Source organism: Taudactylus pleione, unplaced genomic scaffold (genome assembly GCF_031769625.1).
Source record: "Taudactylus pleione unplaced genomic scaffold, aTauple2 ptg000007l, whole genome shotgun sequence".
In the NCBI taxonomy this organism is placed as follows: Eukaryota; Metazoa; Chordata; class Amphibia; order Anura; family Myobatrachidae; genus Taudactylus; species Taudactylus pleione.
In genome coordinates, this window is record NW_028284410.1 from 14,910,508 (window position 1) to 14,968,652 (window position 58,145).

Consider the following 58,145-nt stretch of genomic DNA (forward strand, 5'->3'; position numbering starts at 1 on the left):
TCTCTTACCGATCTCTGTCTCTGAGCCCCGTCCAGTCTCTGACCTTTCCAGCTGTTCAGGTCCCGTCCTCCCCTGACAGCTCCGACTGTAGCTGCCTGTCACTCCCCCCAGCTCCGCCTCAGTCACGCCTCCTTTCTCTCTGCACAGCTCAGTCTCCTCCTTGCCGAGCTCTCACTGTTCCCTGCTGACCGGAAGCTGTCTGCAGTGCTTCCGATACACACCCTGTGCAGTCAGCTGAGCTGCCGGATACTTCTGTTTCTCAGCTCCGGTGAGTCCAGCGGGATGCACACCCGCTTCAGTCCCCTACTCTACTCAACTGCGCAATCAGCGCGAGTCCCCTCTGCCGTTAACCAGCTCCCTGCAGGCTCGTGCAAGGCTCTCCTCTGGGGGTCATGAGATGCTGTGCAGCTGGCGCGTGTATTACCAGAACTTTCCACCCTCTTACAGCCACTGCCTCAGTGTCCACTGCCAATAAAGCTGTTTTATATATATATATATATATATATATATATATATATATATATATATATATATATATATATATACTGGGGACAATTAAACTTCATAGTGTCCAGGGTTGAACTTTGTGCACTTACTTCATGTTAACCATAATGAATAAAGCACATTTTAATAGCATTTACTGTGTAAATTATTATTATTTTTTTAAACAGGATCACTTAAACAATTAATATGTACAACTTAAGGAGACATGCTATTTCTGGGGTATCACATAAAGAGATTTAATTTTAACTATCAGCGCTCTCTTTATATTATATTTATAATACAACGGAGTCAGCACCTGTCAATCCAACTGGGTCTCTCCCTCAGTGGGCTGATTTTTTTCCTCAATAGGCATTATTCGTCACTTGCATCACCTAATGCCGGGACTTCTCACACTGTTACTCGGGTGATGTCCAGGGGGAGTCTGCTTTCTGCTAAGCCCACACTGGCATAACTATCCCCATCTCTTCACCACTGCTAATCTCCTCTGTAGCCTGCCAACCGACCAGCAGCCGAGTGACCTCGTCAGTTAGCTCACAAGGGAGTTCAGGAGACTGACTGTCACTGCGACTCCAGGGATATTTATACCCTCACTACAGGTCCATGCAGCTACCTTCCTTCTTGCGAGAGCCTCCTTCTCTCTTGCCCCATGTTCCCTTTCTAGAACCATATGTGTACATAAATACTTTAAATAGGCTACAATCCTGTCTTATAATAATTAAAAATGTTACATATATTATAAGGGCACAGTTGTGCCCTTATATTAAGGCTGAATCGAAAAAAACAGAAATCTCCATAGAGAATTCCAAAGGTGTGGCATGGTGTTTAAGGGGTTACACCTCAAAAGCTATTGGTAGCACCTAGCTGAAATTTGGCATGGATGGGTAAAACTGTCGCTCGTTGCTGCTTGCTAAATTTCTGCAGTTCCACAGCAAAAGACAATATTTAACTTCTATTTTTTACACCACAATACACTATCAACCCAGCACCTAAGCCAACCAGAATAAGCCTGGGGTGCCCTGGAGAGGGGGACCCCTTTATTGGGGGGTCCCCAGCTCCCCTGGGATCCCTGGAGTGGGCTGACTAGAGGTCAGGGTTAATGCTTCAGCTAAGGGGCCCGGTTAAAGGGCTTCCCTGGCTGTGGTATTATCCCCCCAGTAGAAAAAGTTTGGTGCTGGTTCTGCAAGATACAGGGGAACCCTACTCATTTTTTCCCCTGTATTTTGAGAACCAGGACCGGCTCAGGGCCTATTGCTGGTTGCCAAAAATACGGGGGACCCCTACGTCGTTTGTTTCCCGTATTTTGGCAACCAGGACTGGTTCTTAAAAGCCTGCTTCTGGTTGTGCTTAATACAGGGGACCCCTATGTTGTTTGTCTTCCGTATTTTCACAACCAGGAGCGGCTGTAAAAAGCCCAGGGTTGGTTGTGTTTGGGGGGATGTCCATTTTTTTTTATTTTAATTTTACACAAATTAAAATTTTAACACAAATGCATAGAGGAGACCTCACTGATTCATCCATGCATCTGTGTCTTATTTTCTCAGTGCATCTCTGTTGCCCGCTGATGCCCCTGTGCACTGCTGCCACTGGTCCGCATGCCACTGCCCTACATTCCTTCAGCCTGCTACCACAGCCATCTCTCCCTGTGCATCCCCAAAATACCTCCTGTGTGCCGGCCTTCCTCCACCAGTGCTAATGTACCATTTTGTTGTCCTTCTCCCCTGCAGGTGGCCCGGTTTGCTCCTCCAAACCCTGATAGTTAGTACATTTTAAGAAAGCAATGAAATTCCATAGACAAAAAACCTTATGGTTTCACATGTCCCATTAAGGCTTCTTAGACATGGTCTGAAATTTCACAAAACCTATTGAATTTCTGTCACTCAAACTTCAAAATGCAATGAAATTACGGTCATTAAGGCTGATGCATTAATGGGCGTGTTTCTTGCTTAATACAGATATGGTATGCCTTAACACCATGTGGTTAATTGAAGATTCAGCACTCTCGCAGAATGAGATTGCTGTCACTCACAAAATGGTGGCGCTGCTAATTCACAGAATTGTGTGCTCATTGGAATACACACATGCAGTCTATGCAACTGAGGTCTGAGCAGTTTACATCTCATTCAGTGCCCACGATTTCCCATTCAGTCACCACAATAATCCCACTGGGTTCCAACATCCTTCTCACTCAATACATCCATCTAATTCATTATACCGTAAACATTCAGCTCCCTAATTGCTAAAACTATCATACTCTGTCTATACATGTACACTATCTTTGCCTCCATGCTGCTATAACTTCCCCAATCCCTACACCTGTGTGTTCTCTCAACTATGCTAGTCTGCATGCCCTCATCCATACCAATATGTCTTTCCCCATGTGCACCGCCCTTCCGACCCTCCAGATACGACAATCTGAGAATCACCGCCTGTTACTTTTACAGGTTACTTCAGCACGTGTGGTTAAATTAACCTGGTAACTGCCACCAGCAGAAGGAAACTGTAATGCTAAAGCATAAGGTGAGCTTCTGCTCTCACCTGCATACACAATTGTCAATACTTAGAAAACAGGTAACATGAGCAATATGAGGCCTTGAATCATAAAAACACAGATCCAGAACTAGAATTAATGTTTAATTCAAGAATATCTCCAAAGCTTATTTACAAAATTTTACAAAGAATATAATAATGTTAAAAGGAATCACACAGTTTACTTACAATTTCCAAACTAAAATAAAGTAATAAATTGGATAAACAAACCAATCAGTTGGATTGAATGGTTTTGAATAAGGCCATCCCAATGACGAATTCTGGAACATCTGTATCGTTCGATAGCCTCACGCATAATGAACAATGTTTCCTATCAAACACACATTTTTATTCCCTTTCACAGTCTGCCCTGGATCACTCCCCCCCTTGGGATAGTTTAACCCTTTCATTGTTTAGGTGACTGTAACACAGGGTCTCCTGGTCGCCTGAACAGAGGTTAGGTAACTGCTCACTCCCTCCTGTTTGAAGCTCAGAGATTAGGCGAAGGAATATATACCTCTGCAGACAAAATGTCTCTCGGTATAAACAACCATCTTTGACCTCTGACCCTACACAGAACACAGGGTTCTTAATAACAGTTTACCAAGGGCCTGGCCAGATGTCCTGTAATTTCCACTAATATTTTTCTGATATGCCATATACAATTGGACATATTTTAGGCTGATGCAGGAAAACAGAACTTCCTATAATCTCTCTTGCTCATCTTCAAAAGGGAATTAGTCCAGAGGAGTTTTGTCACCTATCCACATACAAAGGATGCTACACACCAATTTACAAGGGAAAGTTACATGTTTCTATTAACACAATATCATGTGCAGTTATGCCCATGCTGATGCGAAATCAGCTTTTCCACTACACTGTGTGTTCTCCCAACTGTGCTAGTCCTGCTTGCCCTCATCAACACCAATATGTCTTTCCCCATGTTCACTGCCCTGTCTTAGTACATCCGAGACACTATGTTTCCTTCCATTTGCACCACTGCCTTGCCCCCAGCCATGTCACTCTGTCTTCCCCTCATCTCTGCCACTCTTTCTTCCTCCATCTGCACCACTCTGTCCCCCCAACCGTGCCACTCTGTCTTTCCCCTCCCACCCACACACTCTGGCTTCCCACCCATCCACACCAATCTGTCTTCCCCAATCCCTACTGTTGTGTGTTCCCCCATTGTGCTAGTCTGTATTCCTCATCCACACCAATCTGGCTTTACCCATCTGCGCTGCTCTGTTTTCCCACATCCATGTCACTCTGTACCCCCATTCATGTTTCTCTGTTCCCCCAAACTGTGACACTCTGTCTCCCCCCCCATGTGCACTACTGTTTTCCACCCTTCTGCATCACTTTGGCTCACCTCAATCTGTACTGCTTAATCTTCCCCTCTTCATGCCTTTCTGTCTGCCCCATCCACACCGCTCTGTCTTCTCCCCCCATCCACCATACTCTTATCCTATCTGTGCAGCTCTATGTTCTGCTCAGATCTCAAATGCATAGACTGCATGTGTGTTTTCCAATTCCAATGGCGTGCTACAGGCTGCTCACTGGTACCACATGACAATGCTGCTCTAATACTAGAGTGATGCATTGCCATGCGTTCCTTAAATTTGCATTGGGTCTTCCCGATATAAGCTAAACCACACGGGCATACAATGTGATAAACAACGTATATGCTATTGCACATAAGATGATGCAGAATTTTAAATTTCTTCCCAGTATGAGGATGGTTAAAGGTATTCCCAGATATTAAATAACTGCAGGAGATAAGAAATTAAATTTTTCGGCCACTTTACCCCGATTGGTAATATCTGATTTTACAAGTATATCCCAAGTTTCTCCCTCTAGAGTAGCAGGGCATAAAATCAGTGTCAGATAAAGACAAAGAGTCGTCAGATTTTATGATCGACCAGAGGGCCTGATTCAGACCTGCTTGCAAGTGCTTGAGTGCTTGCGAGCGGGTTGATGGTGTGATCTGCACAACAGCAGCGGCCACACTGCGCGTGCGCAAGCCCCGGAGCGCGAGAGAAATTTTCTCTCTCCGTGGCTCACTACAAAAGGGGCGGCTGTCGATGTTGATCGACAGTTCGCCCCGTTTTGTAGGTGTGGCGGGGGGTGGCTTCACAAATGGAAGCGTTCCCATGCGAATGCCTGCCATTTGTGGGCGGACCCACTTACATCACCAGTGATGTCAGTGGGAGAGCTTCCGGCTCTATTAGAGCCAGAAGCTCTCTGGGGCTTGCGGCCACGAGACCCTACCACAAGGGTCTCATCACAAGCCCGATGGTCACGATGGTCTTGACCATCACGACCATCATCCTGGCCGCTCGCAATAGCTATGGGTGGTCACCCACAGCTATGCGAGCGGCCAGGAGGCAGCACTAAAAAAAAAAAAATGCCCTGATTCAGAGTGAACGCTCTTTCAGAGCGTCCAGCTCTGAATCAAGCCCAGAGTTTCTTAGCTACTATATTAATAGCTAGTGATAAAACATTAAACTTGTTGACCCATGGGACTATTTTCCTCTTAGTAAACTCTGTTCTTTTCTTAAGCAAATCCCGTCTATCTAATGCCATGACTTTATTCTTAGTTTCAAGCAAGCGGTTAAAATAATAGCCATGTTGAACAAATCTCTCAATTAGATGATCAATTTGTACACTTGCATGACAACTATTCATATGTAGCATGGTGTTCCGATCTGAAGGTTTGAGGTACTGATCTTTTTTTAGTGATTAAAACATAAAGAAAGTCAATGCATTCTTGGTGCATTCTGAGAGTAAATTTTACTGAACAAGCCATTTCATTGTGACTATTAATAATGTTCATAAATGAACAATCACTATCCAACCAAATCATAAATACGTCATCTATAAATCTGGTACAAAAAAGGATTTTAGACGAGATAGATGAATCAGCAAAGAAAATTTCATATTCAATGTCGAACATATAATTATTAGCATAGGCAAAGGCCACTGCACATTGCACAGTCCATAAGCTGCAAATAATAAGCCCCAACAAACATAAAATAATTCTTTGAAAGAACAAAATCCAATAATTGTACACAAAAATCAATAAATTCTTCATCATATAGACCAGAACGGGTTAGCGAATTCTTGAAGGCTCTCAGGCCCTCAGCATGTGGGATCGCTGTATAGAGACTTGTGACATCCGCACAGATCATCGAAGCCTCCAAAGGGATAACCCCCAAATCACTTATTTTATTGAGAAACAGGGTGGTGTCTAAGAGAAAATTCGGATGGTTCTGGATTTGTGGCTGTAGCAAAAAAGCAGATTTTGCATCCGCATGGGCATAACTGCACATGATAGCGCCAGCAAACCCGTAACTGACCTTTGTAAATGTACATGTAATGTTATTTGTGTATAGGAAATAACAAGCCTTTGAAGATGACCAGCAAAGGTTTAATGAAAGGTAATAGGAAATTCTGTTTCCCTGCTAGCCATACATGTCCAAATGGTATATGGCACATAAGAAAGATGTCCCTGGAAATTACAAGACATCTGACCAGGCACTGGTACTGCTCATGAACAGAGATCAAAGTAGGATTGCTATACAAGAGACACTCAGTCTCTAGAGGTGTGGATTCCCACACCTAATCCGTGTGTATGTTTATTGACATAAGCCTAGGTGCCCAAGCTTCACAAGCGAACTGAAGGTATCATAAAATAACCCCTACCCAAATGTCTGAGAGACCCTGGGGCTCCAGCTAGAGGGACAATACACTCTAAGCTGACAAGGGTTAAAATCACCCCAGGGAGGGGGGTGCGGGGGATACTGGAGGAGCAGGCATAAAATGTAACACACTAGTAATTCAGTGTTCATTCTGAGAAGGGCTATTGTAAGGTACAGATGATCCAAAGTTCTCATCCTTGGACCACTTAAGTCAACGGTGTGGTTCGTTTCTCCAAATTTGTTATTTTCTTTTATTTCTTGGAACTTGCAAGTAACTGTGTGAGCCCTTTTATTTTAATATTATTATAAACTTGTAAGTTTTTGTAACTAAGCTTTGAAGATATCCTTTAATTAAAACATTCATTTTAGTTCTGGAACTGTGTTTTTATGACCCAAAGCCTCATATGGCTCATGTTACCTATTTTTACTAAATGTGCATAATTGTATAGCAGGTAAGAGCAAAGGCTTACCCTGTATTTAATACTAAAGTTCCCCTTTGCTGGTGGCAGTTACTAGGTTTAATTAACCACACAGGCTGAAGTAACCTGGAAAAGTCACAGGCGTTGATTCTCAGATTGGCATATCTGGAGGATTGGCCGGCAGGTCCGTGACAGTGGCTATAGAATAGAATCAAAAAATATTGAGCAGGGTTCAGATAAAGAACCTCTGGCACTAATTATGGGATGACCAGGTGGAGGGACAATGACCTTATGTCCAGTTTACTGTCAGAATGCACCAAGAATGCATCGACTTTCTTTATGTTATAATCACTAAAAAAGATCAAGTATTGAGCACTTCAGTGTACCTCAAACCTTCAGATCGGAGCACCTTGCTACATATGAATAGTTGTGATGTGAGGAACCTGAAAATGGGTCTACCTTATTCTCAAATGATGAGAATAATGAGGATTAATAGTGATGAACATAATGCAAGTGTACAATTTGATCATTTAATTGAGAGATTTGTTCAACATGGCTATTATCGTAACCGCTTGCTTGAAACTAAGAATAAAGTCATGGCATTAGATAGACGGGATTTGCTTAAGAAAAGAACAGAGTTTACCAAGAGGAAAATAGTCCCATGGGTCAACCAGTTTAAATGTTTTATCACCAGCTATTAATAAAGTAGCTAAGAAACACTGGTTGATCATAAAATCTGACGACTCTTTGGCTTTATCTTACACTGATATTATTCCCTGCTACTCTTGAGGGAGAAACTTACGGGATATACTTGTAAAATCAGATATTACCAAGCGGGGCATAGTGCCCTAAAAATGTCATTTCTTATCTCATAGAAAAATGGGATGCTTCAGATGCTCCTATGTTACCTGCAGGTATTTAATATCTGGGAATACCTTTAACCATCCTCATACTGGGAAGAAATTTAAAATTCTGCATCATCTTATGTGCAATAGCATATACTTTGTTTATCAGACTGTGTGCCCATGTTGGTTATCTTATACTGGGAAGACCCAATGCAAATTTAAGGAATGCATGGCAATGCATCGCTCTAGTATTAGAGCAGCATTGTCGAGTGGTACCAGTGAGCAGCGTGTAGCACGACATTTTGCAGAATTCAATCACAGTTTGGTGATGATTGATCACATCCCCCAGCCGGTCAGAGGTGGCGATAGAAATCACCTGCTAATGCAATGTGAGGCCAGGTGGCCATAGTTTAAATGAATCTATTTCTCTATCCTGTTTTTGAATTGTGTATATTAATTCCTCTATTAACATTTTTTAGATAATAAGTGCCTATTTCAACTTGGATCTTTAATATGTTTAGCCCTGTCTACCATAGTACTTGCATTGATATTTGACCATATATATTTGTATATTTGTCCCTAGCGCCCTCTGGTGTTTGTTTTATTGGTAACCATGGTGATGGGTACAAAGTTTTGATGATCACTCTAGGCGCGATGACGTCATCAATCACTGCCGGCGCCCGTGTGAACGGTCCTGTTGTCAGCTCGGTTTTCACATAGGGTGCAGCATGTATTTAAGGTAAGATGTTTTCAATAAATTTGCAATCCTGAAGATGGTATATAAAATACTGAAACGTTGATTAGTACTGTCGCGGACCTCTGGCCGATCTCTCCAGATACGCCAATCTGAGAATCACCACCTGTGACTTTTACAAGTTAACTCAGCACGCATGGTTAAATAAACCTGATAGCTGCCACCAGCAAAAGGAACTTTAATGCTTCAGCATAAGGTGAGCTTTTGCTCTCACCTGCATACACACTTATCAACACTTAGAAAAATAGGTAACACGGGCCAAGTTAGGCTTTGGGTCATAAAAACACAGTTCCAGAACTAGACTTAATGTTTTAATTCAAGAATACCTTCAAAGCTTAGTTACAAAAATAATATTTAATAAAAGGTTGAACACAAATTACTCACAATTTCAGAAAAAAAATAAAAGGGAAGACACAAACCACACCGTTGTCTTAAGTGATTTGGGGGATGAGGCAGTCCCTAATGACAAGCTCCAATTCAATCTGTACCTCACGATAGTCCCTCAGAAATGAACGCTGACCCAGAAGTCAGTTATAGTTTTATGCCTGTTTCTCCAGGCACCCCCCTCATCCCCCCCCCTCCCGGGCTGATTTTAACCCTTGTCAACTCAGAGGGCATTGTCCCTCTAACTAGAGTTCCAGACATTTGAGCAGGGGTTATTTCATTTAATTAATCATTGCCCACTCCATTCTGTTTCTAGATCAGAGATTAGGCCAGTGTCCACAGACCTGGACACTTCTTACAGCTGGCTAGGGGAAAGATTTGACACCTTGCTTGTCGCTTGTCGGTCTGTCTCTCCTTGGCCTATAAGCCTGACCCCCTGTGGAGTTATAACCAGACTCTGCTCTTTGATCCCTGCTTCAAGTGAGGAAACCACAGACATTAACAACTTGTACCCTGAGCCTAGGGCAATAAGTAAACCCTAGCCAGTCCATTACCTCTCAGCTATACAATTTGAAAAACATTTCTCCTACAGAAAATAGATAGATTTCACATACAATGTAAATAGTACCATTGGACATTTATGGCTGGGCAGGAACACAGAACTTCCTTAACCTCTCTTTCGACCTATGTTAAAAGGGCTTGTCATTTTCTACACACAGATAACATTTCATACCAAATTAAAGAGAAAAAAAAAGAAACAACAAGTTACATGTTTATACCATTTGCATTCGGCGCAGTTATGCTCATGCGGACAAAAATCTGTCTTTTCGTGACAAGTACACATTGGTGTTGCTTGAATTTATTATTGAGAATGCCGCACCTCTGGATGTCTATATTTTTTCTGTGAGGGCACATCTGCCAGTTAAAATTTGTTGTTGGGAGTGCCGGACCTCCTGTATATATATATATATATATATATATATATATATATATATATATACTCACAAGTGGTTCCATATAAGTGGCCATGAAAAGTCTTGTTTATAAATGCATGTAGCATTAGGGATAATTGTGCCTTATAACCAATGCAGGGAAATACTGTATGTAGCAGATACATAATGGGAGTAAGGTACATTCAGGGAGATCGCTAGATTCTTCAGGTAGTCTGGGAGATTGTTACTACTTCAGGGAGTCTGAAAATATGGGAGTTGGCAAGTATGCTTCACACCTACCTCTTATGTAAAAACAACAACAATACAGGGATGTGCTATTGCAGTGAGAAGTTATAATGTTCACTGACAGTATTCTCGATTATTAGCTCTTCATTATTAAGGGGGAAATATTGTATATAACATTTTACTTTTATTTTTTAGTAACTTCCATGTGGTATTAAAATGCCCAAACAGGTAACTTGCTGTCGCCTAAAGATCACTAGGTGGTAGGTATATGTTCCTTGTTACATTTATTCCAAGCTGTGCATCTTTTTCCTGGCACCGAACTGCCTACATCTGACAAACCTCTGTGCATAAAAATGAATGTACACTTCATTTGCCCTCAGGCATGAAGAACAAGGAACAGACTCATTTTACACCATTCTGTGCTGCCATCAGTCCTTTTAAAAATGGCTGCGAGCTCCCAGCTGGAATAGATGAAAATGAATAGTCTAACAAAATGCTGTCACCCTAGGCTTCTCCAAACTCTCACTGCTTTAATCTAAACATGGTACAAAACACCAGCTCAACACGTGCTTTACAAGCTGCCTACAGCCCCGAGAAATTACTTGCTAATGATTACTTGAAGTAGAAGACAAGCTCTGTTTGGATTCAGTTCTCAGTGAGGAATTTAACAGTCTAGACATCCCTGAGCACTTCTTTTGTAGGAATGCAACAGTTACATGACAATACATTACAGTACATGAACCTGAGAAACACATATACACAAAAACACATTAATTAATACTCTGGCTAAAACAATTACTTACCTCTTTGAGTAATAGTACACTACTATACAGAGTGAGCAGCATTGTTTCAAGAAACATGTTAAATGTGTTACACATGGGTATGATTCAGATTTAAAAATGAAAGTGCAAGCTATACTTGCCTACTCTCCCGTGACTTTATGGGAGCCTCCCGAAAATCGTGTGCCACTCCCGTTACCCCGCAAGACTAGGTAAGTCCCTCAGAATGGCCGCTGGCACCCCGCGACCTTCTCGCGGCCGCCGCAAAAGTGGGCAGTCCGGGGGTGCAATTACACGATTTGCTGAATCGCGTCATGGATCATCGTAGCACCGTCCCCTGTCATATAATGACGGTAATTTTGGCATTATAAAGCCGGGGGTGGGGCCTCAATGATGTGATCGCTTCGGCACGGCCCCACTCCACCTACCTGGACCTCCCCCACCCTCCCTGATGGACAAACCTAGCGACCCCCTCCTGGAGGGGGCTGCAGAAATGTCGGTAAGTATGGTGCAAGCACACATTATAAATGTGTCCAGTTTATCAGGAAAATGCAAGGATATGTCGGCAAAGGTGACAGAATCTGTGGGGGTACAGATGTCTGCCATGTGATGGGAGGAGTTTTGCCATTTGGATTGGATGCATGGGGCTTCCACTCTTCCATCCACTTTCATAATTCAGATTTCCTTTTAAAATAAATGAGTTTCCTGAGATAAAGGAGTAGAGAGGGTACATCATACCTGCCTACTCTCCCTGAATGTCCTGGCATCTCTCAAATCTCGGCTGGCTCTCCCAGACACCTGGAAGAGTATGCAATCATCCGGAAGGCTGCCCGTGACAACCCACTTCCCATGTGAAGTGTTATATCTGGGCTGCTTGATGACATGACTCACACTGAATCACTTCATTGTGGACCCAACCCCCACTTTACCATGCCAGTAATTCTAACATTGTATAGCAGGGAATGGAGCCATAATGATGCAATCATGGTACCATGTCCCCCACCCCACCTGCACTGCCCGTCAGCCTGCACTGCACCCTTCACACCACCCAACTTGCTGCCCCCTCCCAGAGGTGACAGTCAAATACTCAGCATGTATGGGATACTTTCCTCTGTGGGAGGGTGTACAGCCTTTTTGATCTTGTGTCTCATCCCTATCATTTTAATGGGACACATTATGAATTTTCTAGTTGCAGTTCTGCAGAAAATCCATTTCTAGGCACAGTTTGAACAATTAAATTAAATATACTATTGGCAGATATAATGGATGGTGGCAGCATTGTGCAAAGAGGAGTGAAGGTTTATTAACAAGGTAGATACAGGAACAGGTAAACACAGGGTTATCAATTGCAGTCAGAAGTGTTTGTTGGCTTTGCTTGGTGTTATGGTGCACTGGGCATGCACTCACTGTATATGGCTATATTAACAATAGTCCCAGTGGAATAGTTTACATTTGAAGTGCGGTCATAGGCTAACACAGGGGGGGTTTCCGGTTGCCTGGAAACCCCTCTCCCACAGCCCACACCATTACCACAATATAAATAGTAATATAATAGAATTTTACTAGTGCTGCATGTTCTTCTCCATATCACAAATGAAATAATTAGCACCACCTGGGGATCTTTTAACATGTGTCAGACAGTAATAAATACACCTGTATATCAACTAGATCAGGAAACATGCACTTTTAGGGGTGCCCTGCTATAGACCATCTATGGGGTTAATTATTAATACAGTATAATAATGCACTATCCAGTGCATAAGGATACCAATATGTACATATATGTCCAGGTCAGTGCTAGGTTCTTCTGCTGCTCCCCAGACTCCCGGACTTGCTCCAATGCTCTGGAATGGTGCCTACATCTGAAATAAAAACATGCAGCTCAGGCAGGATGGCCTTACTGCATCATTTAATTGTATACTGTGCTGGAATTATGACACACAATACACTTTGTATGACGCATATTAAAGCTGGTTAAGTGCTAATTATGAACTCTTCATGGACTGGCCACACTCACTCTAAACTCAGGCATTTGGAAACCCCCCTCTAGAAATCCTGCATTTGCCACTGGCGGTGGTGGCACAATGTATATGAATCACTGTAGTGCTCTCCCACTCCAGAACATACTTAAAGGCATATCCATATGGAAGAGTATAAAACCCCTTCAGTAGCTGTACCTGGAAGTGATGTGAGTGAGGGCGGAAGTGGAGGTTTCTGCCCACACTTTCCAGGAAAATAAGAAAGTTGCCCCCTTGCGGGCTCAGTGGCTCGCTTTGCTTGCCACATGATTATATTGCCCTTCTATGCCCACTTGGATGGTAGGGAATGATGTTGGACACTGGCTGATGACGTCATCGTACAGAAACGGAAGGGGTTCTATCTCATTCCATATCCATATGTTTGCCAGACAGAGGAGAAAGAAGTGGTGGGAAGTCACGCATGTACAGAAGGCAAAGGTTGGAGGTCGCACCTCCAGAAAAACTGTCCTAGTGCCCAGCAGCAGTTGTTACTGAGGCAGCGCAGAGAACACTTCCAACACCCTCTTGCTCAAGGTTGTCTCTGGGCACATAATTTTAACATGAGCATCTCACATTAGGACGTCTCACCTGCAACCAAAACATAAGGGCATGTTATGTAATGCTGACATAACAAAATGCATCACCTTTTCAAATGTATTCCAGTTCTCATTTCTACAAGAACACATTTAATACATGTGATGTCAGACCTTTCATTAACATGTCAGCAACATTGTCTCCACTGGTCACATGAAACACTCTGACTAAGGGCTCTATTTATAAACATTGTTTTTACTAAAATAAAGTGAAAAAGGGTTGCTTTCACACCCTTTTCACATTATTTTAGTTTCACATACATTTACTAAAGGGCAATTGCAGTAGAATTTGTAAAAATTCTACTCCAAACCTTAATTATCACATATTTTTAGTAAGCAGATCACATTTCCCATGATTGTAAGAGTTAATAAAAATAAAATGTGAAAAAATACGGGGGGAAGCCCTGTGATAATAACGCTACCTGAAAATGGTGTTAGCCAGGGTTTCCCCTGGTTCCTCGACTCCTGCTCTGCTCTAACAGGCAGAGCCAGGAGTCGGGCCCCAGTGATCAGCTGTGTAGTCTAAATAGACCACAAGCTGATTACTGCAAAAAACAATAATAGTAAAAAATACCCCCTTACCAAAATCCAGGGATCGGTGATTGGTGCTCCTGTGATGTACTCTGGGGCTCCAGTCAGCTGGTCTCCTGGCTCCTGCCCTGCATGGAAAAACTGAGGTTACACTGGGGTTACAGTGCAGGAGTTGGGAAACCAGCTGACTGAAGCTCCAGAGCACCAATTAGTGGAGGTAAGTGAAAATGAGGGGGGGGGTCGCAAGGGGGGTATCTTGAGCCAGTCGGCACATGTGGGGGCACCTTCTCACTGTATTTTTTACAAAAATACAGTGAGAAGATAGCGTATGGGATTCGCAGGGACAGAGCTTTAACTCAAGCTCTGTCCCTGCAAGGAATTTTTGATAAATCCCCGTGATATTTCCTTAATTTGCAATGCGAATTTAGTAAAAAATATCATACTACAACCGCATTTTTAATGCACATTGTAGTAAATCTAACAGCTATTTAATGAATTGGTGTACTGATGTGCCCAGCTATAACGTGGCATCACAGTGTTATCTCTCACGCCACGCATGGCGTGCCACACACCACGCCATGAGTCGCGCCACAAAGAAAGTTTAGTAATGAAAAAAGTCATTACGTGTAATACAACTTTTTGCCCACCAGATGTCACTTTTCCTAAACTACATAGCGCATGCTTCTGATTTCATTACATGTAATACAACATTTTGCCCACCAGATGTCACTTTTCCTAAACTACATAGCACATGCGTCTGATTTCATTACGTGTAATACAACAATTTGCCCACCAGGTGTCACTTTTCCTAAACTACATAGCGCATGCGTGTGATTTCCAATGTACTGTACAGTATGTTCTGTATTACAGCATTTTCCACATGGAATCAGGAATGTACGGTATAATAAAGCGGTAGAAGAATGTCTAATACAGTTTGAAATCATTAAGCTCTGTATTACCCACTGACTGTGCGGTTGAAATCATACTGTGTTTGCGTAGATGTAAATACTGTCGGCACTCTCCCAGACTTAGACATTGTAGAGGTTTCATTACTTTACAAACTACAGAACTCTAGTAATGGGTGAAGCGTGTGGCTTAGCGGTCTAATGCCTAGTCTCACTGCTTCTCTCCTCTTCTTGTTCCGTGGGTTCGAGACCTTGAAAATATGTTTTTTTTAATTATTTTTAAAATCTTCACTTAAAATATTCAGTATTCAATACAGTACATGTGGAGCGCATGCCCAGTGCTTCGGGAGTCAAACAGCAAAAATAGGATTTTTATTATTGTACATACAGTACTGTACCTTAGAACGCAAACTTGCGTCAATGCCGGCGCTGACCCAGACGTGGACATTTTAGTTATTTGTTATGACCATCAAGTGGTAATGGGCCCTGTTAAAGAGAGTGGTCTCTGTATAACAAACTGACTGTGTGTTTAAACCGCAAAATTGCGTCAATGTCAGCGCATGCCCAGTGGATGGGTTGCAATGACAATTGAATGTGTGCCGCATGTCCAGTGGAGCCAAGCCATAAACCAAGTAGCGCTATGCCATGGCGCATGCCCAGTTGTCTGTATTGCTACAGTACTGCTGAATTTTCACACTTGTGCCATTCTGCACTGTCCGAGACTTACAGTATACACAATAGTAAATTCATGACTTCATAAAGTGCTACAGTAGTGGAATTTGTTTGGAGGGAAGTCTCTGTATTACAAACTGACTGTGCTCTAGAGCGCAAACTTGCGGCAATGGCAATGCTGTCCCAGACTTGGAAACTTTAGTGATTTAAAGTGTTCAGTAACTGATAGTTGACTCTGTTTGAGAGAGAAGTCCCTGCACTACAAACTGACTCTGTGTTTAAACCACAAAATTGCATCAATGTGAGCACAGTTGGCGCTGTGGTGACTTATAGCCAGTTCTGAGGGGTTACGGTACAAATAGGATCTCTGGCGCGTGCCCAGTGGCGGGGTTGAAATGCATTGCCAGTGGTGCTGCGCCATAGCCATACCCTTGTAGCGCTACAGTATGCCATGGTGTACAGTATGGAAGATCATACAGTAGCGGGTCATGATTCACACACAGTGAAATTGGGATCTCCGTATTACACACTGACTGTGTAATAATAATATTAAAAATAAAAAGTGTAACCTTGACTGTCTAATAATAATAAAAAAAATTTAAAAAAAGTTTAACCTTCCAGGTTTCGAACCCGGAACCGGGTTGTACAGACGTCTGCAATGTAGAAGTTCGATTTCTTACCTCTACGCTACAGACGCCTGAGTACTTCATCGTATGGTACTGTAGATGTCACATAAAGTACTGTAGAGGACAGATGCAATTCTTACTAGGAGAGACTTGTGAGCAAGGGGTTAGGTGATCCGTCTTGCTTACACTTCTCTCCTTATGTTTGAGACCTTGATAATTTATTTATTTTTTAATGTTCACTATAGTACTGTAGTTGAGTATTGTTTTCCAACCCTTACAAAACTCAATATATTATACTGTATGTACTGTAGATGTGCCCAGCTACAGTACTGTAGTTTGTTGCTCCATACGGTACGCCATACAGTATACCGCATTGCTAGTTGCGCACTACACTGTGGCGTATTGAGTCTCATAGCACTGTGCATGCCCAGTTGTCTGTATTATAGTAAGTACAATACTGTCAACCCTGTCCCGGACTTAAGGTAGACATTGTAGTGATTCCATGACTCTAGGAACTACAGTACAGTAGATGCAGTAGTCTAGGGGGCTAATGCCTAGCCCTACTGCATCTACCATTTTCTTGTGCCGCTGGTTCGAGACCTTTAAAATAAATACTGTATACAGTAATTTTATTTTGTTTTAAATCTTCACTAATACATTATCCAGAAATTCTGGTATTTCTATGCCACAGTACTTTATGACAAAAAAGTGTAACCTTGACTGTGTAATAATAATAAAAAATAAAAAGTGTAACCTTTCAGGTTTCGAACCCGCAAAAGGGTTGTAAAGGCAGCGTAATGTATTGGTTTGATTATTTACCATTACACTACAGCCGCCTGCAATACCAAGGTTGCACCTGGCTTGAGTGTGCCCTACAATACTGTATGTCATCGCATCTCAGGTGCATGCCCAGATCTACGGTATACCCATGTAGCCTACGGTATACCCAGATCTACGGTATACCCTATTTTTTTTTGTTTAAGTCTTCGCTACTTTTGTTCAGTATTGTTATCCAATCCTTACTAAACTCAGTACATTTTATATATTAGGGGGTAAATTTACTAAGATGGGAGTTCTATTAAGTGATGTTGCCCATAGCAACGAATCAGATTCCAAGTATTATCTTCTAGAAGGTGCTACTGTAGATAAATGAGAAGTAGAATCTGATTGGTTGCTATGGGCAACATATAGTACAGTAACTTCTTAAATAGAACTCCCATCTTAGTAAATTTACCCCTACATGTTTAACTTTTTCGCCCCAATTTTTTTTCTTCCGCCCCCAAAATGAAAGTGAATTTTTGGTGTGTTCTGACTGTTGTTTTTTTTTTAAAAGTTACGCAGTTTACAGTACCTTTAGGGGACTGCCTTAAAGCTGCACGTTGAAGGCTTCCCGCAACATTGCACCCCAATTCACCAATTTTTTCTGCCTGCTATTCATACAGTAGGCGAAACTTTTTCACATACTGTCTTACTGTACATTGCATTGACTTCCCGCCTACGGTAGGCGGAAAAGCTTTCAAATTGAATACAGCGATAATTTTACGCCTGGCGAAATGACGTAATCAGCAAAACTTTTTTTAGCCGACTGGCTAAAAAAAGTAAATAGAACCCTAAATTGAAAACGGCCCTCAGTGTGTACAGTACTGTATGTCTACTATACTGTATACTACTGTAAGTAGAGGGGGAGGGGGAGAGGGAGGGACAGAAAGACAGAGAGGGAGAGAGAAAAAGAGAGAGACAGAAAAAGATACAGTACTGTGCTTACGCGTATAGAGGCCAGGGAGCTGTGGCTCGGGTTGCTCCTGTTTGAATTTTTTTACTGTGTGTTTAAGAAAAAAACGATTATACGGTAGAAAAAATAACACCTCCATACATAACACCAATATAAACACACAAAAAACGAGAGTGATACAGTAGAAGACAATTTACAGTACTGTATACTGTAGTAGTGTAAGGTACAGTACTTACGCGGGCAAAAACCCAAATTTGGGTCAGTGGGGGGCTGGCGACGGGGCTTTCCTTGTTTCAGAACTGTGGGGGGAAAAAAACAGAATGTTCCTGTTACACAAGTACAGTAGAGAAAGAATTACAGAAGGGCCTCATTCAGATCCGTGCGCAACCGGGTCGATTGTCCGGCAGTGCGCATGCGAGCCCCGGAGCAAGTGAGATGGGTCTTTGCAGTACGGGAGGGAGAGAGAGACACTGTGAAAGTAAAAAAAAGGAGTGCGATACAGTAGAAGACAATGTAAAGTAGTGTACGGTACAGTACTTACACAAAATAGATTGCCTCCGTTTCCAGGCGTCTATAGGCTGGTGCCCTTCTGTGCCTTGCACTGTGGGTAAAAACAAAAAATTTTCATTTTGCATGAAAACAATATGGAAAAATGTCAATAATTCAGCCTGACAGTACTATTACTACTGTATTATTACACTTTAATGACAGTATCCACTTACTGTACAGTGTGGGACATGGGCATTAGACCAGGTACTGTATACAGTATATGAGGCGATATTGTTCGTCACAGTGCCGGCGTTGTCAAGTGTACCCTATGCACACTTGCTGATGTCGGCAGCAAAGAAAGACAAGGGGGTGGGAGGGTTAACAATATCCATAGATTGACCTGCATGTACAGCCCACTGCGGATATCGTTGATGCCTTGGGGGAGCACGCACACGCATCCTTGGTGATTAACTGCATACAGTACACACTAGATGATATGAACAACACTGTATAATGTACTGTACTGTATCATTGAACAATATTATTAGCGTTCATCCAAATCGTCTAGCGTGTATGCACCTAAAGACAGGTCACCGAAACATACTGTACAGTACTGGAAAATAAGAAAAACACAAGGAGAGAAAGAATTAGCATGTATTGAGAAGAGGTTGGAGATGCATGGAGAGAGAGAGACAGTAAGTATACAGTGGTAGAACAATGTAATGTACACTACTGTACTTACAGATCGAGGCAGGGCTGCTGCCTGCCTCCACGATAAAGCAGTCATCTGTGTGTCAAAGAAAAACAAATGTTGACAAGTCAAAAAATTAATGAAAACACACGAGAGAGATAGAAAAAAGAGAGAAAGAGACAGAGAAAGAAAAAGAGAGAGAGAGAACAATGTACTGTACTTACGCAGACTCTCGCTGGGGCTGGCTGGGGGTACGGTCTCTGGAACTGTGGGAAAAAAAACATGTAATTTTCCCTGAAAACACACGAGAGAGTGAGAGAAAGAGAGGGAGAAAGGGAGGGGAAGAGAGAGAGGGAGAGACAGAGAGAGAGGGAAAGGGAGGGAGAGAAAGAAAGAGAGGGAGGGAGGGAAAGAAAGAGAGAGAGGGAGAAAGAGAGAGAGAAAGAGAGAGAAAAAAAGAGAGAAAAAGAGAGAGAGAGAGAAACAAAGGAGAGGGAGAGAGAGAGAAAGAGAAAGATAGAGGGGGAGAGAGGGATAGAGAAAGAGAGAAAGGGAGAGAAAGAAAGAGAGGGAGGGAGAGAAAGAAAGAGAGGGAGAGAGAAAGAGAGTGAAAAAAAGATAGAGAAAAATAGAAAGAGATAGAGAGGGGGAGGGGGAGGGAGAGAGAGAAAAAAAGAGAGAGAAACAAAGGAGAGGGAGAGAGAGAGAGAGAAAGATAGAGGGGGAGAGAGGGATAGAGAAAGAGAGAAAGAGAGAGAAAGGGAGAGAAAGAAAGGGAGAGAGAGAGAGAAAAGAGAGAAAAAAAAGAGAGAAAGAGACAGAGAAAGAAAAAGAGAGAGAGAGAGAGGAGAGGGAGGGGAGAGGGAGGGGGAAGGGAGGGACAGATAGAGGTAGAGAAAGACAGGGAAATAGAGGGAGGGAAAAAGAGGGAGGGAGAGAGGGAGGGAGAGAGAGAAAAAGAGAGAGAGAAAAAAGAGAGAAAGAGACAGAGAAAGAAAAAGCGAGAGAGAGAGAGAAAAAGAGAGGGAGAGAGAAAGAGAGAGAGAACAATGTACTGTAGTGTACAGTACTGTACTTACGCAGACTCTCGCTGGGGCCGGCTGAGGGTACGGTCTCTGGAACTGTGGGAAAAAAAACATGTAAAGAGAGAGAAAGAGCGAGAGAGAGAAACAAAGGAGAGGGAGAGAGAGAGAAAGAGAAAGATAGAGGGGGAGAGAGGGATAGAGAAAGGGAGAGAAAGAAAGAGAGGGAGGGAGAGAAAGAAAGAGAGGGAGAGAGAAAGAGAGTGAAAAAAAGATAGAGAAAAATAGAAAGAGATAGAGAGGGGGAGGGGGAGGGAGAGAGAGAAAAAAAGAGAGAGAAACAAAGGAGAGGGAGAGAGAGAGAGAGAGAAAGATAGAGGTTGAGAGAGGGATAGAGAAAGAGAGAGAAAGGGAGAGAGAGAGAGAAAAGAGAGAAAAAAAAGAGAGAAAGAGACAGAGAAAGAAAAAGAGAGAGAGAGAAAAAGAGAGAGAGAGAGAGAGAGGAGAGGGAGGGGGGAGGGACAGATAGAGGTAGAGAAAGACAGGGAAATAGAGGGAGGGAAAAAGAGGGAGGGAGAGAGAGGGAGGGAGGGAGAGAGAGAAAAAGAGAGAGAGAAAAAAGAGAGAAAGAGACAGAGAAAGAAAAAGCGAGAGAGAGAGAGAAAAAGAGAGGGAGAGAGAAAGAGAGAGAGAACAATGTACTGTAGTGTACAGTACTGTACTTACGCAGACTCTCGCTGGGGCCGGCTGAGGGTACGGTCTCTGGAACTGTGGGAAAAAAAACATGTAAAGAGAGAGAAAGAGCGAGAGAGAAAAAAAGAGAGAGAGAAAGAGGGAGGGAGAGAGAGAGAGATAGAGGGGGAGAGAGAAAGAGAGAGAGAGAAAGAGAAAGAAAGAGAGAGAGAGGGAGAGAGAAAGAGAGAGAGACTAGGGAAATAAAGCAGAGAGATACAGTACTGTACTTACGTGTATCACTGGTTGGTGATGCTGTTGAAAAAAATGACAGTATGTTACAGAAAAGAGAGAGAGAAAAAGAAAGAAAGAGAGAGAGTAGTAACATTACTACAGTATATACTGTACTGTATTACAGTATTAATACAAAATGTCCTACAGTATAAAACTGTATACAGTACTTACTTGGCTGGGGAGGGGAGTCTGGGTCCTCCTCGTGCCCTGGGGAGGTCTGAGGCCCTTCAATGTCTTCAACTAAAATACACAAGGACAGAAACAATTATTGTGTAAGGAGAAGACGTTGGAGATGTTTTTAGAGAGAAAGAAAAAAACAGAGGGAGAGAGGGATAGAGAAAGAAAGGGAGAAAGAGAAAAAGAGAGAGAGAGAAACAGAGGGAGACAGGGAGAGAGAGAAAGAGAGAGAGAGAAAAAGAAAGAGAGAAAAACAGGGAAAGAGAGCAAAAAAGAGAGAGAGGAAAATTAAAGAGAGAGTAAGATAAAGAGAAAGAAAGAGGGAGAGAGAGAGAAAGAGAGAGAGAGAGAAAGAGGAGAGAGAAAAACAGACGGAGAGAGAAAGAGAGAGAGAGAGAGCTAAAAAGAGAAAAAGAGAGAGAGAGAAAGAGATACAGTACTGTAGAAAAAAATGTGGTGTAGTGTACTTACGCGGCCAGATGAGGCCACTGGGCCCGGGGATATACCCTTCGCTTGGTGATAATGTTGAAAAAAAATAATGTTACTATTACAGAAAAGAGAGACACTGAGAGAGAATGGTACTGTACTGTACTGTATATAAAAAAATATACAGTCCAGTAAAGTACTGTATGACCAAGTGGTGCAACGTCACACTGAGGCTCTGTGGGTGGCACTGTCGCCACCCCACGAGCTGTACAAGATGGCACTAAAGATGGCGAGAGCGATGTGGGTCCCATTGCCGGCAATGCCTTTCCAGCTTCAACAAAGCATTCGAGGCACTGCCGGGTCTCCCTGTCATGCACATGCGCATGACACTGGAGCCCGAACCCAGCGGAGGACCTCGCTGAGGACTTTGCGGGACCTCGCCGGAGGGGTAAGTACGGTATTAATAAATACAGTACCAGTGGAATACACAGTGATACTAAACGAAAATTCCCCCTGGTATTTACCTTCATTTGTAAATGGGGCACAGAGTGAGAAGTGATAAGATACCAGCCAATCAGCTCCCAAATTTCATTTTTCAAACACAGCCTGTGAGATGACAGTTTGGAGCTGATTGGAGACCCCTGAATCTGTCCGTGACGTACAGTAATAATGTCAGACTTAAAGGGGGCAGGCCCAGCACAGAAAAATAGTGTGTACAGTACTGTAGGTTAACATAGATTTGGTCGACAGACATTAGAATGGTGGATCAATCAACTTGCCTTTTGTTACTGTAGGTTTATTAATCAAACAAGCCATGTCGACCAATAGTGTGTCACCCTTTAGTCCAGTTACACTACAGTACTGTAGATTTAATCAGCCTGTTAATCAAATGTCTGCCAGTCATATCAGTATGTGATAACAACTGTCAGTCATCGTCAGATACTGTAGTATCCAACACCCTGCAGTGCAGTGTACAGTAATGTAGAGTACTGTATGTCAGAGTCGTGAATTGTAGTGTATTCGTTATTGTACAGTATACTGTAATTCATGTGATTATACAGCAATACTGTACTTACTTCACCTTATACCCCTCCGGATGCGCTCTAGGCGAGGCCTGTCTGTCCTCAGCAGGTCAGGCCACCTGCGCTGCAGTGACCTAACGTTGCGGCGCAGGCCCTAGAGCCTGTGAATTTCTCGTCTCGCACTTCTGTATGCGAGCTCTTTGTCTTGGTTTGTTGCGAAGGCTTGGTCCCGCCACTTCACCAAGACAAAGAGCTCGCTGGACGAAAACCGTTGCGCCCTAGTAGCAGCCATTTTCAATAGCCAGTGACGCACGTCGTACATCGCACAGCGCATAACGTATGGCGCACGACGCACGACGACACTAATTCACTCGTGACGGCAGGCGTCTGTGGTGCACTGTAATGTAGTCATAACCGTAGTGGCAAAGTCACAGACAGAAACAACTCTCAGACACAGTCCAAGAGACGTCGGTATAGGGTGTAAGGCCGAGACCGCATCTGCGTTGTTGCATGTTTGCGTTTTGCATTTTACATAGCCCTGTCTCTCGCCAACCGTGTAATAGAGAGAGCTCTCTCTCATACAGATCCCACAACTACCGTACTTAGTGTGCAAGGTTGGAAGAGCATCACCATTGTCATAAGTTTGCGATGCAACGCTATTTTGCGCTTCAAATGCACAGTCAGTTTTGAACACAGAGAGCTCTCTCGCAGTCAGAAACCACTCTCACACACAGTCCAAGAGATGTCGGTATAGTGTGTAAGGCCGAGACCGCATCTGCGTTGTCGCATGTTTGCGTTTTGCGTTTTACAGAGCCCTGTCTCTCATTCTATACAGTCCATTCACTACCAGTTTCTGCAGTTATGAAATCACTATTGTGTGGTGCAACATTCAACGGCACCTTCAGTTTTTAATATACAGTACAGGCACATTCATAGCGGCACACTAGTTGTCCTAGCAGACGGGGGATGGTGTCCTTGGCAATGGTCACTATTCGTAGCATTTTTCAGGACACTAGGGCAGAGCTGACTGCTTACAGTAAATGGATTAACAAAGCGTCCTTTATTATGGTAATGAGAGGCTCTTGCTTGCTTTGGGGGAAGGGACCTGATGCACTGTGTATGACTCTTGGCCCACTGGGCATGCGCCAGAAATCCCATCGCAAACCTCCTACTGGGCATGTGCACGCCAGAGATGGAAATTCAACAGTATACTGACTTCAGTAATATAGCCAACTAACTGCACATGCTCAGTGAAGATCATCCATACGCCATGGCATAGCGCTACATGGCATATGGCTTGGCGCCACAGATCCCATTGTACAGGTACCCCCTCCATTTCTAATCCATCACAGATGGCTGACAGCCACCATAGCGCCAACCGTGTAATAGAGAGAGCTCTCTCTCATACAGATCCCACTACTACCGTACTTAGTGTGCAAGGTTGGAAGAGCATCACCATTGTCATAAGTTTGCGATGCAACGCTATTTTGCGCTTCAAATGAACAGTCAGCTTTGAACACAGAGAGCTCTCTCGCAGTCAGAAACCACTCTCAGACACAGTCCAAGAGACGTCGGTATAGTGTGTAAGGCCGAGACCGCATCTGCGTTGTCGCATGTTGCGTTTTGCGGTTTAGGCGCACAGTTTGAAATACAGAGCCCTCTCTTGGCACTACAGATCCCATTGTAACCCCTCCACTGGGCATGCGCATGAAATCCCATTGCAACCCCTCGAAGCAGACAGCCACCACAGCGCAGACATTGATGAAAGTTTTGCACTATTTAAACACACAATCAGTTTGTAATGTCTTACTTTTAAGCAGCCTTTTAAACAGCAACACTACAGTATTACAGTACAACACTACTAAAGTAGTTTCACTATAGTGTCCAGAGCAGACAGTGCCAATAAAAAAAAAATATATAGTATACGGTACGGTATATTCTTTTCCAGGGATCGAACCCGGGACCATAATTCTACCAAAGTGATTACCTAACCACTAGCCCACACGACAGCTACAGTGAACCGCACAGAGCGGCCTCATCCTTGTGCACTCCTCCCGCTGCTGTTTTTAATTTAAAAAAAAATTGTCATACTGTAATTCATCCCATCTCAGTGAAAGCTGTGCATGCATCTCATTAATCTACAGTATCGGTTGTACCGTGACAACAACTCAGGCAACTTCTCTACTGTTCAGTTACTGCACCGTACCGTATGTACAATACTGTATGTGCAGTGATTTGCATCCTGTTATAAGATCTTACTGTACGGTACAGTACTGTACTGTATGTATATTATGTGACATTAAAAATACAGTATTGGTTGTGCGAACATGCAAATGCTGTGAATGTGATATCCATCCAATTTACTGTAAGTTTAACAGTATGGCATTCAGTACAAGGCATTCAGTACAAATTACAACAGTGGAGCACTCGCCACCCAGCGGTTAAGCACTGTATTACATGCAATTACAAAAGTGGAGCACTCGCCACCCAGCGGTTAAGCACTGTATTACATGCCGTAGCATATCCTTCGTTGAAGAATACCATGGTATTCAACAAGTCCATGGTGCGCCACGCCATGAGCAACAAAATAGCTGGGCAGATCTGTATGATAGCAGACTGTTTGGATCTCCCATGGTGCTTAGTACTGGAAGATAAGTTTATTACATCTCCAGGGCCACCATCAGGGAGAGACTGCCAAGCTTGGAGTTTCCGGGCCCAGACATAGATGAAAGACCACACCTGGCTCCTAACCAAAGGCCGGCCAAGATGCCAAGGTGACATCTGCCTCCTGGGCCGGTACAATTTTATTAGTGGAAGGGTCACCGCACGGCAAAGACTAAGGGCTCCACTCCCTGGATGTTTTGTCTCTGCTGCGCTAGAGGTGCCAAGTGTCTGCTGCGATGTATTCATGAGTGGTGCGCCTGGCTGTCTCTGCCTCCCAGAGTCCCTCCACCTACGTCGGCACACTCTAATGTTGAGGGGAATGAGACATTAGGATGTTGTGTCCTAATGTCTCACACACAAGCTAGAAGAACAGCAGCCTACAAGAGAAGTGACCATGCACCTCCCTGGCCAGCCCCAGCAGTGATCAGAACTTAGACAAGATGAGAAGGAGGAGAGGAAGAAACGGAAGTACAGGTAAGTAAAAAAAGTAATGGGGTGGAGCTTGGAACAGAAAATCTTAAAATATATAAGGGAGGGAGTAGGGATGGGGAGTGTAAAAAAAAATAGAGAGAAGGGGGTCTGGAGAGACACTGCGGGGCTGGAGTTGAGGGAAAATGGGTGTGGGGGCCCTGCTATTTTGTCAGTTCTGGGCCCCACAATTTCTGATGGCAGCCCTGTGCACCTCTATTGTTACACACATAGGGGTAAATTTAGTACAGTGTGAGTTTGACAAATGTGCAAGATTCCTGCAAGATCCCAGTGAGATAGGAATTGCCATATGTAATAGAATGTGAGTACATGCTAACTCATCCAAATCTTGCATCTACTGTTTTCGTTGTGACATAACACACCCTTCGGATGTTTTTCATGTGAAACATACAACTCGCCGGATGTAATGGGCAGCAAGTTTTAAACTCGCCATAAACTCACCAGAATAACCTGCTAAACTATAGACTGTCCTCAGGCCAATGAGATTGATGAAATCTGACATTTAGATCCTATTAGCTCACATAAGTGGCCTCTTTGAACACATTTAAAGGCAAAAGAAACCAACCCACATCAAAAAACAGTTGTATTTTTAAATGAATCATTTTAATTTAAAAACATTTTCAAATATAGTTATACAACCATTTTTCACGTGAAGTGCTGTCCTTAAACATAACCAAAACTGTCCTTTGAGAAATGTGTGGAAAGAAGATATTTGATTGTTTTTTTTGTATGTAATTTGGCACATGTAGCGTAATGTATGTTATATGTGTTAAATTTTTCAGTCAACCACAATTTTTATGCTTTTTTTTTTTTTTTGTAAATTATGTTCTCTATAGAACACATCATTTCCCTGCTCTGGGGCTCTGGTATGGCTGCATGGCTGTACCCAAAAAAACGATAGTTTCATCGGTGTTGTTTCTTGTTTGCCCATTCTGTTTACTACTTTGTACCACTGGATCGGGTTAGATCTCCATTGGTTGATTGACTGCTTGTTCTGTTTTCCAGGGTTTTTGCCCTGCATCAGTCTTCTCCTTTCTGTCTTTCACTATTTGGTCCCTTCACTGTGCTTGTCTAAGTATTGGTCTCATGGATGTGTTTCCTGCTATAGTCTTGATGCTGCTGCTTTTTTTTGTGCATTTGAATCTTCTTGCAGTTTTGGGTTTCGACTGGATGATCTGATTTCCTTCTTCATCTCACTACCCTGCTGGTTTGATTGATATCTCGGCCATAGCGTGTCTATGTTCAGGTGATTAGGCTTAATTTGCTTATAGGCTCAACTCAGACGGGGACAAATTTTGGTTGACTGTATATTTCTTTATGTAATGCTGCATTGTCTTTTTATGTGCTTTGTAACTACCTGGTCAGCATGGTATACTATTCATTGCTGTTCTATGGCTTTTCTACATGGATCACATGCACATTGCCTACACCATGACATGTTTCCACATTACCGTTATATTTCCATTGCTGAGGCCATGACGTTCTTTTTCAATATCTCTTCTTTGTTGCTGCTGTGGAAGGTGGACTTCAGGATACCTATAATTATGTTGAGTACCCCAATGTGTTGCTTTGTCTGTAGTAGGCACAATAAATAGAGGAGTGGATAGATTTCTTTCCTTATGTATCTTTGTTATGCATGGATCATTGTGTGGTCTTCTCCCAGCGCTGTGTTAGCATACCTTCAGGGATTGAAGTTAGACATGGTGTGTGACAGTCATTTCAAGTACCCAACATATTAGATAGGGCACTGGATTAATGGATAGTTTCAAATTCTTCAAGTGGCATGTTTTATAATCAACCCTTTTGTTTTATACTTACTTGTAATATTTTTGATAGGCAAGTTTTCAGGTCCAGATTGGTTTTTGGTGGTCTTATCTTATGGTACCTAATATGAAATTTCTGTGGGTCATATGAGTGTTGGTAGTATACTTATGTTTAAGTTCACGCATTTTCTAGATCCAACATGTGGATTCGTAATATAGAGACATTGAGCCAAAATGTCAATGAGAATGTATAGATATGTCAGTATAAATGCACATGGGCATAGTCCAGTCTTTTGCTAGTAGGGAGGCCCATCCCAGGGCTCTTTTTCAATCCCGGGATTCAGGATTGAAAAAAACTCAATCCCGGGATTCCCAGAATACCCGGGATTGGCCTGGTTTAAAAAAAACTGCCCCCCGCCCAGCCCCCAAATTGTCTTACCAGCGGGGCTTTTGGCAGTGACGTGTGTGTCCTGTAGAGCGTTGGGTCACGTGGGTGGTCCAGCTGGCATCGTGCTGCGCAGCATGACCTCTGAAGGGGAAGCCAGGCAGCGTCTCAACACTCTGCTGGAAGTGCTCAGCGCTGCCCGGCATTTGATAAAAAAAACATTTATGGCAAATACTGGGATTGGTATTGAAGGCTTCCAATCCTGGGATTCAATCCCGGGTAATTTTTAGGCCAAAATCCCGGGATCTCGCCGATCCTGGGATTGGCCTCCCTACTTGCCAGATATCTGATTCCCACAGTGTTTAGGAAAAGTTAAAAATGGAGGTCCTGAAACCACTTCTGCTTAGGCTTCCTTTTGGTGGTTGAGGTTGGGTTTCCTAGTTAATCCATGGAGTCCTTGTATGGTAGATTTTGGGATAGCTGGTGTGACAGTGAGATGGTGGCCTGTTGCAACACCTGCGCCCTCCTGTGTTTGTTTTCTTCAGTTTACTGTTGTTGCAATTGTTTGTATCCATGACAAGGGAATTTATTATCTTTCTGTTATTCACTGTCTCATTATATAACTAGATCTTGATTTGGGGTGGCCAGAGATCTTTTGCTTTTCCATCATATTTTTTTATGTTTTTCTCTAACTGTTTGGGTGTTTCCCCATGCCCTGGAGCCATCCCAATTACAAAATTAAAAAGTTAGCAATTGGGTGATCTATGCAGCACTGTATATAAGAGCATATGCATCATTGTTTGCATACATACTCAAACACTTATTTTATCCCAACCCTACAGATATACAAGTGTATAATTAATAATCACAGTCTCCTGGTGTGTACTAGTCACATCACATTGTGACTAAGATGGGCATCAAGAGGGCCTGTTTGGTGAGACTGCAGCAAGAATGCGTAAGGACACATCTGTATATCATCTCAAAATTACTGTTTTAGAAAATAACATGCAAAAGGAAGAGAAATATTTGTCATAGAAACTTATAAAAAAAAATGTAATGTTGAACTTTCATAGAGTGCTGTGGTCAGGCTCAGTGATAGGAGTGAACAAGGGGGACACTTGTACTGGGCTCGCAGATTCCGTGGGGACTGGACACTCAGGGGACCGCTGAAAAGCAATGTCTGGCATGGGTCACTGCCTGTACCACTTTGCTATTCAGCAGAGCACAGGTATGAAAAATAAGAGTTTTTAACAAGGCACCTGGTGACAGGCTCAAGGATTCCCTTTTTTCTTTTTTTTGTTGCAGTGCCCGTACTGTAATGATGTTGTACTGCTGAAGGGAAGAGAAGCCATGCGCAAATGAGCAGTTGCCAGTGAGAAGGCAGAGAAGGTAAGAAAGGGATTGAAGCAAACTAGGGACCATGGGGCTAAAGGAAACTTTTGAGATGGGGCTGGAGACACACAGGGGGCATGAGCATGAGAGACACATGGGGTATGAGAGACACATGGCAATGGCTAAAGAAAAACAGGAACAATAGCTGGTGAGATAGGGGGTTAAGGTTGGAGACACAGGGGGCATGACCTGTTGAGACATAGGGGGCAATGGCTGAAGAGGGGGATACAGTCACATGGTTAATAGTTACCATGTTCACATAATCAGAATATCAACATGTTCACTATGAGAGTTAGGATGAGGGGAAAGATTAGGGGTCTACGCCGGACTGGTCACATGACTACTGGGACCTGGAAGTCGCGCTGGAGCTGCTGCAGCTGTTAGGAGCCAGTAAGTGACCACTAGGCTACCAGCAATGTTATGTCAACAGGCTGTCATGTCAACCTGTCACCTGTGTAGACATGGTGAATATCAACATGGTCACTGTACACATGCTGCATGCTGATATATGACCATGTCGACCTGATGAATGTTGACATGATAACTGTCAACTTGCAGTAACTGGAGAGGCACAGGGTGCATGAGCTGTAGAGACACAGGGGGAAATGTCTGTAAAGAAACAGGGGGCATGAGGATAAGAAATACAGGGGCATGAGGTTGACGGCACAGTCCCTTTCAACACTCTATCTACTGGGTAGGGATGGGGAGCCCCAATAACATGACTTGCTGGGCCTGGCTGTGTTCAACAAAATAAATCTTACCACAAGATCTCACATCATGAATATGTACTATCGGGATGTACTATGGGGAACTATGCTGCTTTCACTATGTACTGTAACTTCAAGTCAATGACTTCCTGATTTCTTCTATTCCATTTCCAGTACTTACAGTACATTATAACAATGCCTCTGTCTTACAGTTGACATGTTATCACCACCCACATTCATCTTCTGTTGTTATGAACATTTCAGAGTTATACCTGGTTAATAGTATTATAGGATACACATTGAAATTATGATTTAATACAGCTAATTAGCCCTAATCGAGAACACCGTAAAACTATTGCTGTTTGGGGCCCTAGTCATCCCCCCATCAGCCTGTGGGGGACATAATAAACTAAAAGTTTACTCATTCTACTGTGGAGGGAAATACTCACCCTCACTTGTGGGAAGGTAGTTAAGACACCCAGGATCCTAGTACAGGGTGCCGTAACTACCTACTCTGTTTCTAGGTGGTGGCATAACAACCTTAAATTCCAGTTTAGTAAGAAACTCAACTTCATTAGGTTACCACAGCAGCACACTTCTCTCGCTGTTTAAAGTTACTCATCATTAAATGTTACTTTTGTAGCTTTTTGCCATTTAGCTCAGGGATGGCATTTGTTTAAAAAACAATGCATTGTTGGGTGAACTGCATAATTTGTATGAATACAGTTCTCCAATATTAATTATGTTAATTAATATTGAGCTGTGTGAATATTTAACTAATTGATTTTAAGAAACTACATATTTACTCTATATGTAATTGATTGCTGTTTCTTCAGTTCTTTTCATTCAGTTTAAAATATAAATGTTAACAATTAATATTTTTATTCATTTATTGAATATAACTCCTTCTTACAGTACAATCTTTACATCATAAGTTTACATATATATCAACAGGATTTAATAAATCATAAGGGTGTAATGCTTCCAATGCACTGGACCGTTCCCCGGACCTATCCCCTTCTCTTTGAATGTGGTCACACCGTGCAGACAGCTTCATTCTGATTGAGCCAGAAGTTGTTCACTGCTCCTCTGCATGGTGTGCGCAGCATTCAAAGAGAAAGTAATAGGACAATGGGCAGCGCAGTGCCTCATAAGCAGTAATCACAACCCCCGTGATGTGTGGCTACTTGGTTCATGTGTGGCCAGTCTTCCTTACCATACAATGCAGCGTATGCAGTGTCAGACTAAGGGCCTGATTCAGAGATGGACGTATTTGCAGAGCCACACACAAGTGGCTGTACAAATCCGTCCATTTCCAAAGCAAATGCAGAAGGAGGTGTCAGACCAATGTCGCAGGCTGGGATGACCATCACAACCATTGCGACCGATGGTCGTGATGGTTGCTCCTTTGATCAGGCTTCGGAAGCTGAAGCTTCTTGCAGCCTGATCGGGTGATGGTCACGTAAGAGGTCAGGAATCTGCATCAACTCAGACCCTGGCCTCGTCCCTCCTGGAAAACGTAGCATCACACCCCCATTTCTGGGAACGGTGACCAGGCATGCCCCCGCTCCATGTTAATCATGCTGCAGCTTGGGGGGTCTGTGAGCAGGCACAGACCCCTAACAATCGGAGATGAAGAACCTACTGGAGGGAAAGCAGTGGTAGGGACCCATGCTTAAAATGCTTGGCTAACCATTAGAGAGTGAATAGTCTATGGCACTTTATAAATATTATATATACAGGGCCGGTTCTAGACATTGTGGAGCTCAGGGTGAAAGTTCACAGTTGCGCCCCCCCCCCCCCAAAAAAAAACAACTTTTTGTAGATGACGTTCCTCTGCACGTGCTGAAAGCACACGCGCTTCCAGAAAGGGGGCGTGTCCTTGTGGAACACCCCCAATTCATCAAACTGTGGGGCGTGCCCAGCACTTATGAATGTGCTGGGCTTCCCACAAGCTCTACCCTCGTGGCGAATAATTGCCATGTGCAGTAATGCGCCTTACACAGTAATGCCCTTTATAAATACATTATGCCACATGCAGTAATACCCTTTATAAACAAATTATGCCACACACAGTAATGCCCTGTATAACACATTATGCCACACCCAGTAATGGCCTTTATAGCACATTATGCCACACGCAGTAATGCCCTGTATAACACATTATGCCACATGCAGTAATGCCCTGTATAAACACATTATGCCACACGCAGTAATGCCCTGTACAGCACATTATGCCACACACAGTAATGACCTTTATAACATTATGCCACACGCAGTAATGCCCTGTATAACACATTATGCCACATGCTGTAATGCCCTCTATAACACATTATGCCACATGCAGTAATGGCTTTTATAACACATTATGCCACATGCAGTAATGCCCTGTATAACACATTATGCCACATGCAGTAATGCCCTGTATAGCACATTATGCCACACACAGTAATGACCTTTATAATACAGTATCCCCAATTCAAATTACGCCACAGATTAGTCCCTTATTCATGTTATGACACACAGTGGTGCCCCTTTTACACAATGCCCAAATTAGTGCCCCTTATACACAAGGCCCACAGTACTGAGTTGTAGTGCCTTTAATACAATGCCCACAGTAGTAGTGCCCCCTATAGTAGTGCCCACATTAGTAGTGCCCCAGTAATAATGCCCCCTATAGTAGTGCCCCCAGTAGGAATGCCCCCTTTTAGACATGTCCCCAGTAGTAATGCCCCCTTATAGACATGCCCCAGTAGTAATGTCCCCTTATAGACATGCCCCCAGTAGTAATGCCCCCTTATAGACATGCCCCCAGTAGAAATGCCCCCTTATAGACATGCTCCCAGTAGTAATGCCCCCCTATAGACATACCCCCAGTAGTAATGCCCCCTTATAGACATGCCCCCTTATAGACATGCCCCCAGTAGTAATGCCCCTGTATAGACATGCTCCCAGTAGTAATGCCCCCTATAGACATGCCCCCAGTAGTAATGCTCCTTATAGACATGCCCCCAGTAGTAATGCCACTTCTAGACATGCCCCCAGTAGTAATGCCCCTTATAGACATGCCCCCAGTAGTAATGTCCCTTATAGACATGCCCCCCTAGTAATGCTCCTTATAGACATGCTCCCAGTAGTAATGCCCCCCTATAGACATGTCCCCAGTAGTAATGCCCCTTATAGACATGCCCCCAGTAGTAATGCCCCCTTATAGACATGCCCCCAGTAGTAATGCCCCCTTATAGACATGCCCCTAGTAGTAATGCCTCCATGCCTCCATTCTGAAAAATAAAAAATACAAACACAATACTTACCTTAGGCCCCGCTCCTGCGTCCGCTGCCATCTGGTCCGACCACGGCTCTACCACGGATCTATGGGAGAGACGTCATGACATCCCTCCCATAGTGCTCTCTGCTGGAGCCGGAGCTCTGGAGTGAGCTCCGGCTCCACGGATCTATGGGAGAGACATCATGATTTGATGACGTCCCTCTCATAGTGCTCTATGTGGGAGCCGGAGCTCTGGAGTGAGCTTCGGCTGCCTTTGCAGGGAGGGAGCCGGGTGCCCGGGGGGGACCGGGGCGTTTTTTTTTTTTATTATGGGATTTTTTTTTTACCTTCTGGGGACTCAGTGGTGCCCTCTAGGGGATGGCGGCCCGGGCGACTGCCCTGTTAGCCCACCCCTAGAACCACCACTGTATATATATATATATATATATATATATATATATACATATATATAGTAAATACTGATAGTGCATGCATGATAATGTACCAGAATGATAGCAGCAACGTACTGTAGTGAATACACCATAGTCCTGTGAATGCAATATTGCATATGTATAATAATTGGGCACATGATGGTGATCCAGTCTATATACAGTATATCACATTTATGCTCTGTATATGTGATAGGGGCCTCAGTACTGACTGGCCTAGTTTTTAAAACTCAATGAGTATTGCACGAGGTCCAGTAAAGGTGAAATACATGCAATTGTTAAAAAAAAGTCTAATCTCTTACCACTGGGATGACTTAATTGTAGATTAGTGAATGAATGCAGAGCTACAATGCCATTTCAATCACTGGCAAGAACTATGGGCCTGATTCAGAGCTGAACGCTCTGACCAGTGCGCTCGCTCTGAATCAGGGCCCTCCTACATGAAAATGGAGCGGCCTCCTAACCGCTCGCATAGCTCTGACCATCGCGACCATCGGGCTTGTGACGAGACCCTGCGGTAGCCGCAAGCCCAGGAGTGATTTTGGCTCTATCAGAGCCAAAATCACTCCCACTGACATCATTACTGATGTCAGTGGGGCCGGCTTCAGACGGAAGGCGTTCCCATGGGAACGCCTCCGTTTGGCAGCCATGCCCCCGGCACGCCCACCTAAGGGGGCGTGCTATCACTCACCATTGACAGCACGCCCCCTTTGGTGCGAGCCCCCGAGCGACGTATTCCTCATCGTATTCCACACTCGACGTATTCCACACTCAACAGAGCACCCTCCGTCGTGCGCATGCGTATTCGCCCAGCATCGACCCGCTTTCGAGCATCCTTTGCTCGTGAGGGGGTCTCAATGACCCCCTATGTCCACTTGGGTAAATCACACAGACAACAAGAGAAGGGGACAGGGGTGTGTTGTGACGGAATCGGTATGATATCCCGGCTGCTGCATGGCCGGGAGCTCGAATCCTGGCAGCGGCAGCCCGACAAAACAGCAGAGCCTGGCAGCGGAAGCCCGACAGTGTTGGAAATCCCGATCGTGTAAGGTAAGTATTCTCTAATCTATCCTAACCCCCCCAACACTAACCCTCCTTAGGGGTGCCTAACCCTAACCTGCCCCCTGTGCCTAACCCTAAACCCCCCTCTAAGTGCCTAACCCTAACCCCCTCCTTCCCTGCTGCCTAACCCTAACCCTCCTGGGGGGTGCCTAACACTAAGTCCACCTGGGTGCCCTAAACCTAACCCTCCCCCCCGCGGCTGTCTGCACGCAGTGCCCGGCATCCCGATTGGGATATCCCCGCCTGCCTCCCGGCGTCGGGGAAATGAGCAGCGTCTAGATATAGAAGCCGGTCATTTATCCCACGGCGGGATAAAGCAGTCGGTAGCCGGCTGCCGGGATTCCGGCAGCCGGCTTCCCGATTGTATACCGTTGTGACAACCCACTTTGATTGGCAGGAGTGAAAATGTTGGTGTAGTTTCTATAGAAGTGAACCAAGCACCCATATTCAACCTGGGTCCTGCTTTACCAGGTAACTAAAGCCCTAATAGAGTAACAATGTATCGTTTTGAGTACACACACAGAACTTGATCACTAGAAGAGGCTGTGAGACCTCAGGCAGTGGATCCCAATGGTGATTTCCCCTTTAACTCTATGCACCAATCCAACCCTGGGCATTCACCAATCAGCCATAACATTGAAACCACCTACCTAATTTTGTGAAGGCTCACCTCGTGCCACCAAAACAGCTCTGCCTTATTAAGGCATGGACTCTACAAGACCTCTGAAGGTGTCCTGTGGTATGTGGCACCAATATGTTAGCAGCAGATCCTTTAAGCCCTGTAACTTCTGAGGTGTGCCCCCCTCTCCATGGCTCAGATTTGTTTTTCCAACACATCCCACAGATGCTCGATCACATTGAGATCTGGAGAATTTAGAGACCAAGTCAACAATTATTTTTCATGTTCCTCAAACCATTCTTGAACAATTTTTGCAGTGTGGCAGTGCATTATCCAGCAGAAGGATGCCCCTGCCATCAGGGAATACTGCTGCCATGAAGGAATGTACTCAGGGACATGCAGTAAAATAAATGGCTGGGGAGGCACACATGGAGATGGGTTTGAGTGCTGGGAGCCTGTCTCACCCCTACTCACTGTAACTCTCCCCTCATTAAGCTTCAGTGTCCATTGAGTCTTCTACCTGCATCACTCTGTCTTCTCTTGCTGCTGAGCTCAAATCTCTATACACTGTAGTGCACTTCCTGGTCACACGACACATCCAAGGAGTCCATCACTGCTCAAGGCAGCCCACCCATACTCAGAGGCATGCCTCTATTAGCTCTCTTTCTGTGCAGCTTACTGCCCATGGTATGGCCCAGCTCTGCAAGCAGTTTTGACTATTCAGAAGTGAGGCTTAGCTGATGCTGTCTCATCTCTCATCTACCTGCAGTCCCAGGGAGCGCCACAAAGCTGGTGAGTGTTACTGTACCTATAAAAATGATTACAATAAACAAAGAAGATGTTTATAAGTTATACATATCTTCTTTGTATTATTCTAATAATTTTTATATTAAATCTCAGGACTATGACAGGGGAGGCTCTACCTCCCCTGCCTACACGGACTGCACAACCCTGGGTGTGCTTGGTCTGCAACAATTTATAGGTATGTGGTCCATATCAAAGTAATATCCACAAGAATGCCAGGACCCACGGTTTCCTAGCAGAACATTTCCTAAAGCAACTCCCTGCCTCCGCCGCTTTGCCTTCTCCCCATGGTGCATCCTAGTGCCATCTCTGCCCTAGGTAAATAACGCACATGCACCTGGCCATCCACATGATGTAAAAGAAAACATGATTCATCAAACCAGGGTCACATTCTTCCATTGCTCCATGGTCCAATTATGACACTCATGTGCCCATTGTAGGCACTGTTCAGACACCCTTCTATCATAGCCTGCATCAACAGCAAGTGGTGCTTATGTAGAAAGGAGCAGACAGACTAGTCTTGCTCCTCAGAGGCATCAATTAGCCTTGGGCACCCATGGCCCAGTTGCAGCACACTGGTTGTTCTTCCTGTCTATGATTTTCTATGAGTTTTTCTGTTATAGCCATCCTGAGATGGTGATAACAAAACAAGTATTGTGGCTGCACATGTAACACTGCAATCCTTGTTAATTACACACCCCCATGCAAATACTATAGAAGATATCACTGGTAAAAGCCAATTAATTTTATCACCGACTTGGGTCACGGAGTTACACCCAAAAGCAATAGGTCTTTTTGGCCTGTAATAAATAGCGTATTATTCTTCAAGATTTCAGAGTAGAGATGTGCGGTTCAGTTCTCCAGAAATACGAATCCACACGAATTTCGTGAATCCGGACAGATCCGTTCTGCTCTCCTTAGGAGAGCCAGACAGATCCAGGTCACAGTTCTGATCTTCCCACTGTTCGGAATTTGGGATTCAAATCTGAATTTCAGGTTTTTGATTGCAAAAATTACATGATTTTAGCTGTTTTTATAATAAAAAAAAATCTAGATCAAAAACCAAAACACTTGAGGGTGGTATTGCAAATCAAAACCAAAACACAAAGATGAATCCAGATCCAAAACCAAAACACGGGGGTCAGCTCACATCTCTATTTCACAGGTTTTCAATCTTTGTGTTTTTTGTACAATTTTTCATTGCTTGTAATACAATTTTTTTTACATAATGATTAAATATTCAATCACACCACCTATCCTTCAAGAAAATATTTAATTGAGCAAACAAGCTTGAGTTCTACACAATCACTAAGTGTCAGGTACTTTAATTCCCCTTGGTAGATAGTTTTATTTAGATCTAGGAATAGAGGTTAATGATAAAGTGGAGATGGCCAGAAGAACGTATTTTAAATCCACACAAGAATTCATATTTAAGGACAGAAAGTAATCATTATGCAAAATGGCTTGATAATATTTCTAAAGGACAATTTTTGAATCTAAATATTACTGCACGGATAATGATGCATATAACAAAAGAGATTGTTATTATTAGGGATATTTTTATCTATAAAGGATAGTTGAGTGGCAAATCCGAATATATCATTAAGAAAATAGAAGATGTCAAAAAGAGAAAGTCAATTACAGAAAGATATAATAAAAGAGTGTGTATAAGAAAGGAGTGACTGACAAAGGCTTTGTACTTCTACTTAGGGATTTTCACAGGGGCACAAAGCAGTTAGGAATATTCCTAATACACACTGTGGTACACTATAAAGGGATCAGTATTAAACATAAACTTGAATTCTAAATCTAAGGTATTATATAGGAAATCTAAGCTGCACTTTTCTGCCACACATCGGATTTGTTTTTCAAAACCATATAGCAGGATTTACTATTTAGTGGTTTGGAGACTGAAAACTAAAACTGATGTGTTGTGGTTCTCAAACCCCTAACCTATATGTGGTTGAGACCAAACTGCATGCAGTCTAGGCCAAGCCATGTGATGAAACAGCGTTAAAACACAACCTGCTTTACCTCTCACATCTTTTACAAACCCAGCCTATTCAGCATAGGCCTGACCCATTGAGTAGCAGCCTGAATAAATGATCAATTTAACATGCCAAAGGAGTACTGGCCCAATGTAGTGTAGCACTGGACTGGTCCTGGTACTCTTTGTCAGTGGCTACTAGGATAAAACTTTCAAAATACAGTGCATGCTCTTGTCACTCTACAAATCCCGGCATTTACATGTGACCAGAGCTTGCACTGCAAGTGTTGTCCCACTACTAAAGGAAAATGATACAGATAATAGACCAACACTTGGGCGCAACAAATAAGGCAGCAGGATAAACTAAAAGACAAGTCACCAAAAGTTGTCAAAGTCATACAACATAAAAATCCATATAGTATAAAAGTTCTTGCACCAAACTCGTTCCAACGGAATAAAGTCTATATATGACCGTCCTTATAGGTGAATGATGATGGACACTCCTCATTGAGAAATATCCTCAGTAGATAATATGCAAAAGAAATAACATAAAATCTCCATGTCAGGAGGCTGAAAAATATTGATCAACATATATAAAACATACCAAAGAATATCAAGTCCATAGGACCATAGTGCAAGAAAACCTCTGATATAAATAGGTGTAATGACACTCATATATAGCTGAATATTCAATACTATAGTTGCTTCACATGTGAAAAATGTCCTTATGTAACACACGTGTTGATGAGTGGCATGCAAAAGTCTACATCTAGAGGATGCTCACATTCATGGCTTACATAGGTCTATTCAATGGACGCATATCAAGGTATCTTTAAACTCCTGAGATAGATCCTTCATAAGGAATTTCCACTGTGAAGTATCCTCATATAATGATGTCTCAATATATCACCCATGCAAGTGGATAGTATGCAATAACATACATGAAAAGGATGCTCACGTTTGCAGCTTACATGAATAGATAGGATGAAAGCATATCAAGGTATCTTTCAATCTCAGGGTGAACCCCTATGGGAAACTCCAATATGCGGGGAAAAAAAACTTCCAATAGTGTAATACCTCAGATAAAAAGCAAATTTAATCACAGCAATAATAAAATATAAAAAAAGGGAGTGTGGCCTCCATACCAGAAGTTGGATATAGCAGGATCTGAACAAGGATGAAAAAGACATCCATTGTCGAAACATGTCGGAGGAGTGAGAGGGTTAAAGCTTTCCAGTCCCAGTTTCAGCAGGACCTTGAGTGCATCTACAGTGCGAGAGACACCCAGGTGCCATCTACCATCTTAACCTGTATTGTTCAGATCCTGCTATATCCAACTTCTGGTATGGAGGCCACACTCCCTTTTTTATATTTTATTATTGCTGTGATTGATTTTGCTTTTTATCTGAGGTATTACACTATTGGAAGTTTTCTTTCCCAACATATTGGAGTTTCCCATAGAGGTTCACCCTGAGATTGAAAGATACCTTGATATGCTTTCATCCTATCTATTCATGTAAGCTGCAAACTTGAGCATCCTTTTCATGTATGTTATTGCATGCTATCCACTTGCATGGGTGATATATTGAGACATCATTATATGAGGATACTTCACAGTGGAAATTCCTTATGAAGGATCTATCTCAAGAGTTTAAAGATACCTTGATATGCGTCCATTGATAGACCTATGTAAGCCATGCATGTGAGCATCCCCTAGATGTAGGCTTTTGCATGCCACTCATCAACACGTGTGTTACATAAGGACATTTTTCACATGTGAAGCAACTATATTATTGAATATTCAGCTATATATGAGTGTCATTACACCTATTTATATCAGGGAGAATTTCTTGCACTATGGTTCTATGGACTTGATATTTTTTGGTGTCTTTTATATATGTTGATCAATATTTTTCGGCCTCCTGACACGGAGATTATATGTTATTTCTTTTGCATATCATCTACTGAGGATATTTCTCAATGAGGAGTGTCCGTCATCATTCACCTATAAGGACGGTCATATATAGACTTTATTCTGTTGGAACGAGTTTGGCGCAAGAACTTTTATACTATATGGATTTTTATGTTACTAAAGGAAAATGTTTGACGTAGTACTGTCCCTGATAATCCTAATAATATTTCTCTTGGGAGCCAAAAAATACATAATTGTAGCAGCATCTGACTCTATTGTACAGTGCACGCAGCTACACAGCTACAGATGACGAGATTTCCCCCAAGATGTGCCTGCCATGATGGAGCTTCCTGCCTTTTCTGAGGAGGGGGAGGGGCAGGAAGTTTGTAAGACATAAGCTGCCGGGGCACAAACAGCACAAACAAAAGGAAATGTAAGAAGGAGAAAAAAAACAAATGAGCATTTCCGCAGTACTCTATAATATTTGTTTGACACTTTTAATAAACTAAATTATACCAAGTTGTAATGGCCCCTATGAATGATCATACGTGTAACTAAACATTAGTAATCTTTTACGCAATATCCATGCCGAGTTTCCATCATGTATGGTTCCAAACACTCCACCATCGCATTCACCATCGACACTTACACCAGCCTATGACTAGCGCAGTGTCTCCTTTTGAACTCCAGCCAATCATGGTCTATGGGCTGTGGCTCTGTATCTGGAAACCCCCTGCATTCACTGACACTACAGTGACACACTCAGAACAAGCCCATGTAACAGTCTTTTATTGTGTTCACTTCCAGCCACCTCACAGTCACTGCCCAGGGACGTCCATTTTCACCGGTTCTAATGTACAGTGGACTCCACATACACTGGGGAACACATGCAGTGTAATGGTTTCCAGGACTTTTTGAGCATGCGAAATAGAAAATAATTGCTTATCTGCGCAAACATTGGCATTGCATCCACCTCTGAACTAGGCCCTAAGTGTCACATTTATGATTCTGTGACAAAAAATGTATCAAGCCTCTTAAAGAGTGGAAAAGTGGACTAGTGGGTAAGTTGTCCATAGCTACCAATCAGCTCCTAGCTCATTTATCAAATACGTTCTATAAGATAGCTAGAATCTGGTTTCTATGGACAGTTTCTCTACTTGTCCACTTCTCCATTCTTTAGAATGCTTGATACATCTTCCCCTGTGAGTGGAAGACCTACCCATGCTCTACATTTGTCAGTTGTTTGTGACAGTTACTAGAAAAACTATTTATATTACAAATTTATATTATTTCAAATATTTTATACTGCAACTTAATTAAGCAATAATCAACAAATTTAACAAAGTAGAAAAACATCCAAGACTAACAAAATAATTGGGGCAGGGTGAGCAGGGACCATTCATGCAAACTTATAAGATGAACCATCTGTATATATTGGTAGCTGCTCAATCACTTCAGTAATATCACTCAGGTGGATGAAAGGGAGGGGTTATTCTATACAAGAAACAGTAAAGGGTATTTCCCAGCATTCGGAATTAAATTAGCAATACGATTTGAAAAATACATATCTGTAGATAATTCAGAGATCTCAGTTGTATATATTTGCAAAAATATGGCTAAGCCTCCAGGGACTTCACTGCATCTCTGTATACTGGAGGTCCCTAATACTTAGTCAAAGTCTGGGGCGCAGAACACCAAAAAGCCTATTATGGCCAGCCAGGGATGGCAACAGAAATCTTGGGGCCCGGTACATTGATAGCTCTGCCCCCCCACCCCCATAAAATAAAAGTGCACATGATGAATATAGGCAACAAATCTTACCAATTTTGACACATATATATATATAGGTGTCAAATATACTGTATATGTATATATATATATATATATATATATATATATATACACTGCTCAAAAAAATACAGACCACTTCTCAGTTCCTATGCTTTTTGGCTGATGTTTTGGTCACTTTTGAATGCTGGCGGTACTTTCACTCTAGTGGTAGCATGAGACGGAGTCTACAACCCACACAAGTGGCTCAGGTAGTGCAACTCATCCAGGATGGCACATCAATGGGAGCTGTGGCAAGAAGGTTTGCTGAGTCTGTCAGCGTAGTGTCCAGAGCATGGAGGCGCTACCAAGAGACAGGCCAGTACATCAGGAGACGTGGAGGAGGCCATAGGAGGGCAACAACCCAGCAGCAGGACCGCTACCTCCGCCTTTGTGCAAGGAGGAACAGGAGGAGCACTGCCAGAGCCCTGCAAAATGACCTCCAACAGGCCACAAATGTGCATGTGTCTGCTCAAACAGTCAGAAACAGACTCCATGAGGGTGATATGACGGCCCGACGTCCACAGGTGGGGGTTGTGCTTACAGCCCAACACCGTGCAGGACATTTGGCATTTGCCAGAGAACACCAAGATTGGCAAATTCGCCACTGGCGCCCTGTGCTCTTCACAGATGAAAGCAGGCTCACACTGAGCACATGTGACAGACATGACAGAGTCTGGAGACGTCAAGGAGAACGTTCTGCTGCCTGCAACATCCTCCAGCATGACCGGTTTGGCAGTGGGTCAGTAATGGTGTGGTGTCTTTGGGGGGCCGCACAGCCCTCCATGTGCTCGCTAGAGGTAGCCTGACTGCCATTAGGTACCGAGATGAGATCCTCAGACCCCTTGTGAGACCATATGCTGCTGCGGTTGGCCCTGGGTTCCTCCTAATGCAAGACAATGCTAGACCTCATGTGGCTCGAGTGTGTGAGCAGTTCCTGCAAGATGAAGGCATTGATGCTATGGACTGGCCCGCCCGTTCCCCAGACCTGAATCCAATTGAGCACATCTGGGACGTCATGTCTCGCTCCATCCACCACACCACAGACTGTCCAGGAGTTGGCAGATGCTTTAGTCCAGGTCTGGGAGGAGATACCTCAGGAGTCCATCTGCCACCTCATCAGGAGCATGCCCAGGCGTTGTAGGGAGGTCATACAGGCACGTGGAGGCCACACACACTACTGAGCCTCAGTTTGATTTGTTTTAAGGACATTACATCAAAGTTGGAGCAGCCTGTAGTGTGTTTTTCCACTTTAATTTTGAGTGTGGCTCCAAAAGCAGACCTCCATGGGTTAATAAATTTGATTTCTAATCATAATTTTTGTGTGATTTTGGTGTCAGCACATTCCACTATGTAAAGAACAAAGAATTTAATAAGAATATTTCATTCATTCAGATCTAGGATGTGTTATTTTAGTCTTCCCTTTATTTTTTTGAGCAGTATATATATATATATATATATATATATATATATATATATATATATTAGAGATGAGCGGTTCGGATTCTATGGAATCCGAACTGCTCCGAACATAGGGGATCCGAGTCCACCTGAACCCTGTTCAGGTGTTCCCCGCCTGACTCGAATCCCCGTTCAGGGCCAAATGGCGGCCTCCTGATGTCGGATTCTCGCAAGAGAATCCGACGTCAGGGCTCCTCTAGTGTAGGGCAGACCGCTGTGATAGCGGTCTGCCCTACAAAGAAACAAATATACAGCCGCCAGCGGCAGCTGTGTGTTTGTTATAGCAGCCAATGAGAGTCACACAGACTCTCATTGGCTGCTGCACGGAGGGAGCCGTTTGGAGCTCACTCATGAGCTCCGTCTTCCAGCTCCCTCCTCGCACATAATAGAGTAGAGCAGAGCGGACGGCGGCAGGAACGGGATTCAGGTAAGTTTTTTTTATTTGTGTGTAAGGGGGCGCTACTGGGGGCCTGCTAATGGGGGCACTATTACTGGGGGCCTGCTTATGGGGCACTACTACTGGGGGCCTGCTACTGGGGGCATACTACTGGGGGCATACTACTGTGGGCCTGCTAATGGGAGCACTACTACTGGGGGCACTGCTACTGGAGGCATACTACTGGGGGCATGCTAATGGGGGCACTGCTACTGGGGGCATACTACTACTGGGGGCCTGCTAATGGGGGCACTACTAGTGGGGGCACTACTACTGGGGGCATGCTACTGGGGGCATGCTAATGGGGGCACTGCATAGGGAGCCCTACTACTAAGGGGACTGTATAGGGGGTACCACTACTGAGGGCATTGTGTAAGGGACACCACTGCTGGGGGCAGTGTATAAGTGGCACTACTACTGTGGGCATTGTATAAGGGGCATTACTACTGTGGGCATTGTGGAAAAGGGACACTACTGTGGGCATTGTGTAAAAGGGTCACTACTGTGGGCATTGTGTAAAAGGGGCACTACTGTGTGTCGTAACATAAATAAGAGACACTACTTTATGGTGTAATGTGAATCAGGGGCACTATGTGCAGTGTAATGTGAATAAGATTGTGCACTGTGACTCCTAGGGCCATAGCCCACTTTGTGAACAAGTACTGTGATTCTGCTGGCTGTACCCCACTGGGTGGGTGCACTACTTTTCATTTCTGCCACTGCTGTGTGGCAATGTGTCATAGATGTGCTTTAAACTGTGGTGTCTGTGCCGCTGCTTTGTCAGTCAGCTCACTGCAACCTTTGGCCAATAATGATGAAAACAATACCATAAGCTGTGAGGTGGTCGAAATTGACTGTAAATGACTGGAAATTAATATTATTGAGGTTAATAATACTCTAGAAAGAAAAAAAAAGATCAATTTATGTGATTTTAGCTTTTTTGTCAATTTTTGTAAAAAAAAACAAATACAAATCCAAAGCCAGTCACCGCAGTTTGGCAAATCCAAATCCAAAGCCGGACGATGAATTAGAACCAAATCCAAATCCGGCAAAAATGGTCCTGCGCACATCTCTAATATATATATATAATATATATACACTTTTATGAATGTTGCAGCCTGTCAACTGCCCGGAGGTTCCATATGCAAATAGCACTCATCACCAGGCTGCCTGTTCCAACTTCCTGCTTTTCTTAGGTGGACTGCAGAGGAAGGCAGGTGCAGAACAGCAAAGTGCCCAGCTGCAATGTAAAGACGTTGCAACATCAACCTCATTCATGTGCACATTTACCGGACCAGGTGACCGATGACAGGGGGCAGGGGTGTGACCGGGAGTGGGTGGGCAGCTGCCAATTGATAGTTTTGTTAATTTAGCCCACTTGCGGAGTGCCGGTCACCACGCCCATCAGTAAATGTAAATCACAATTAGGAGGAGGCCCCGCAGACCTATTTTTCCCCTCTAAACTTCGTGGCCCTCTGAGCTCGGGGCCCGAGACAGGTGTTCCCTTAGTCCCCCCCCTGTCTTCGGGCCTGTGGCCAGCCATCCCACGGCAGCACAACTGTGAAAGGCTAAGGTGTTAGTCATTGTAAATAAGAATAAAGCAAAAACTATGTGTTAAAAGGTGATACACAGGTGATAGATGAACCATCCACCCAGTATCTGTCAAGCACTCAGTACAAAGATTAAAATCTAAATAAACCAAACTAGACATCGCTCTTCCCCAAACTAGTTGCTTACACGAAGTCAGGCTTAGACAACCTACCGTTCTAATTTGGCCATTTAATAGCAGCTTTTCTGTAATACTATCTAGAGTGGATTAACAATTAAGCAGTGCTACCTAGGGTCTGTTGGGTGCTATCAGTCCCACCAGCCAGCCACCACTTGCCAGTTAAATATCCTGATCCCAATCAGGCTATTGCCTATATTATCACCTGATGATTGAGTGCACCAGTGGTCAATTAGTACTAGTGATGTGCGCCGAGCCCCGTGTTTTGGTTTTGGATCTGTATCTCCTTCGTGTTTTGAATCTGGATTTGGTTTTGCAAAAACCGCCCTTGCGTGTTTTGGTTTTGGATCTATATTTTTTTTTCAAAAATTTTGAAAAACTGCTAAAATCACATAATTTGGTCTTTTTTCCCCTACATTATTACTAACCTAAATAACATTAATCTCCACTTGTTTCCAATCAATTTTGACCACTTTACAGCTCACAATATTGTTTTCATCCAGTTTAGGCCCAAAAGTTGCACCAAGCTAGCTGCAGTGGGTGGCACAAACATGTGGCAGTTCAACTTCCAACATGGCAAGGAAGGAAGGATTGATTTTTGATTCCAAAGCAAATTGATGAGGGAGGAGGGGAGAGCATGGGTGAACCATATGACCCATGTTTTGACCACAAAACTTTGTGGTTCAGAATTTTTTGTAAATTAAAGGGGCATGCAGGAGATGCTGTTTGTGGCCATAAACATTTCTGGACACTTTCGGCATTCAGTAAACAAATGTCAAAAATGACAACAGCTGTGTCAGTTCAACTTCCAGCATGACACATCAGGAAACAAATGTTTTTCTTATTCAAGAGGCCTGAGGGAGTTGGAGTATGTATGTAGTTGAAGGCAGGGAAAGGAAGGATTGGTTCATAGGAAATTTACTTTCATTTTTTGATCCTGAAGCAAATTTATGAGGGAGGAGGGGAGGCATTTACAAAAAATATTTAAATCAATCACATCAGTCCTTGCCCGAGTTGAGCTCTTTGGTGGTTCCACATTTTTTTAATGCAGGAGATGCTGTGTAAAAATGGAAGCTCTGAACAGAAAGGGGGCAGAGGGATATAAAAATCTGGTACTAAACATCTCTGGGATTATGTATGGGAAGACTGGGAGGGGAGGAGGGAGATCATCCCCAGACACCATCACAAAATAGCCTCTCCATTTGTTTTTTGAGTTACATCTGACCAAACTTGGCTGTTATGGTCAAGGAAAACCAAGCCCATAGGACATCTATGAACATTTGCCAGACAGCAGTAGCAGACAGGATAGCTCCGCGGTCTGAAGGGGGTGTGTCCCATGTCTGACATGGTAATTTAGTGTAAAAGGGGTATAACAGAACTAACAACATTTAAGTGGGCATTTACTAATGATGTGGATATAGAGAGGTTCAGATATGTTTTTCCCTTTCATTTGCATATTAGTGTAGAGAACACCACAAACAACTTACTAAGAGAAGCATCCAGCATAATTGTGGAAAGCCGTGCTGGGATCAAGTGTCTGATCCCAGCACCAGCACAGCAAGCAGAGATGTGTCCCCTGTGGGACACATTGGTGGCCGGCGCTGGGATGCTGTTTCTGCTCCCAGCGCCGGGTAAGCAGAGGCAGCAGGAAGCTGGTGCAGAGACGGATTATCTGTTCCCAGCGCCAGTCAAGCGTCGGGTGTGGCAGGCAGGAGTTGATGCAGCTATGCGTGTTGGGCTGAGACCAGCAGCCAATAGGAGGCAGATGTGACAAGCTAATTGCAGCTCACTGCGTCATAGCCCCGCCCACTTGTGGCATCCTATTATAGATGCCGCAGAGCGGGAAAAGTTAGTCCGGCGGCAGAGGGGGAGAAAAGAAAATGATCACTGGGATAATAAGTAGGTAGCCCCTGCGTAAATGTGCAAGCGAGGTGTAAGTTGCTGTATGGCACTTACTCTCCAAGTACTCCGTGGAGAGCTGTCAGGCTCCCACCAAATGGTAGTGTTTCCCCAGTCATCTAGAAGAGGAGGTGGCCAGCTCTAGTTAGGTAGGGAGCAAACAGTTAAAGAGACAGTACCGTGTTTTGCTCTTGTGTGATTACCGTCTGTCATGGTGGTTGTTCCGTGCAGGGCAAGTTAGAATTGTTTATTGTTGAATGTGCCACACTACACACGCACAGTAAGTTGAGGGTAATGTTGTCAAAGTAAGTGTAGTTGCATGACACACGTAATTTAGGCTTCGGCCCTGCACAGCTGTTGTGTTTTGTTGTCTCCTTACAGGGATCTGTAGGCGAGTGAGCGGACGAAGAAAAAGAGTGAATACGGTGAGGAAACATCTTCTTTTACTGTCTGTTCGTCTCTTCCTGTCTTTCTTCCTTCTGGGCGAAGAGTGGGCCTTGTGAGAGTAGCAATAGGTAAACCTCGGGACCTGAGGCCAAAAGTGCCAGTGATGATCTTCACTTAAAACCCAAATCCCTGTTTTGTGTAGTCCTCGGTCCGGTAGGGCGTATCGGTTGGCATTGAGGAAGGATGGTTCTCACGTCATCTTTTTCCTCCTAAGTCATCATGTCCGTGTCCTGTTTGGAATTCCAGGACCATCTGATCAACATATGGCCTGAAGGTGAGTGTGCAATGCCAGGTAAGCCACAAGGTTACACCTGCACGGCAGCAGGCACTGCACCACACCCTTCTTACATTATGACATATGAAATAATATACAGTAGATACAGTACCTGAAACACATTGCAAGGTGTTGCCCATGATAACTAATCAGATACTATATATCTCTTATCTTGGACAGTCTATAAAATGATAGCTTGAATCTGATTGGCTGCTATTGGCAACACCTCCACTTGTCCTCTTTAAAAAGTTTGATACTGTAAGTCTCTCACTTAATTATTTATTATTTTGTAATTTATTTAATCAAATTATTTCTTATACATTACATATAAGAAATGCTAATTTTTTCGTGCATATTGTTAAATTACAGAGTAACCACTTATCTGGCTCATGTTTTTTCCAAAAGAGTTCCTAAAATTGTCTATTTTTTATATAAATTATGTTTGTAAGAGCTATTTAAACCAAATTCAGTATAATTGTATTAACAAATATAAAGATTTGTTAATAAAAGTATACTGAATAAGGGTTAAATAACTCTTATTTACTCTTATTTGATCATTGAAAAAATTTACAATTTTGGGGATATTTTTGGAAAAAATAGTTTAGTGGAGCCTGCAGGAAGAAGTTTTTTGAGTGGCTACAGCTGCAACCAATGGGCTGGCTTGGAGCGCTGAGACCAGCAGCTGCCAGAAGATTAGCAGACTCCTTTGGCACTGTCGCATCAGATGCGACTGTATCAGGGAAAGCCCAGTTTAGCATGGTCGCATCTGTGGTTAAGTACTATTGGCATATGTATACATACTTTACACATTCCTTCCTCATTAGGAAAAGATAGAAGTGTCACACTTGTTATTTTTAGTTTATGACACAAGATTTTTAAAAGAACCAATGGGTCATAGTTTTTTGTCAACTTTAAAATATTGTATATTTTCATATGCATTTAATTACTTGGATTAGACAGCACATATGCTGCAACACATAGCATTTCATCAGTAATTTGTATCATAAACCTACATGGATGAACCATTAATACGCAGTAAATTCTGTGTAATAAACATTATATTATGTATGTCTTTTATGTATGTATGTATGTCTTTTACAACCCAGTGTAATGTTAATGATGATTCAAATTGTAAAGCACAATGGAATTTGCTGCGCTATATAAGAAACTGTTAATAAATAAATATATATTTACTGTGTATCAATAGAATCACTGGGGTGGGTGTCACCCAGTGCGCCTACTCACCCACTCTCATCACCTGTTCTGGACTTTTTGAGCATGTGAAGCCACACACCCTGATGTATGCTATTTAGTGGCATAGTCGCATGTCACGCCCCCTGTTATTGGTGCGCTGGAGACTTGCCCAGCCCTCCGGGAACTGCTGGACAGCTCTTAACCTTTCCCTGATCTCACTGCTGTTCGGTGACACTATCCAAGTGGGCGACCCCAAAAAAGCAGGTCCGCTCTGCTATTTTGGTGTCACCCCCTTTGGATGATGTCACCCAGTGTGGACCGCACCCCCCTAGTGACGCCACTGCTGTGTATTATTATGCACCATGTTATTTAATAAACCTATTAGCAAAGTGTACAGTACAGTAATACTGACTGCTCTCATGATCTTTATCTGGAGTGGATGAGTAAAAAGACCATATAGATTCTAGCCTAAAACAGCAGAGCTGCAGGGGTGACACTGTTCACTTTGCATATGTTTGTTTTTATTTTTCTTTAGCATATAAATAATTTGTTACATACATATTATAAACTTAAAATTTAAGCAATTGGGGTTGAATCTTTCCCAGTTATTTATTTTATACAGATGAGATGCAGTGGAGAGCGATGGTGTGGCACAGAAAGTGTTGCCTAAGGGCCACAAACTGTAAGCCAGTCATGATGTAACAGATACAACTATAACTGCCAACATTTAAAAGCAAATTTAGGGACACCGCTACTTAACAGGTGCATCTAAGTATTTAATGCAATGACTGATTTGGCAAACCTTCATACAACACAACCACCATCAGCCTTTTAATTAAACTTAGCTATAACGTGTTTTTTCCAAATCAAATACTCAGCTTTAAAATTATTGGGAACATTTTTTAAATCTTGGACGTTACCGGTAAATTGGAGAAATTTGGTAACTCTACAAAACAGTTTATTACTTGTTTCAGACGTCTGTAGATAGTAAAAGGTTTGAACTACACTTCTTACAAGCCCCTCTTCCAGTTATTCCTGATGCCCCTCTCCTTATGCTGAGTAAGACCATTTTCAGCAGCACACACAATGTTATGAAAACAGTACCAAACTAATGACAAATGTTTCTACCAAGTAATGATGTAACTGCATGTGACAGACATGTGAGACACGACTTTGGAGGTGTAATAGGGAATATCATTAGGGTCACAGGCCTCATGAATAACAATTGACTCTTTGCAAAATGGGGCTTGATAGATTTACTTCCCATTGTCAATTATTGCACTGCGGAAATGAGTTATGAATTATACAGCAGATGAATACTGCTAGTGTCAGCTTATTCTGACAGTAACCCATGGTCTACCAAATGAGGTAGTGCTTAGCTCTATGTATCAGAACTGTATTAGATGTTTTTTAAGCAATTATTAATGAAGAAATTTAAAGAAAAAAAAACTATATAAGCAAAACATTTTTAAAAGTTTAAAATTAATATTGCTACATTTCAAAGTTTTCAATTTTAAAAAAGTACATTGTCTTAAAAACATCTTTTTACATTTGTGTTTATCATGCTTATCTCATAGATAGCAAAAGCCACTTTTTTCAATACGGATTTTTCACTTGTGATAGTTCCTTTATATTCAAGACCATCGCGACCATCGGGCTTGTGACGAGACCCTAAGGTAGGGTCTCGTCTGCCGCAAGCCCTGGAGTGCTTCTGGCTCTATCAGAGCCAAAAGCACTCCCACTGACATCACTAGTGATGTCAGTGGGGCCGGCCCCAGATGGTAGGCGTTCCCATGGGAACGCCTCCGTCTGGGCAGCCACGCCCCGGCACGCCCACAAAAGGGGGCGTGCTGTCAATCACCATCGACAGCACGCCCCCTTTGGTGCGAGACCCATAATGACGGCTTGGCCGTCGTTATTCGGGTCTCGCGCATGCGCACGACGGAGCCGACTCCATCGTGCGCATGCGCACTTGGGCAACATCAACCCGCTTGTGAGCGCTCAGCACAGGCTCTCATATTTGGCTAAATATGCACTTAGGGCCTGATTCAGCAGTGCATGTAAGTGCCCTCCTGAACGCAGATTTACAGCGCAGGACCTGTTTTGTGCCTGTGCAGAACATGTCCTCCGTGATCGCACGCTGGTCCCCGTATTCCTCTGTCTGATTATCAGGCAGAGGTGTTTAAAGGATGGTGCGGGTCAGGGACGGCCTGCATTCCCAAAAACAGGGACAAGTTGCCCCCATTTGCCGGGAGTGGCAAGGCCAAGATCTGCATCCATGGATGCACACTCCTGGCCTCGCAAGTTGGCCATCCTGATTAAGCTGAGGCTTGCCCAGCTGGCCAGTGCCATCCAACATCGCGACCGATGTTCGCGATGGTGATCCCAGTGCTGCGACTGAGGTCGCAGCCTGGGATCACCAATGTGAACATCAGTCAACAGACAATTAAATGGCCCCGAGTGGGTACTGTTATCATGCAGAGTAGGGACTGCCAGTATCAGAGAAGTCGTGAAGTGGCCTGGCAGCTTACAAATGCATGCAACAAATATCTCTGAATTTTTATTACCATGTAGTTTTCAAGTATTATTGCAGGTACAATTTAGTGTGCTGGGGAATATCTAGGGGATACTCCCCTTTCTGTTTTTCTGATCAGTCGCGATGTTGGATGGCACCGGCCAGCTGAGAAAATACAACCTTGCCAGGTCTTGGCAAGTCCAAGACCTGTGTCCATGGATTCAGACTCCTGGCCTCGCAAGCCAGCCAAGCTGATTAAGCTGAGGCTTACTCTGCTGGCCGGTGCCATCCAACATCGCGACCGATGTTCACGGTGGTGATCCATGGCTGCAACCTCGGTCGCAAAGCTGAGATCGCAGATGCAGCAGGAGTTGTCAGACACTTCCTGCTGCATTTGCATTAGCAAGGACAGAATTGCAAAGCTGCTTGTGTGCAGCTGTGCAATTCTGTCCTCTGCTAAATCACCCCCTTAGAACCGTATTCACACTCCATATTAATTTTCTATTTTCTATCAGTGTTGGTAATGTTTAGAATGTGTACCTGTATTTTTTTCTGTATGGCACTACAAGTCTCAGCATGGTAGCACCACTTACTGTGTTTAAAATTAGAATGTGCAGTCCAAGCCACCCTCCATTGTAATTAAAATGTGCATGTTTTCATTTTAAAAAAATGTTATATAACATTTCCTTTACATGTCTATTTATAATTATATATTAATGGTTTGCTTTACTTAAAGGTGCTTTATGCACAAGAAGAGCTGTGCCTCTGACAGAAACAGAGTGACTACATGTTGCCTGTACAGTATATGGCAAAAGGCATAATGCCGTCAGCTGTGCTTTCCCAAATGGGAGTGGCCCCACTGGCAAACATCATTCTAGCTCCAACTCCTGGGATCTAGCCCAGGAGGTCTACTGGTAACATTGAAAAATGACATCACTGTCATATTCCCTCACGGCTGGTGTCACCCACAGCACCTGCTCCACCCTCGCAACACTCCTGTACACAATTAAGGAAAATAGAGGTTTCAGCTTTAGGTCTTTTTAAGGGAAAATTCCCTTCAAAATTAGAAATACAGTTTTGGGAGGAATTTAGTTAGCTGAATTACCAAATGGTACTTACCATTACTTACATGTTTGAAATACAGGGAAAATATGTATTTTTGATGTGCTGAACATTTTCACAACTATACTATAAGAACACTTGGAGACACAATTAACCTTGTTTTAAAGGTAACATTGTTCTTGCAGCTGCTACAGTATATAAGCATTTTATTTATTTTACTTTACAGTATTTATTGTACTTGACAAGGACAACATTTTTTATAATGTTGTAGTTTTATTTTATTTTTTTTCAGCAAAGCTTGAATGACAGTCTCCACAACTGAGCCATCAGCATCAAAGTTAAGTTGGCCCAAGGCATTGCAGGACTAATGGCAATGTATTTATTACTAGAAGGTTGGAAATTATCAAGGGTGTTTTATGTGTATGCCTGCAAATGCACAAAGTCACAAACAAAATAAGTACTTGTCGTTACAAGAACATTGATTGGTGACTGAGAAATGTCCAGTGGCGGTTTCGGAAGGACAGAGAAGATCAACAGACAGGAGGAGTGCGGCAATGAAAATAAAGACGATATGCTGAAGGGGAATATATACAGTAATTAAGCTAGTTTAGCTTTTTTCTATAATATGTCAAAAACTTACTTTAATGATTGGTAATGTGCTGAACAATCCTCTTTCCATTATTGTGATGTCTTATTTGCACAATGACATTTTGTGCTATGGGCATTTCAGAGATGGCCGCTAATGCCGTTGCTGCTGCTGTAAATTTGTATGCCATGGCTGTGCCAATTTGGATATTGAGACGAACACTAACGGCCTTGCAAATCAAATAGATTACATACAAGGAGAAAGCATCGGTTGCAGATCACTCGATTATCAGGGTTCTATGGTTGCCCAGAATGGCCCCCAGAACTGAGACGCCGGAGCCATATAATCTGTGTACTGGATCGCCATCACAACCTGCGACATGCCCCCAAAACAGATGGGAAATGTCTGCATTTGAGCTGACACTCCCCATTACCTCCCTCAAACTCACCCTGAGTGTTAATCATACTGCGGGCAAACCCTTGTGGCAACCGTTGACCAGGGGTTAAAGTAGGCTGGAACGGGTTCCATCACCTCTAGTGGTAGGTGGAACTACCACCTTCACCATGTCCCTGCACAGAAGTCCCACAGACAGAGAGCCACTCTGTTTGGTGGCGGTTGCCTCCCCCTCCTCCTCGGTTTCCGGCTTCATGTTTCTCCTCCTCCTACACCTGCGGCCCACCTCTCCTGTCACTCACTTTGTGGGCCTGCATCCCGGCGGCTCCTTTTGCAGCACAACATATGTGATGTTATGCTGTCACCACCGCTGCATAGTGCACAGAGGAGCCACAAATTGGAGCAGGGCCAGGAGAGGTACGAAGATGCAGGCACGATGATGAGCAGCTGCTAGAGGGACATGGGGGGAAAAGCTGTTGGTGGGAGGGGAAAAACAGGAGCAGGGAGCAGCTGCTAGAGGGACACTGGGGAGATAAGCTGTTGGTGAGAGAGGAGACACATTGGTTGGAGCTGCTGCTAGAGGGACACGGGGGGATGGTGATGGAGTGAAGACACGGGAATTACACTGGTGAGATGCAGGGGGACTGATGCTTGTGAAACACAGGAAGATGGTGCTGAAGAGATGGTAGGATTGAAGAGATGCAGAGGGGATGAAGCTGGTGAGATGCAGAGGGGATGAAGCTAGTTAGATGCAGGGGGGTGGCACTGATGAGTAGTATAGGGGTTGCACTGTAGAGATACAGTGTAATGATGCTGGAGAGACATAGGAGGATGTTGTCTCTCCAGGATGTTTGATCAGGGAAGTTCACATTTTCCCTTACCCCGTAATGTATATTACTATGTATTATCTGGTTGAACCTCTTGTATGAACATGAAATATTATTCCTACCCAAACAGGTGGCTATCGTACCACGTGATCTCCTATAGGGCATACTGAATACTGGCTCAAGACACTGCCTAGTGAGGCTCAAAGGTCCCTCATTGTAGAGAAACCAGCATATAGGTAAGAAGAGACTCAAGCAAAGGCGATACATAGGGGTTGCAAAAACAACATGGGGAACCAATAAAAAACTTAGAGGCATGGCAGAAAACTGACATTGCTTTTTTTACACTGATGATATAGAACATGTTTATTTCTTTTAAGTGACCTAACATTTTAGTCTCGGCTTTTGGCAGGAGTGCTAAAAACATCTAAAATGTATTTCACACTGTCATAGCCCCTGGCTCCCAGCCATTCACTTTAAAGTTTCCATTCACTTTAAAGTGGGTGTGTGTAAAAAACAGTTTTCACAGCTGTTCTTGCCTTTTAGAGTAGATCCACCTAGCTTGGTGGGTGGGAGGGTTAGTAGGCGGTAGGGGAGATGAGTTTCACTACCTCTCCAGGACCACTTTAAACCCTGCCGCCGATGGTAATGAAAGTTGATGTATGTGCAGTGCCATCTTATGCATGAGCAGAGCACTGATAAACGCTCAACTGTGTAATCATCTGCATTTTATCCATCTCTGAATTAGGCCCTCAACCCACCCACTGAAATTGCTGTGCAGTATGTTGAAAACTAGTTGAAAATGTAATAAAATATTAAAATATTCCCATTCATATGATCCAGAGAGCTGTAGTGATGTTACCCGTCCCCAATGGTCCAGTAGAGATCTAGCAGGTCCCTTTGGTGTTAGGCATCCTTCTCACTCCTCATTGCTGGGAACAGGAGTAATACATTCTGAGAGCTTTCCCAGTAGCTCTATGCAGGATTTGCTTGAACCCCGAGGAGCAAACATGAGAGATGGAGACAGTGGTATTTAGTCTACTGCAAACCAACTCCTCATGTCATGGCCAGAAAGCAACAATATGGGGGAAATGCATCATGTCTTCTAAAGAGTGCAGAAGAGGACAAGTGGAGAAGTTGACCAACCAATCAGCTTCTAGCTAGTATTCATGAAGTACATTATATAAAATGTTTGGTAGAAGCTGGTTGATTGCTATTGGCAACTTCTCCATTCATTCAAGGACTTGATACCATACAAGTCCCACCAAATCTCCCTTCTTACAGAGAAAACAGGACTGTAATGCTATCCTACCCTCGTATAACCATACTGGGCTTGGAGGAAGCACAGACCATTGAGACCTAGAGCTTCAATGCTGTTCAGGTAGTAGATTTGAAAAATACACATCCTAGACCAGACTTAGTAGCACTGAGGTGTAGAGCCACTTTCTCTACCTGGCAGTGTGTGGACCCACCACTGTGTACAATGGAAAAGTTACAAGTCTAGTGATGTTAGTGATAACAACTACCTTTTAATGTGTGCGTGCATGTGTGAGTGTGTGTGCAACACCATTTATGAGCAATACACATTACTATACTTGAAAGCCTAAACTCAGAGTTGGTAGACCATGTTCTGCCTGATTCCTAAAAATCTTGAATCAAAGTACTGTAGTGGTCAGGGGGATTGAGTATGTCACCAGGAAAGAACTGCTGCAGCAACTACACACACCACCCAGATACAACTGGTTCCAGGTGCCAATGAAGGAACTTGGTTTTGGCTGCAATTATTTTCCTACAGCCTGGGGTCACCATGGTTTAGCACAGTTGATGAATATAGGGTGACCGCTTAGCACCAGTAGAAGAAGTCAGTAAAGGCAGGAAACTCAGGAATAATTTCTATAAACCAACTCAATGTTGTAGAAAATGGCTGTCCTGTCACATAGACATGTCACATCTGTAAACTCCATGTTTCGTGGAGCTGTGACATTCATGTGGTGTTAATTCATCTGCTCCCTGGTGTGGTTGGGGTATTATAAGAAAGAGATCTGACTGAAAAACAAAAAATGAAAAGGCATGATGTGCCACATATACAGTAATACACTGGGCATTTGATAACAAAGATATGTGCTTATTGAAGTGAGAGATGTATCATTTCTACATGTGACCTCTGACTATATTATATCTCCAAATGTGTATCATAAAATAGCTTTATTAGAACTAAAATCAAAATATTGTTCCTGCAACAATGTGCCTTCATAGTACTTAATAACAGATTTGCAATATCTAATTCACTGTTGTTATTATAGAATGATAAGTGTGTCAATTATCTATGCTTCATGTTAATGGGTTAAATCTCTGCACTAATATAACTCTCTGATTTTTGCCATTCTGCACCAATCTAAAGTATGAGTTTCTGCCAAAATCCAAGCTGTTTAAATATCCCTTCTTTTACATTAATGGAACAGAGACATTTTTGTTCTTGAAAGAAAAGACACAACTTAATGGAGTCAATAAATGCTTAAATAGCTTCTTAATTTCACATCACTTGTGGTAATTGTTGGCTCTAAGTGTTGTACAAGCGCCTCTTTTATGCTTCACTGTCAGTGCATTCTGCAATGGATTCTCTTGCTATGCTTTGCCCAGCCACTGACGAACGGGTCTGTATTATTTTTTATACTTGTAATTTCGGATAAAACTATGGCCCTCATTCAGAGCCGTACGCTCTGAGCAGAGCGCACGCTCTGAATGAGGGCCGTCCTCCATAACTATGGAGCGTCCTCCTGGACGCTCGTATAGCTGTGGGTCACCACCCACAGCCTATACGAGCGTGCAGTTTGATGGCCGCGATGGCCGCGATCGAAACTGCGAGCCGGAGCCTGCGGTTGAGGTTTTCAACCGCAAGGCCCGGAGTGATTTTGGCTCTATCAGAGCCAAAATCACTCCCACTGACATCACTAGTGATGTCAGTGGGCCGGCTTCTGACGGGAGGCGTTCCCTTAGGAACGCCCCCGTCAGGGAAGCACGCCCACCAAAGGGGGTGTGCTGT

The 58,145-nt window shown here is 43.3% G+C and overlaps 1 long non-coding RNA gene across 1 annotated transcript; it reads left to right on the top strand.

Annotated features, from left to right (window-relative positions):
• The first annotated feature begins 8,651 nt into the window (after positions 1-8,651).
• On the top strand, positions 8,652-48,216 carry LOC148542903 (uncharacterized). The gene is made up of 3 exons (XR_015873686.1): positions 8,652-8,731; positions 29,564-29,647; positions 48,189-48,216. It is a non-coding gene; the product is annotated as an uncharacterized LOC148542903 (long non-coding RNA).
• The last annotated feature ends 9,929 nt before the right edge of the window (positions 48,217-58,145 follow it).